Consider the following 66,865-nt stretch of genomic DNA (forward strand, 5'->3'; position numbering starts at 1 on the left):
AATTGCGGGAATCTGCGGAGCTCCGCAAGCAGCCGCCATTTTGCCCGCCGTGAGCGGCGCGCCAAATTCGGCCGCCATTGTCAACTGGGCGGGAAACGTTTCCCGCCAAATTTGAATTTCCGCTGGCGTTTCTTCCAGAGGTACCTTCTCTTCAAAAGCGGCAGCTCCTCGTCAGGCAATTTGTGGCTTCAGGGGGCAACTGGATGGCTTTTCAGAGCCATTTTGCCGCTGCTTGTGCCCTCGTGGAATGGTCCGATGAGGAGGCGCTGCGGGCTCTTCCCACCACCTTGGATGATGACTCCTTGGCAGCGTTCGATGCCATCCCCAGTGGACAGAGCAATGCTGCCTCAAGCTTGCGCCCAGATGGCTGCTATTTTCGACCTGCCGTCCAAACGCGCATTGTAAATTTGTGCTGCGAAGACGGGGGGAGACCGAGACGCCCCTCGCCTTTCGCAGCGCCCTGCTGTCGCTGGCCCACGCCACATATCCGCGGATGGAGCAGATGGCACTGGACTCTCTGTCGCTGGAAAGATTGCTGTCACTGGCCCAGGAGATGAGCGTCTCTCTGCCTGCCACGAAGGAGGACGACTTGAAATCGCTGAAGGTAGCCCGATGCATCCAAGCCCATTTTAACCTACAGCAGGGGCCCAGGGTGGCCGCCTGCAGGGGGTTCTTGGAGGACGAGGACAAGCCGGAGTGTCAGGAGCCTGTGCAAGCCTGCACTTCGTTCGTCAGGAGCCCACATGGGAGGGATGGTGCGGGACAACAACGGGAGCGAGAACGACGAAGCGGGACCCCCCCCCTTCCATGTGGAGGTTCCCGGTCACTTGTTTCAAATGCAGCTAGTGGGGCCACATCTCCAAGGAATGCCGCGCCGACCCGGGATCATTTTCCCCACCTTCGCGGTCTCCCGCCCTGTCGACAACTGCTTCCTGGGGCCCACAGGCAAGTCGCGATGCATCGGACACCTGGCCGACACAGCCACTTCATGCATCTCCCTCTCTGAGCGTGTCGGGTTCACACACCGTCATCCCTCAGCGGATGGCGGATGGCCGCGGGGCATGGGGCAGTGGACCGCATTGGCGCATCGTGTCGTGGCAGCGGCGGCGGGATCGTCCGCGGTTATTGGATTTGTGCAGGGTGTCGAGTTAAGGGTGCTCATTGATATGGGAGCATCCGCTAGTATTATATTGTAATTTATTCATAAGTCCTTGCTGTCGAGGTCATGTTGTCTTAATCTAGTAAACAGTGCATGTGTCACCGCTAATGACGGGAGTTTGGGTATTATGGGCCAGATATCGGCGATAGTATGAATCGGGGACATTGAATTGGCGGGCCCGGTGCTAGTCTCTAAGATATTGGCTGTGCCCTGTCTGTTGGGTACCGATTTTCTCAGAAGGATACCCCGACGGCAGTTCAATTCACCCGAATTGAACTGCCGTCGGGGCGTCGGTTGGCATTTTTGACGTCCCCGACTCGATTGAGAAGAGCCAACGCCATGGTTTTGGCTCTAGTGAAGGAGACCACAGTTCCTCCTGGTGCTCAGATGTTGGTGCCCTTGCGGCTGCGGAAGCAGCTTGATCGCGAAGGCACTGCGGGAGGGGTTATTTTAACCCTTTCGAACAGAAGTTCGAGGTCTCGTGTTGGTGGGGGCTCAGGCAATAGTTAGGGGGGACCAGGACCCATTTATGCAGGTGTTGAACATCGGGCTGGTTTTGGCCCACACGACGGTCGCGTGTTGTGAGGCCAGTTGATGTGGCCACGGAGATCGTTGCCGCGGTGGAACAGGGAGGCGAGCCAGATGAGGGTTGGATGGATGCGCTGTGTAAAGAAAATTTTAAATTGTCCGGCGAGCAGCGGGGCCAGTTGCGTGCATTGCTCCAGGAATTTTCTGATGTTTTTAGTCAAGGGAAATATGATATTGGCTGTATATCACTATTGTAGCACTGCATCAATACGGGTAGTGCCTCTCCAATATGCCAGAATTCGTACAGGCTCAGTCCCAAGGAAAAGGACCATGTTTGCCAGGCAGTCGACGAGATGCTGGCCGCCAACATTATCTCCCCTTCCACCTGTGCGTAAGGAGCTCTCATTGTCCTGGTTAAAAAGTGGGATGGGAGTTTACGGTTTTGTGTATATTTCCACAAATTGAATACAGTTTCCATGGCGGATACATACCCGCTCCCACGGATGGACAACTCCTTGGACGCCCTGTCGGGTGTGCGATTTTTCTCCACCATCGACTTGCTGTCAGGGTTTTGGCAGTTGATTCTGGATGAGAATTCCAAACCTAAAACCGCGTTCCGAACACCCTAGGGGTTGTTCCAATTTAACTCTCTCCCGATGGGACTTCACTCAGCTCCGGCCATGTTCCAGCGACTTATGGAGCTGGTTTTGGCAGTTCTTCAATGGGACTCATGCCTCATTTATTTGGATGACTTAAAAGTGTTCGGACGCACGTTTTAGGAGCACCTGCAGTGGTTGGTGTTTGTCAAGGTGCAGCGTTATTGTGTGACGCGCCGCGAATTGTTGACTATTGTGCATTTTGTACAGCAGTACAGGCAGTACCTCTACGGTAGGCAGTTTGTTGTGCGCATGGACCACGTGGCTCTTCAAAATGCGTTGCGGGATGACCAGCCGTCCGGCCAGCTCTCCCGCTGGTTAGAAATTTTGCACGATTATTCCTTCACGGTCACCTAAAGAAATTTTGCACGATTATTCCTTCACGGTCACCTAAAGAAAGGTGCATGTCACTATAATGCGGACGCATTGTCGCGGTTATCCCTGAGGGATCACTGTGCGTGTTTGATGGGTACCGGCCGATGTAAAACCTGTGGTTGCAGGATTTCCGTGCAATCCTGCAACCACAGGTTTTATTTCACAACCCACGGCAACCGCTCCCTGTGACAACACGATTGATCTCACGCACGCGGAATGGGGCCGCCTACAGGTGGAGAACGTCTCCTTGCTAAAATTGCGGTGTCGCGTCGGAACGAGGGGCGGTAGGAAGGTGCCAGCGGGAATGTCCCTCATGAGTTGCTGATGAGGTGGGATGAGGAAGTGCGGCATTACTGTATCATTGTGCCAACTGCTCTGCGGGGTAGAGTTACACGGGCTTTCCACGTGAGGTTGATGCATCTTGGGGTAAGGAAAACCTTGTTGACCCTGAAGCGGACTTATTTTGGCCCAGAATGTCAGAGGATGTGTACCACATGGTCAATGGTTGTGTTGAGTACGCTCGCCAAAAGCACCCGCCGAGGCAGGCCTGGCTACCGTTGCAATCCATCGAAGTGTCCCGTATTAACGAGCTTGTTGCTCTTGACATCCTCGGCCCATTTTCCGCCACTCAGAGGGGAAATACATTTCTTCTTGTTGAGGTGGAGTACCTGTCTCGGTGGCATGGCATTTGTCGGATCAGTCAGCCACGTCTGTCACGAACGCATTCCTACATGGGTATGTTTTGGACAAGGGGGCCCTGGAACATCTCCTTACAGACCAAGGTCGTAATTTTTCTTCTAAATTATTAAAGGTGTGCGACTCCCTGGGTACTAAAAAGATCCGGACATCGCCCTACCATCCTCAGACTGACGGGATGGTAGAGCGCTTGCACAGGACTCTTACGTCTATGCTGTGCCAACAGGTTAACGAGGGACAGTCCGACTGGGATTTGCACATTCCGGGTGTTCTGGCTGTGTACTGGATGGGCCCTCACGCCTCAACGGGGTTCAGACAATTTTTCCTCATGTATGGGAGGGAATGTAATTCCCCCATGGAGGCTCAGTTAGGCATGGACTGGGGCAAAAAGGTCGATGTGCTCATGCCCATGCAGCTTGCGATCAGGCAGCTGACGGAAGCATGGGAGGCGTCTCGGGGAAATTCGGCCAAACGGCAAGCCGCCAATGAGAAGCTTGTGGGACTCCGTGGATCCGTAAACTCATAGACCCCTGGGCACAAGGCATGGCTGCATTGCCCCCAGGTGCCCCTACGCACGTCTCCTAAATTGCGCCGGCCATGGCAGGGCCCGATTAAGGTGATTGAGGTCAGGCCACTGTGCGTACGTATCCAGGTCGGTCGCAGGCACTGGTTTGTGCACCCGTCACAGCTAAAACCCTATTTCCCACCTTGTGATGTTGCTTCATCCCCACTACCTGAGTGCTGGGTGTCTGATGTGTCTGACGAGCCCGGGTGAATGGTTGTGGAGGGTGCATCTCAGCAGGACTCCATTGTTTCACCTGCAGGACCCCAGGGCCTGACACCCGCGGACCCACCGGCAGCACCGTCCACAGATGGACCGAGGACAACGGAACGGCTGTCATCTCCTTCTTCTTCCTGGGAGGGGCAATGCCCATTAGGCCATTTACCTATCGTCCCGGAGGTCCCCAGGAAGCCCATTCTTGTCCCACCTGGGGGCCCGGCGACGAGGACCCATTCCAAAACTGTTCGGTTTCGATAGCCCGCCCCTTCTGCTTTGACCTATTTAGTGCCGACGCCATCTGGCAGGTGCCCACAGATGCGAGCCGGGCTGTGACTGCCGGTTGATCTGAGGTCCTTCCCGATGCCTGCGGGTTGCGGTACGCTGACGGTCATCGGACATTTTTCTATCCCTGGGGGCCGGGTTCATTCATGTGTTCTTGTCAGAATTTGTTAATTATCCCGGTTGTTTGTTGTTCTTGTTGTTTCCGCTACGTGGGGGATGGAGGTCAGCCGGGACGGCTGATTTTTCTTTTTTACAGGAGGGGGTGGAGTGACATTAAATCGGTCACATAGCAGCATAGTGCTTGTTGCTGGCAGAGAAGGGGATCTGCAGTTCCAGCAGCCCTGACTGACAGCAGGTCACATGATAGACCAGAGAGGGATGTAGGGGAAAGGTTACAGAAGGGGCACGTGAGGGAAGCCCGGGAATCCGCTAGTAGGTTCTAAAAAGAGGGCGTGGCTGGGGTGGAGTGAGGCCACGCTGGGAAGATAAAAGGGGACCCCGGGCGTAAGCTCGGGGCTGTCGTTCTGATGGAGTCTTCGCCGCCATCTATATCTTCACCTGCTCCGCGTCGTCAGTCAGGCAGTCTGCCAGCTGTCATCACTGACAGCTGTAGTTATTTTGTGTGGACTGTGAAGGCTGTTAATAAATAGAGTGCCTCCTACTCTTAGTGTCTCCGAGTCAGTCACTACATTATCATCACACTTGTTATTATCCTCACACTTGTTATTACACTGTGTAACATATTTTATTTGTTCCTGGGTAGTAAGTGTTATTTCCTAATTGCTTATGCCTCGAAAGTACAGAAAATGGCTATTAGTTCCCATAAACCTTGCTTTTGTGACCAGGACATTGATTCATTTCGGTAAAGTTACGTAGGTAAAAAATTAAAATTAATAAAAGTAAAATAAAAAATAAAATGAAAATCACGACGTTTCGGAGGCAACACAAGCTTCCGTCTTCAGGTGGAACCGTCACAGCACGATAGCTGTATAAAGAAATTCCAAGAAACAGTATTTGTATATATACTGGTTGAGGGTGGGAGGAGCCAAGGTAGGCCCTGAATATCATTTTTGTGAGGTTCGGTGCGGCTGAAGCACGCTGTTAGGAATGATCCTTTGTTGTGTAAACTAGGTGTGGATGATGTAAAGGTGCGTGTAAAAGGGACTGAGCCTTTTTGTTATGTAGAGATGATGTGGCTGAAATCGCTGCCAGGAAATGGGTCTTTGTTGTGTAGAATGGTTGACTGAGCCTATTATTATGTAGAGGTGGTGCGGCTTAAATCGCTCCCAGGAATGCTCCAAATATGTGTAGTTAAATCTTGTTTTTTTGCATGGTTAATAACATCTTTCCAATGATTACTAAGTCTGTACCCATCATCACGGTTGAAATTGTATCTGTGTTTGTATATTTGGATGGCCTCGTGTACAAACCTTTGATGGTAGCCAGGAGGCTTGCAGTGCACCTTAGTCTCGGAAAAGACAATTTCATGAGAGCCCACAGCGTTGTAGCAATGATCGGCAACGGCGGAAGAATCAGTTTTGCCGTGTTTCAGATCTGACTTGTGCTCGCGGACACGATCAGAGATATGACGTTTCGTTTCTCCAATGTAGCAATCACCACAACTGCAACTCAGTTTGTAGACTCCAGGGTATTGTAAGTCAGGAATGACATCTTTCACAGATGGAATTAGATCACGGATTTTATGTACTGTACTGAATCGGACTTGAATCTTATGTTTGTTTAGAATTTTGGAGATCTTTTTGGTCACGCCTGCTATGTACGGTAACGTGATAGTTTTGATCAGAGTTTCATGTGGCTGTTTCTGTATGGTGGGAGAAACAGCTTGCCGGATGGTGCGGTCAGAGTATCCGTTCATCCTGAGGGCCCGATGTACATGTCTTAATTCACTGGCCAGGTGGTGTTGGTCAGAAATGCCATGAGCTCTGTGGTATAGCGTTTTGATGAGAAAATTCTTTTGAGATGGGTGGTGGTGGGAATCTGGTTTCAAATAATAGTGTCCGCGAGCACAAGTCAGATCTGAAACACGGCAAAACTGATTCTTCCGCCGTTGCCGATCATTGCTACAACGCTGTGGGCTCTCATGAAATTGTCTTTTCCGAGACTAAGGTGCTCTGCAAGCCTCCTGGCTACCATCAAAGGTTTGTACACGAGGCCATCCAAATATACAAACACAGATACAATTTCAACCGTGATGATGGGTACAGACTTAGTAATCATTGGAAAGATGTTATTAACCATGCAAAAAAACAAGATTTAACTACACATATTTGGAGCATTCCTGGCAGCGATTTCAGCCGCACCACCTCTACATAATAATAGGCTCAGTCAACCATTCTACACAACAAAGACCCATTTCCTGGCAGCGATTTCAGCCGCATCATCTCTACATAACAAAAAGGCTCAGTCTATTTTACACGCACCTTGACATCATCCGCACCTAGTTTACACAACAAAGGATCATTCCTAACAGCGTGCTTCAGCCGCACCGAACCTCACAAAAATAATATTCAGGGCCTACCTTGGCTCCTCCCACCCTCAACCAGTATATATACAAATACCGTTTCTTGGAATTTCTCTCACTTGATACAGCTATCGTGCTGTGACGGTTCCACCTGAAGACGGAAGCTTGTGTTGCCTCCGAAACGTCGTGATTTTTATTTTATTTTTTATTTTACTTTTATTAATTTAAATATTTTACCTACGTGACTTTACCGAAAAAACCTAAGAATATGAATCCTTGCAGTCACGAAAGCTTCAAATTTAGAATCAGGACAGTGAAATGTTTTAATTTACCTATTTTCCAGAACATTCCAGATAGATTCATTGCTGAGTAAACTTGGAGTAACGTCGAGAACTTTCCAGTAATATAAATAGTAGTATAAATACAGGGGCCTTAAGCTCACCAGTTCAGTTTAGTTCCAGCTACCTATAGTGGATACAAAGCTGCATTTTTCTGAGATGGCAGCAAAAGGCTGCAATCATCTGGCAGACGCATTTTGCTATGTCTGTGGCCAATTTATCAAGACAAGAGCGAAAAAGTACTCGGTAAATTTGAAAGCATCTGCTAAGATGTGTGAGGCCTACAAGGCATATTTCGGCATGCCTGCCAGGGATCAAGACAAACCCTGGACACCTCATTTCACCTGCAAGTAATTCAGTCATTTTTGGTCTGCTGATTGTCGGCGATGCGGTAATCGACTCATCTCAATAAGCTGTACACGATGCACTATGGTGCATAAGAGCGTTCAGGGTTTCAACGCAATCGTCCTTGCTGCGTTTGAACATCGCGTAGTACTGATTTCGGATTGATTGGTACCCCAGTCGCAGAGTTAATTACACCCTTGGAAAAAATTGTGTCCCAGATATAAAATATTTAATTGCCTCGGCCATTTTGTATTATATGGTTACCCTGGGGTACTGCCATGAGGATCAATTGTAAAAAAACATTTAATTTTAAAATGTTTTATAATTTTCAATGTTATAGAAAAATATATTCTATATGAAAAATGTTGCGAGAATCTCTTACACATTAGTCATGGATGAGGGGAAAAGAGAGCCATGAAGTTCACTATCCAAAGAATTTGGCGGGAACCCACTGACCACTCAAGCAACTGCTACTTCTGCATAATGGACCCTTCCAAACGTCGGACTGGCAAGAATGCACCTGCTATCACGTGTCCAGACCTACCTTCATCCATCACCATGGTGCCACACTGCCATAAGTTCCCCATACCCACTCCGGAGAGAGAGCAGCCATATTTAGAAGAGAGCAGCAAGTCAGAGAGCGAGGAAGACGTAGATCCAGATGATCAGAGATCTTGGTCTCACCAAGTCCAATGCCGAGCTTTTGACGTCTAGGCTCAAGCAGTGGAATTTGTTGGATGAAAGTGTGCAAGTCGCAGATCAGAGGAAGTGTCACCAACCTTTTTGCAGATTCTTCACCCGTAAAGATGGGATCTGCTTCTGCCACAATGTGACCAGTATGTTCGAGTCAATCGTAATCGCCTGTAACTAGAATGAGTGGCGCCTCTTCATTGACAGCTCATCCAGGAGCCTCAAAGCCGTGCTGCTCCATAATGGTGTAATTAAAGACTCTTTCACTGTGTCTGTCTCCGTTGTCCTTTATTTGGGTTCTTACAACTTTGCCCCACACGGCCCTCGCTCAGAGCCTTCCTCCACCTTCCGCTTGGCAGCCCTTCTGCTGCCGTCGCTCACGTAGCCTTTTCTCCTCGCTCCCGATGCAGCTCCGCTGCTGGCTTCCCTCTCAGCCTCTCCGCCCTTATGCAGTCTCTCGGCTGCTCTCTCTGCAGCCCCACTGCTGCTCTCTGTCCTTCCCGTGCCCAGACACCACTGGCCGACGGTGCCGAGTCCCGTTCTGTGGCGATCACGCCACTCTCCACTCTCTGCCCCGCGTGGCCTCCTCCCGTCTTTATTCTTACACTCTCCCCCCGCCTCTTCCGGTTCCCGCCCTTAAGAGCTTTTCCTTCTCCCCCACGTGACCTAACCCCTCCCCCCGTTACGTCATATCCGCGAGGCCGTTTACGCCCGCATTACACCACCCTCCCCCGTGGAGAAAATTCCAGCCGTCCTCGGCTGACCAACAACAAGTAATGCGAGCGACCACCAACCATAAGACATGCACGGACAACGAAGCATACAATAAATATAACAACAAGAACAAGAACAACATTAATCAACAAAAAGTAAGGGACTTCGACCGCGTGCGGGTCGCCGGCCCGTCCCGGACGAGCGGCGGCCCCCCTGCAGACCGAGAACGCGACGGGTTTTAGGAGCGACAGGTTCAAAACTGCCTGTCGCTATTGGAGGTCCGCCAATGCCACGGTCCCGTTTCCCCGAAGGACCAGAGTCCGGGGTGTCCCGCAATCGTGTCTGTGGCGGGGTCGGAAGGGCGGCGGGGCTCGGTGTCCCCGCAGCCGTGGTAGGCCCACCCCGAGCAGAATCCCCTGTCTCCTGCGGTGTCACGGCCGGTTTGTCTGTAAAAGGCACGACAGGCGCTCTTGCAGGGTCAACAGGCACAGGCAAGGGTGCGTCGGCAGCAACAGACACCGGCAAGGCAACATCAGGAGATGACGCATCCGTTCGAGGGGCCACGTATGGTTTCAAGCGAGACGTATGGACGTACCAGCGCCGAGATCCGAACCGAACGCGTGCGGACTGCGGGTTGGGAACCTCGATGAGCCGAACAGGCCCCTGCCATGGTTTATGTAATTTTAATTTAGGGGAGGTCCCTGGCCGCACCTGCGGGCAATGCAGCCAGGCCATGTCCCCCACCTTCCAGGGGCACTTCCCCTTTGAGCGTCGAACGCACCGTTCGTTCCGGGCCTGGGCTTTGGCCGTAGCCATGCGGGCCCCTTCCCGCGCCTCAGTGACGCGGCGAACGGTGTCCTGAATATAATCAGGAAAAGGCTTAGTAGGTCCCCTCACTCCTGTTCCCAACTGCACATCCATCGGCGGCACGTTTTCGCGACCGTACATAAGAAAAAACGGCGAATATCCTGTAGACGCATGCGGCGTCATCCCGTATGCCAAGAGTACCCCAGGGATATGCAAATCCCAATCCGCTTGTTTTTCATTAACCGTGTGACACAGCATGGCGGACAGAGTCCGATTCAGCCGTTCAACCATGCCATCTGTCTGCGGGTGGTAGGGAGATGTCCGGATCTTTTTAGTTCCCAGAGCCGCGCACACCTCCCCCAACAACTTTAGACTGTATTGGCGGCACATATGGGTGTTTAGGCGGCTTCCGCCGGGCACATTCGGGACACGTGCAAACGTGCCCGACGACATCCGTCGTCATCCCGTGCCAAAAGTAATCTCGCTGCAACGTCAATAGGGTCTTCTGCACCCCCAGATGTAACAGCATGTCGCAATGCAGAGTCCTAATCAATTCGTACCGCAAGGATGCCGGTACAACAAGACGCCAGCGTTCCTGTAACCCTTCCCTCCACATCAGCAGTCCGTCGCGGAGAGCGGTTCCCGGCGTTCCCCCGGAACCCGGTCCCCCACTCTCCTTCGCAGCCCGACCCCGCAGGGTCCCCAATGAGTCGTCCAGCATTTTGTTCACGAATCCATACAGCCCGTGGAAGGTTCAAAATCCCATCGGCCGGTCCCGGCCACACTGGAGCCTCAGGCACCTCGACCGCCAACGCAACAGGCTGAGGGGGCTGCTGGATCGGCGTACACCTATGCGTCCCCGACGCGCACGCGCAAGGGGATCGCTGCGGCAACCTAGAGAGCGCGTCCGCATTCGCGTGATGCACCCCCTTCCGATGTTGAATTTGGAAGGAAAACTCCTGCAGCGTGTCCAACCATCGCGGCAACTGGCCGGATGGTTGGTCCACCTTCAGATAATACTGCAAAGCCGCATGATCCGTGCGCACAATAAACGAACGGCTATAGAGATATGGTCGAAATTGGCGGAGAAAATAGACAATAGCCAAAAGTTCCCGGTGAGTGACGCAGTAGCGGGTTTCGGCGGGGGACAGAACCCGGCTACCGTACGCCACCACGCGCTCCACACCGCCTTTGGACTGTGACAACACGGCCCCAATGCCCGTGTCACTCGCGTCCATATCCAGAATGAAGGGGTGATCAAAATCTGGATAGTCCAACGTCGGCGCCGTAGCCAACCGATCGCGCAGGCCTTTAAACGCCGCCTCCTCCGGTGGTCCCCAATCAAATTTCCGTCCTTTACCCGTAAGGAGGTGCAGAGGCCTCGCGATCGTTGCAAAATTGGGAACAAACCTACGATAATATGAGGCAAACCCCAAGAACCGACGCACATCCCCCACCGTGGCCGGGGTTGGCCAGTCACGGACGCACGCCGTCTTGTCCGGATCCGTGGCAACCCCGTCCGCACTAACTATATGTCCCAAATAGCGCACGGACCGTTGCAGTAGGTGACATTTTTTAGGTTTAAATTTCAGATTGGCGGAGCGCATCCTGGCGAACACCGCCTCCAACCTCAGTAAATGTTCGTCAAATGTGCGGCTGAAGACGATAATATCGTCTAAATATATCAGACATGTCTCCCACTGCAACCCCGTTAATACCAGTTCCATCAACCTCTGAAATGTGGCGGGGGCAGCATTCAAACCCATCGGAAGACAATTAAATTGAAATAACCCCCTGCGGCGTTCGTGAAAGTGATTTACAGTATAATCGTAAATCTCAAAAAACTACTCACTTCTAAATCTTTTGTAGTAATGTTTGTTATTACTTTAGTATCAATACATATTAATTTGTATTCATATAGTGTTTTTTTCTGACTTTATGGGAACGAACAGACATAAATTCGCCCATTTTCTCATTGAAAATAGGTCAATTTAAAAATATCACTGTCCTGGTCACAAAAGCAAAGTTTGTGGGGAATAATGGCCATTTTCTATACTTTTTAGGCATAAGCAATTACGAAATAACACTTACTACCCAGGAACTAACACATTCCTGCGGAGGGAGCTGGTAGGAACGTTGGGTTGCTCGGTCAATGGCCAGGGTCAACGGCGGCGTGGTGTATTCCACAAATACGGCCGACTGTGAGGGCGGGCACAAGCCGGCGTGAGTAGGTTGAACGTTTAAGGGCACCACGGGGTGACCAGCCCCCCCCCACCCAGCCCAACCCCTCTTACCCCCCACCCTCCCCACCCAGCCCCTTCCCACCCAGCCCCTCCCCACCCTCCCCTCCACACCCAGCCCCTCCCCACCCTCCCTACCCAGCCCCTCCCCACCCATTTTTGGATGCACGACGGACGGACGAACGGACACAATAATCCCCTGTGGGCTGGTGTAACCAGGTTCCTACCAATAAAATTGCGTTACATCGTGTTATCATCACACTTATTCTTAGGTTTTTTTCCGGTAAAGTCACGTACGTAAAAAATTAAAATTAATCAAAGTAAAATAAAAAAATAAAATAAAAATCACGACGTTTCTGAGGCAACACAAGCTTCCGTCTTTAGGTGGAACCGTCACAGCACGACTGCTACATCAAGTAAGAGAAATTCCAAGAACACAGTCCTTGTATATATACTGGTTGAGGGTTGGAGGAGCCATTGTGAGGTTCGGTGCGGCTGAAGCACGCTGCAAGGAATGAGCCTTTGTTGTGTAGACTGGTTGAAATGGGAGGTTCCAAGAGTTGTTAAGGTGTGGCTGATGTAAAGGTGCGGTTGCTGTAAATGGGACTGAGCCTTTGTTATGTAGAGGTGGTGTGGCTGAAACCGCTGCTAGGAATGAGCCTTTGTTGTGTAGACTGGTTGAACTGGGAGGTTCCAAGAGTTGTTAAGGTGTGGCTGATGTAAAGGTGCGGTTGCTGTAAATGGGACTGAGCCTTTGTTATGTAGAGGTGGTGTGGCTGAAACCGCTGCTAGGAATGAGCCTTTGTTGTGTAGACTGGTTGAACTGGGAGGTTCCAAGAGTTGTTAAGGCGCGGTTGATGTAAAGGTGCGGCTGCTGTGAATGGGACTGAGCCTTTGTTATGTAGATGAAACAGCACTTTGCTACGTTGCTGGGATTAATTCTAGATTTGCCAAATATGTTATTATCATCACACTTGTTCAGCCCAAAGAAAGCTCCACTGAGACTCGCGTCTCTTTCCGGAAGGTCTTGCCAAGTTTGTTTTCGCAGTAACATTTGCAGGGTTAATTTAACAATATAAAAAAATATATGAATGTTTAACCCTTTCTGGCAATAAAGTGTTAAGATGCTCAAACACCAAATATAAACGTGTTGCAAACCGATTTACCAGGCAATGTATATATTAGAGCATGTGTAGTAACATCGCGCTGACTGTTGTACAGCAGCAGCAAATGCAGGTGGGTACTTCGCTCACACGCCGCTGAGCATATACGCGGGTGTGCCGGCAGGGCGGAGGAACTGGGGCAAGGGTCATGATAGACTTCGTGTGGAAGCCCCTCGAACTCTCTAGAGGGTTCGATAAGGGAGGCGCGGCTAGGGCGGAGCGAGAGTTCCTGGCTGCCGATTCTGGCAGTGGACTCGTTGTCGCCACCCTCGTCGCTCACCTCGTCTGCGGCTGTGTGCCACGAACGCCAACCGCACGCACAGACTAGACTACACATTTCGACCAAGTGAGGTGTTGACTTATGTTGGCCGACTCTCTGTTGTATTGTATTATATTTCCAAGTTTACTATGTTTGTTTTCTCATTCATTTGTACCTGATGATGGTTGCTTGTGTTGCAATCGAAACGTCGTATTCTATTATTATTTTATTTAATTTCTTTCAACGTTACTTTACCGAAAGAACCAAAGAGTAATTCCTGCAGTCACGAAGGCTTCAAATCTAGTTTTAGACTACACATGTATGCTTGCATGTTCACAAGTGTGGTTAACGCGAACTTGATTCCTTGAAAAAGGTTCATATTTGGTGTTTAAACATCTTAACACCTGTTTTGTCAGAAAGGGTAAAACCTAAAGGTCCCATTTTTTCCAATATTGCAGCATTGGGATGTTTGCCAATACCAGCCACATCGCATAGTCTGTTTGTGTTCGTTTTTGTGGGAGGAAACCAGAGAACCCGGAAGAAACCGGTGCAGAAAAAGGGAGTTTTCTGTACAAAGTCCACGCAGAAACGCGCCCGAGTCGGGAATCGCACCCAGGGTTCTTTCTCAATGCGTTTTAAGCGCGCGTGCTCACGTAGTGTCGTGATTACGCTTCACTGCAGCGTTGTGGTTAGCACGCTGCGCTGCAAACCTGAAGGCCGGAGTTCGCTTCGCGCTCAAGACCGATTACGGTGGCGAATATTTGAACAGGTCCTGGGAACCCCCATAGATCAACTCAGCCGTGCATGAGTACGTAACTAGTGCGGTGTGCAGTGTAAATATCAGTACTGTGGAAACAAAAGCGGTCGGGCGTGGTGTTGCCCACCCACCCCCACGGTATGATCGTGCCCTTCATAAGGGGCTCGCTAACAGCACTTGCTCACAACAGTCTGCTAACGGCTCCACCGGGGGGGGTATCTGCCACGCGTAAGCCTGTTCCTGCATCTGCCTCGAGTAAGCCTGTGCCTGCAAGTGTGAACACGCATGGGCCAATAACGTTTACAGTCACAGTCTGCCGCAGAACGCCGTCCCCGGGGAAGTGCTGCGGTGTGGTTTTTTGTTGTTGTTGGAGAGGCAGAGGAAAGTCTGCGAGCCCTTCAACGCCATCCTCTGGGGAGGCTGTTAAAGCCCCCCGCTCCCCGCGCGCGCGTCGGCAGGAGCGAAACGCGGGCACGCGTTTAGTGTGGTTGGGGCAGACGCATGGGACTGGCGGCTCGAACGCCCGCTATTAACGCCTTTCCGTGATTCAATTACTCAACCCCGCTACCCCTGCCCCCTCACGCACTCACCCACCCTGGCTACCTGCCAAAGCCTGAGCTCTCGTCCAAAAACAATACACACTGGGTACAACAGCTTTAAACTAAAAATATTTATCTTAGAAAACACGAATCAGAATATTTCTATGGACTGGAGGAATCCGTTGAGCTCTGAAGCTCTCTTGCACAGATGTAAAGTAGCAACAACAAAAAATAGCCTGCGTTGGCCGGGAGCATGATACGTGAGACAAACAACCAAGGCAGCAATGGTCAACTGTGAGGACTCCGACATCTCGGACAACCTTGACCGCGAGAGGATTCGAGCAGTTCAGTGACACTGCGTGTGGTGTCGCAAAGCACGCACAGCTAAAAACGGCACCGCCCGAGACAAGGAGGAATGACTGCACATCGATGATGGGATGGGTCACATTTCGGACAATGTCCGGCCGTTCTTCGGGTCACCCTTGCAAACGCGATGTTCCATCTCAAGGGACCTTCCAAAACGTCACCATTCATGAACTTTGAACTGTTTGCTCATCTTTAGGACAGTGCAAGTGGCCCAACCAAAGACAAAGATCCCCCGTATAGCCTCAGACTGTTGGGGCAAGTGCTGTTCGCGAGCACCTATGAAGGCCGACACGGTCTAACCAATCCATCACGATTCGAGCTCCAACTGTGCTTCACGAGAATCTGACGGCATCGGGAGCAAGTGCGTCAATCACATCGACGATATTAATTCACCCTGGCGTGTGGTGACACACTCTCAGAATTAGAATGCGGTTGCAGGCCCACGCCGATAAAAGCGTCACAAACGCTTGCGGAGACATTGAGCCAGCGTCGTTTTTCCCCTCCTCCCTCCTCCCACGCGACCCCCGTGGAGATAGCGGCGACTTGGAGGGTTAATTCGTTACACCGAATTGTTAATGAGTGCGTATGGTGAGTGCCGAGGGTTTTTGCCGTTAAGTAAACGTTATGCGTGGACGGGGGTGGGGTAATCCGGACAATAGCACAGGGCGAGATCATTGTTAGGGTGATTCCGCTTTACTATGGTAATTACCACTGAACGAGACCACGCCTGCCCTGCTTGCCGAGTGGAGGTGTTTACGACAGTGAACGGTCATATCACCACCACCATCATCCTCGTCATCCCGTCTCACAACCAGACACCACGACCCATCATCACCAGCAACAGACACCCGCCATCACCGCCGTACTCATTGCCGTCACCACTTCCGATTAGTACGGTTGGCTACGTAAGCGCGAAAGAAGTTCAATATACATCCATACAACCATCATCACTGTAACCATTAACCACGGCCACCATTTTACAACCAGTCACGAAAATCATCACACCCATAACCACATCATCGCCACCACCATCACCCGGTGAAACTTAGACATCTTGAAAACCATGGAGGTGCTGGAAAACTCCATCAGGCAGCAGCGGGACGCGCTCGCGCACATCAAGCGGAGACTGCAGCAAGAGGAGGAGGAGGCGGTGACGAGGAGGCCCGCGGGTGCCCGCACTCTGGCCGCGCAGGCCACGGGGCATCGCCTGCATGTCCTGGGGGCCACGCTACGCGGGCTGCTGCAGCAGGAGTGCCTCCTCGTCCCCGAGATGCCCCGGGAGAGGCTGGAGACGTTCGTGCGAGCCAGCAAGAAGGTAGCGCACCCGCCCACCTTTGTGCGCACCCCACGCCACGCAACCCATGCCACGCACCCCAACAACGACACCGTAACCCATCACTCAGTGGCTCGCCTGCCCGGCACTTTGCCCAGCTTTGCTTGTGAGCTCACCGCTGAACGATGCGTGAATGTAGTTTTTCGCTTGTCGACTTGTACGTGAACTTATTTCGTTCTTTCGCGCCGTGCGTGGCCACCCGTGCTCGACGGAGCGTGCAGGCGGAAGGGAAACAAACGAAGCGCAAAGAATAAACGGCTCCAAAGCAATGGGGGTTTCAATCCAGATATGAAGCCAGACGTGGTTCTGGACGGCCGCGGAAGCGCATCGGGAAGCGCGCGAATGCGAAGCCGCTTTGGTGGATCGCAACAAATGATGTTGAGCGATTTACACGATTCCCCCGTTGACGTCGCTTCGCTAAATACGGCGTCCACTTAATAATACAAGATATACCCTTGAATGTCGCGGGTGTGGATGGGGGGGGGGGGGTTACGTTCTTGTAATGTGCCGCGAAAGCCAAAACTGCGATATTCAATACAGAAGCGTTATTACCTAAATACAATAATGGGGTTAGGTACACGGCGACCAAAAATAAACGTCAGAATTGAAATAAGAATTGTAATGTATGCCAAATAAACTAAACAATTTAAATACACATGTAAAAGCCCTATACAAAAATAAACATTCAGAGAGAATAACTAGTGGTATAATGATGATAAAAATAATGTATTTACCAGTGATGAGTTTAACACGTAGGCTTTCGCGACCAATATCATCCATAAGAGGTTTTTTAGGTTAGATCGCGTAAATATATAAATGTGTCGTTAAAACCCGCCACCACCCGACACAGCCAACTAGTAAGGGTTGTCACGTAAACAGAACGTGCCAATTCGTCACTAGTACAGCACAATCTCACCCAAAAAAACTTCATTATGGATTACCAGTGACGATTATCCAAAACGGGTGTGCGCGAGTAGGGAGCGGTGGTTACAACGTTTAGCGCCATGCTGCCAACCCAGCGACCCGAGTTCGATTTCCGCTCACGGCCAACACCAATGACGATTACGTAAACCGATGCTGGGCTTCCCCTACGTCGAATCGGCCTCAAATGAGTACCTGATGCCCATTTGATGTGCAAAAATCGCCGCTGAGCAAACAAACGCGACCGGGCGTGGTGCTGGCCACCTACCCCCTCGTGTGCCGTTCGGGCCTTCGTAGGTGCTACCCGCTAACAGCACTTGCCCCAAGTCGGTTAAGGCTACACGGGGGATCTTTGTCTCTATTCCCCTCTCCTCATCCCCCCCCCCCCCCATTATCCCCTCCCTCCGTGCACGATGGTAAGCTGTGATCCGTAACACCGGCACACAATGGCCAAACTCTTGTAAAATAATTTGTGCCGTTCCATCATCGCCATCACATCATCATCATCGCCATCATGGTCACCGTCATCTCAAATTCCCTCCTCCGAGTCGCCGCGTCCTCCACATGTCAGCAGCTACGGCGAGCTGCTGCGACGGGACCCATGGGGGGGAGAAGGGGAGGGAGCGCTTCTAATGAGCAGGCGTCCTGCTCATCAACAGCAGGGCGGAGTGGTGGGTGGGCGGTTGGGGCGTCCGCGCCTCATTAAGTCGCATTAAGGCCGTTACCGCACGCCCAGGGGGGACGGGGCGATTATCCGCTGCGCTTGAGCGCTCAATCGTGGACGCAACACCCGCAATTGACGCCCACCTGGGACCCCGAAAGGGTCCCCGCCTCGCGCGATGTAGCGTGAGTGGATCATTGCGCCCTCCGCAACGGAGAGGAAGAGAACAGCCGTCGAGGGCACGCGCGGGGCGCTCCGGCATAATTTCTGTCCACGTGCCGTTCAAACAAAATGCGCGGGCAGAGATTTTGCGTCGGGCGTCGTTGCGCGAAAATCTGCAAACAAAACATTATAACAGGCGCGTTATCGTGAGACACTGACAGCCACGGTGCCTGTGGTTTTCTCGTCTTATCTTTAAAACTTTCTAAATCGATTTTTGGGCTGTGTTTAGTTTCTCCCCCCACCGTACCTCCAATTAGCATGGTTGGCTACGTACGGTGAAAAAGGTCAACATACGTACGTATCTCCCAAAGCGTTCCTGCTCGATTAATTTAGAGAAAGCACACGCAAACTTGGAGGGGTGGCGCAGTGTTTAGCGCACAGCACTCGGAACACCCCGGCAAACATGAGTTTGATTCCCAGCCATGAACTGTGCCATCTGATTGCCCGCATTTCCCGCATCCACCTACCTGCAGATGGACAATCCACACGAACCTGCACGGCGTAGGGAGGCCTTCATCCAGCAGTGAAATGACACTAGAGCTGTACAGTACATAAGTAGTTCACGCCTCCACCCCGCGTTCTTTACCAAATCAGCAGTGATCAGCGTGGTGAAGTATGGTCAAATAGCCCCCACGACCGGCACGGCGAGGCCAGGCCCTCATCCTTGCAGTGCAGCATTCTCCATTGCAAGGCAACAGCGGCGCCACTGGCGGGCCCCTGGGTGGTCTTTAGTGCGGCCCCGCGACAATACAGAGTGAAAACACTCCCATCATCATCATCGTTCTGCTGTGAAATCGACAAGTGTTTCAAATGTGCCCCCTCCCTTAGTGAAGAACAATGCAGTGGTGGGTTGACAAGGGTTGCTCTAAATCATTACAACTTTATATTCGACATTACAATTAAAATTGTGCTTCCACTTTCTTGCAAAACTTCACCACTACCATCATCCTCCTCTCCACCTCAACCCAATCCTCCTCGCATCACCTCTTGTCGTACGCACTCCACCTGGCCACAACAAAAACAGCCGCACACGCCCATCGTGCACGTATCCTGAATTGTAAATTCAGGACAGAGCAAATAACCATCAGAGTACTCAGCCGCATGCAACACGCACGTGTATACCAGAATCAGTATTCATCCTGGAGAAATCCGATGAGCTATGAAGCTCTTTTTTTACAGATGTCCAGTGGCGGCAGGTCAGAAAGTTACAATACTAAAACTTAATTGTTTTTGGTGGGAAATTATACCCTCAGAGACTGCTCATGCGCAGTGAATTACTCTTTCATGGGACCTTTTTTTGGCAGTTTCAAAATATGAAAAAAATTTTAACTTTCCGCGTTCCACTCACTGGCATTGTATTCTCCGCAGGGAATGGATTCTTTGCTCCGCTGCAAGTTTCCTCTCACCACTCACCCATTGACACGACGGTCAATGGTACAGTGTATAGTGGCAGATAGTGTGGCATTTGTAGGCTTGGTGCAGTGTGCAGAGTAATGTATGGTGTCGTAATTGCATAGTAAATATATACACATTAAGGTGGGTAGAATAATACATAGTGTTATATTAAAATGGATAAGGCAGCAACTGCAGCAGCAGCAGCAACTGCAGCAGCAGCAGCAACTGCAGCAGCAGCAGCAGCAGCAACTGCAGCAGCAGCAGCAGCAACTGCAGCAGCAGCAACTGCAGCAGCAGCAACTGCAGCAGCAGCAACTGCAGCAACTGCAGCTCCCTTTGTTGCTGTTAATCCTGCATAATGCACATGCATATGTAGTACTAATCACATTACTGTATTTCCCATAAATATGCTAAATTCCTCTTGATATGCAAATTAATTTGTCAAGGCGCCCAACTTATATATATGCTCCAAGCTCGTGTGCTGTTTCAGACTCTGTCGCCTCGACGGACCTGGTTTTCACCTGAGGACGGCTGCTTGCGTTGTGGCCGAAACGTCGTGAGAATTATTTTATTGTTTTATTTTATTATTTTATTATTTCCCTTCTACGTGACTTTACCGAAAGAACCAAGAAGATGAATCCCTGCAGTCACGAAAGCTTTAAATCGAAATAAAACAGGTGTTAAGATGTTCAAACCCCAAATCGATGCCTTTTGCAAGAGATCAAGCCTGCATTAACCACACACAATACTTGTTAACATGCATTCAAACGTTACTCTGCAATAAACACAAGAACTCTACTGCTGGATTTTACTCGACTGACTCCAAAAAACACAATGACTGTACTATTCACTGCACAGTACTTAACTCAAGCATGAAAACCCTCGAACACCCGAAACCACTTGCAACAATTGGACTCTAAAGATAGCAACGCGGTTTTCTATCCACGTCAGCTAGCACTGTTTACAAGGACAGCTTTCACCCAGTGACATCACAATTACACAGACCACTTTTCCCTTCCACAGCCCCTTTTGTCAATCCACCGCTGTATGCCGGCCTCCCCGTGCCACTCAGGGTCTTGGGGGTTGACTACAACGTCACCACGCTGGTGGTTGGTGACGGAGGGATATCAGAGACGTTGGAGCGGAGTGTCGTGCAAGTGATGTTGCTGCACTGGCTTCTCTGTCGACGTGGCTCCATAGCAGTCGCCTTGTTCTACTCTTGCGTACGATGGCAGTTTTTTTTTGTCATGAGATAGATGCCAGCCAATGTTGACGACTTCTGCTAGGCACGACCAGAGGGCTTCAGGAGGGGGTTCGTGTAGTTTTGACTTTGCTCCATTTGACGGAAAGTCCGCAATCGTCGTCCGGGTTAGGGAAATTCTCTCCTCTTATGACTGTTAAGATGAAAAATAAAAAAAGGCGTTTAATGTTTCCGGCAAAGACACAGGCGGTTATAAGATAAGAAAAAATACTAGACCACTATTATAGGGCATCAAGTCTGCATTAACCACACATTATTGTGGTAAAACGTGCAAAAATATATTTGATAGGGCACTGATCAGCGGGACTTTTATTGTTGGGTTAACATCAGCACGAACACGCACACTTGGGAGTTGACTTCCAGCCTTCTCTTGATATGTTCCTTACCCCTGTATTAAAGGGCATTGATTACAGTTTACCCAGGAAAGCCCCAATGAGTTAAGACTTTTTTTCCTTTGCGATTATTTTGGGAAATTAGGACCACGCGACACCAATGGCCTGCCCCCCTTGCAAATAACATCACAATCTTTTGACGTCCACTGCAAAGCAGACGGCATGCGTGTATTACGGCTAACACACCGCAGTATTAATCAAGTCCACCTTTACTTTTAACGAGGCAAGAGTCCAATTGTAATTTAACTTTTTCACGCGGGCTCTGAATAGATGCCACGTGCATGCGTGTAAGGAGAACCAGTGTTGCACCTATCAGTGATGTTGTTTACCTTCACACCCACAGGCGAGCGCTAACCTGAGGAACTCGTGCCTGTGCCTGGCGTCCCATGAGGCCGGAGCCGAGAAACACGGAGCCGACCGGGCCCTGGAGAGCGCCCGCCACTCGTTGCGCACCATCACGAGGGCCCTGGCGGCAAGCGCGCCACCGCACGACGCGTGCTGCCCGTGCCTCGCTCGCCTCCTCCAGGACCTCAGGGAGCCCTTCGCTGAGTGACGCTCTCAAGGGTGCGATGCTGCAGGGGGGTGCCATCGATTTCAAGGGAATCTCAACCAAAGCCACCTGGCCCTGCACAGCACACAATTCCCTAACAGCTGTGCGTGGCCGGTGGGAGAAGTGGCAGGCATTGGGCCGTGGTGCGCAAGGCATAAAATGGGGCCTCCTATCCGCCTACCCCCCCCCAGCCTTCTCCACGATGGTGAATGCACAAGTTGTTTGTACTACTGATGCTGGTATTGTTGATTGTTTACAATGCATGTGCTGCCCTGCGTAATATTTTAAACATATTACTGCGGAGATGGGCACGGGGGCAGGTGGGGTAAGATTTCACTACCCTGTACAATTTTATTTTACATGATGGAAAAAAATGTTAACACGCAACAATGAAAGCATACTGTGGCATGTCAGTGTGATTAAATACTTGAACAAGCACGCCGTCCCGTAGTCTAATCCTCAACCGAAGATAGCAGTGTTAACCACGACATCTCATTCAGTCGAGCCACGTAACTTAAGATAGCCAGAAATTAACGCAAGCAAGCATCGGAAGAGTTATTAACTTAATTTAGACTCAATAAATTTAAAATAAACATGACTAAGGTTATTATTATTCTTGAAGCCACATACGACGATGCTGCAGAACAGATATATATATTATTTACACACACCACTGCGGTTCCAAATCCAATTTAGAGACAATAGATTTTTTTACAATAAATGTAAAAGTGAAAAAATACCACATGTAGGATATTGCATAAGCTATAGTGAAAATTGTAAGACTTCCAGAAAAAAAAAATATATTTAAACGCATATAAGCATGAAGTAGCAAGATATTAAGCCCATGAATCAAAGTAACGCACTAACAAGACTGGTCGAGCCAATCGCACAGTAAAGATTAAGTCTTGATGAGGATGAATATTTGCACGCAAAAGTTTACATCAGAGAGAAACCAACAGAAGTGCATTTTGACCCCTTTAAAATAAATGTTTAAGTTAACTTGACAATCCTTCAGGCTGACCGGTGACCGGACAAAGCTCGACCCCCAACGCTGATGGATGGGGTGGGGTGGATGAGGTGGGGGTGATTGGGGTGCGGGTTCACGAGCTCGGCATTGTCGCTTCACCGGGCAGTGGGGGCAACACAATGGTCTTAGGGTTGATGGCCACGGACTTGGTGGTGTTGTTCGTTTTGTAGATGCCGATCAGCCGATCCGACATCTCAAACATGTTGTTGCGCAGAGAGATGATGATGAACTGAGCGTTCTTGGTTTGCTCCTGTGGGCAAGACAGGACCGAAGGCACAAGCGTTAAGGATAATGCCTGCCACGGAGTGAAATTAACTGGCAATTTTTCAAATGAATACAGTTTTGTTTAAAAGATGCATAAAATAGACCTTAAATTCATATAACACAAACCATTACTCTCTTGCATACATCAACTTTTTTTTTGGGGGGGGGGGGGGAACTAAATATATAAATTTTGAATGCCTACTCGTTGCCAAATAGTTGTTAGCCGCGTGTCCACACCGCGAAAAGAGATAACGGGGTACACAGAGTATTGCTGGTTGCGTGTTATCTATTTCCTTTCATTTACTACCCTATTCACTGTAAAGGTCACGTCCAAATGATGGTTAAGTCCAGAGGGAGGGACGGACGGACACGTCCAAAGGACGTGAAGGTTGCTCTGTAAGAAAAATCCTGCTATTTCCAGGGCACGTAATTTGCACGTATCAACATTCAAGAGTGAATTATCTGACAGTCACAATTTTTTCTTCCTCAAAAGACACCTCTGGACTCAATGAACTCTTACTTAGTTACAAAAGTCACCTATAATTCATCCATATAAACGAGCGATACCCAGAATGTAGTTTATATTGGGTTACATTTTGTACAACAGAGCTGAGCTTCTGTTTACACCTCGTCAGGCCGGATGTAATCTATAGCCAAACTTCGTAGCTTATCGGGTTCCCCCAGTCTAAAGATTCTGATTCATAGAAAATTTCCCACCTCCGATTAGCACGGTTGGCTACGTACGGTGCGAAATAAGTTCAACGTATGTGCATGCACGTACATTTTGCTTGCTGTTCAACATTCCGGTTTGCCTAAATATCGCACCGATTGGCACATTTGCACACGTGATATCTTACACCAGATTGCCCCTACCCGGGTGTTTATGAGGGTTTTCAATTCCCAAAAAACAAACCGACATTAACACCTTCACACGATATAACCAGAAAATAAACTTCAGTTGATCATCGATTAATTATCCGGCTTCCAACATTATCCTGCAATCCCAGGCCGATCCGGCAAAATCGCTCCAAAGGCTGTAACCAGTCTGGTGATAGGCACCACGTAGCTATGTTTAATTTCAGTGGTAAATATTATATACAGTACATTATAAACTACATATAAATGAAACATTGAAAATGCTACACGTGTACACATCACCCCATGCAGTCTTCGAGATTGCAGTGGTAAGTGCGGCACAGTAAATACGGTAACTTTTGAAAGTAGGATATATATTTTTGTCTATTTCTATATTTATTTAAGCCAATTTCATATCGTAAACAAATTGAAAGCATAAAAAAACCATATAACACCTAAAAACATAATGTCATACAAGAAAGCGTAAAAATAAGATATTCTAAATCATGATTTATGTGATTATCCAGCGTTTTTGAAAATCCGGCGCCCCCACCCACCCCAAAGCCAGATAATCAAAGATCTACTGTGATTCTGAACGGTATCGGCCACGACAGCCCCGTGGTCAGTATCGAACGCGAGATCCCCGCGGTCAGTATCCGCCATGACAGCCCCGTGGTCGGTATCGGCCGCGAGAGCCCAGTGGCGGTGTGCATGGCGAGGCCACTCACGTAGACGTAGAGTGCCACGATGGAGACGTTTTTAAAGTCGAGCGCCGCGTCAATCTCGTCCATGAAGTAGAGCGGCGTGGGCTTGTAGTGGTGCAGCGCAAACACCAGCGCCAGCGAGCTTAGGGTCTTCTCACCGCCCGACAGGTTGAATATTTTCTTCCAGCTCTTCTTCGGGGGACGCACGCTGCGCAAACGGACGGTAATGGTTAAAATTCATATACTTAAAGCTTTCGTGACTGCAAGAATTCATACTCTTTGGGTCTTTCAGGGCCTGAGATGGGTGCAGCCCAAGGGTAAGTGGGCAGGGTTAGAAAAGGAAGATCGAGGGTACCCCCCCCCACCTGAATACCAGTTTAAGTCATAACTGGCTATGATGTTTCCATCCTACCTGCCGATGTTAGCAGTTATTTCCGACTCTTTGAGTTGCATTCCTCGACATGGAGGTGGCGACATTGACATGCTAATCTCTCACAATACGATGGCCAGCCCTTTGGGGTGCCCTCGATCTTCCTTCTCTAACCCCGCCCACTTACCCTTGTACCCATCTCAGGTCTATATAACGCCCTGCTTCAGCAGCTCTCTTGCTATATTTTATCACCTGAGGACGATTGCTTGCGTTGCGATCGAAACGCCGTGATTTTTTTATTATTTGTCTATCAACGTGACTTTACCAAAAGACCCAAAGAGTATGAATATACAGTAAACTCGATTATCCACGCTAATGACGGGGAGGACGGCCGCAGATCATTCAAAATTGCGGATATTCCAAAAATATTACCATTTTCTGTGGATCTTTAGAACGAATACTACCGATCGATACGCGTGTTCAGCGATAACACTTTCCTGCTCCCACACAGAAGTCTCGGCCTACAAAGTGGACAGCAGAGCCACGCCAATCAACTACTGTGCTGTGGAGAAAATCACGTGGATTTCGGATTAACCTGAGCAACGTGTTTGTTCGGATTGAGTTCGTGATCGGTACGGGGAAAGGGTTAAACAACACCAGAAGACTTCCCCCCCACACCCCACCTGAAAACGATCCCCTCAGAGAAGGGGTCCAGGCTGTCGACCAGCTCCAGCTCCGCGTCTCCGCCCTGCGTGAGCATCTGGTAGTTCTCCTTCAGCTTGTTGGTGATCACATTGAATCCGGCCATGAAATCCTGTAGGCGGCTCTTGCGCAGATCCTCGTACGAGTGCCGGAACTCGTCCCGCTGAGCCGTGATTGCATCCAGCTCGGAGACTCGCTGGAGGTAGATCTCCTCCTGCAAGCGAATGGGGGCAGACGGGGGAGGGGCAAGTTAATTATTTGTTTTTATCACGGATGCCGAGCACAGACAGGCACAAAAGGCCCAAAGCTAGAGATAACAAGTAAACCCGTAAAAACAAAGTTTTTCACTATAAATCCTTTATATGCGTGGCGGCTAGAGTCCTCTCGTCTTCTGGCTTGAGATGGCTGCCACCTATGGGTCAGATGATTGTCTGCCAGTATTAAACAATTGGTAATTAAATATTTCATTTGTTTTCCCTAAACAGTGTAAAATTTTGGAAAAATGTTTTCAAGAAAATTAATTGTCACACACAACGAGTCTGTGTGGAAAATGTCAGCTCGATTGGATCTCGGGAAGTGGGTTAAAAAACGAGCGAAAGATTTGCACGGTCCTAAGCAAGCAAGCAAACTTAATATAAAGGATTTAAAAATATATTCGCCTGTGGAGGACGCGGGGATCGATCCCGCGACCTTTGGCATGGGAAGCGAGGGCGCTACCAACTGCGCTACTCCGCCACGGCCTGTGGAGGGGTTACGCTCTGGGCTCCTACACTGTGACGTTCAGCCAAAGCCATGAATGAGTTCTATTTGAATAAATGTAAAATACATTTTTGTTGCCTAAAAAGTGTAAAATGTTTGAATTTTTTTTTTCACGAACATTAATTGTCTCGCACAACGAGTCTGTGTGCAAAATGTCAGCTCGATTGGATCACGGGAAGTGGGTTAAAAAACGACCGAAAGATTTGCACGGTCGTAAGCAAGCACGCAAGCACGCAAGCAAGCAAGCGAACTTAATATAAAGGATTTAAAAAGGGTCAATGCGCTTCTTGAAATGAGCAAAGCTGGAAGAACGTGCAAAAAATCTGAACCAGAATATGTATTTATATTGGGGGAGGAATCCAATGAGATATAAAGCTCTTTTTCACAGATGTCCAGTTGGGGCGGGCCAGCCACTTACAACAAATAATACACAAACACGATAGGAGTGCCAAGTATAGGAAAGGTAAGAAAATCACTACAAAATATAAAAATAAACTTTTTATTTTACTAGGTAAGGCCCACTAAGTTACCGGCTTATTTTTCAGAAGCGGGGAAAGGGTTAACAACACCATGTGATAAGCCACTTTTCATTCGTGGCCAGAATAAAAGTCAAAGGAACCTTCTATCAATGAACCTAAAGAAAAAACATCAGAATCACTGTCATTGTAAATTTAACAAATCTACACCAAAACCGTAATGCATTGCTCCCCAACGGCATGCTGGCGGCGAACCTTCTTCTTGTAGTCGGAGATGGCTCCCAGGTTGGGCTTCATCTGCAGCGTCTTCTCCTCCAGGATGGTGATTTTGTTGGCCAGGGACACAGGGTCCTCAAGCTCCTCCAGTTCCCCGTTGCCGAGCGTGGGCAGCACCGGCGCCTCGCCCTCATCGTCCAGGACGTGCAGCTTAAACTTCGACAGCTGTTGCCGGCGCGCACACACAGCAGGCCACATTGTGGGAGAAGTGGTGCTAGTGCTGTTGAGCAAGCACCTATTGAGGCTGTAATGGGTACATAAAAAGGGTGGTGTGTGTGGCCAGCACCACGCTTGGCTGCCCCAGTGACGATGTTTAGACACTGGTCCGGTACTCATTTAAGGTTGAGTTGGCAGAACGGAGGTGTAAGACCCACTCAGATGATCACCAATGTTATTCAGTGGCCTGGAATCAAATTCGGGCCACCAGGTTCGTAGCACAGTAGGCCAACCATGAACACCACCACCACAAACCCGAGACACTCATAGACATACTGGGCTTGTGACGATCATCAACAAATGGTCCCTCAAATTCTCCCAGTTCATCTCTTGGCCACCTCGGTTTCACACAACTACATGAACCACCAGCTGTAAATTATAGATGTGCAGCATCATAACTAGTTGTAATATTCCACACACTTTAATTCTCTTGCATTTTTTCTCCCTCAAAATACATTTCAACTGTACCACCAGTGAGAATAGCTTTTCCACTTTTTTCTGGCAACAAAATAGGTGTTAAGATGTTAAAACACCAAACTGAAACATTTTACAACAAATCATGTCTGCATTAACCACAATACTTGTGGTCAGAATGCAAACAAAAAACACCAACAATATATGCATCGTCTGAAACTGATTGGTCCACACCAGAGACAGCTTTCTTTTGAGCCTAGTCTCAAAACGGTGTTAGACCAGAGGACGCCAAAAGGCATACAGCACAAAGACAATGCACTATCAGAGTAATGAGAGCTCGGGGTGAGCAGCTACATCATTGGACCGTTTTGTTGCCAGAAAAAGGGAAAAACCCCTATTCTCATATTTTGGTACTAGCAAAGGAGGTCCCATGATGTAGCTGCTCACCCGAACTCTCATTACTCTGATAGTGCGTTGTCTTTGTGCTGTACACCTTTTGGCGTCCTCTAGTCTAACACCGTTTTGAGACTAGGCTCAAAAGAAAGCTGTCTCTGGTGTGGACCAATCAGTTTCAAAGACAATGCATATATTATCAGAGTATGTGTTTTGTTTGCATCCTGACCACAAGTATTGTGGTTAATGCAGACATGAGTCGTTGTAAAAAGGTTTTAATTTGGTGTTTTAACATTTTAACACCTGTTTTGTTGCCAGAAAAAAAGGGAAAAACCTATTCTCATATTTTGATACTGGAAAACGAGGTCCCATGATGCGCCACAAGTTTAATAAAAAAAGAGGACATTGTCCATGCGAATATTTCAAATCGAGCAGTGACACCACACTTTTTCAGAGAATTACCCTGGAATATAACATCGCACAACTTCTCAAGTTATTTGAACATCTAGAAGTACACCTTTTACATGACGTGCAAATAATGTTCACTGCCAATCAAACCAAAGTTGTTAAATCTAGATTGAAAACACATTTATTCAGAACTGCTTTGTGTTTAGTTCGTTGTCCTTCACCCCAGCACCTACGATTAGCGCGGTTGGCTACATACGGTGCGAAAGAAGTTCAACGCACATCACCAGCGGTGAACGAGTCGCGGCGCACGTGAATGACGCGACGACACACGTTTCCGCAGTGCACCGACGTCGCACGTTACGAACGCGTCCGTTAGCCCCTGCTCGTTAGCCCCACTTGACCGAAAGCCATTTTACAATATTAAAGATGCTTTGCGAGGCCCAACGTTTGACGATTCCGTTTCTAGCTCGGAATAGCAAATGGTTGGTGAAAAATTGGCCATTATGGTGCCGGGGGGCCCTCAATGGCTTGGCTCAGATGTGCCGTTGGGAAAGGAAAATGGGTTTCGACGAGCCGCCAATCCTCGCGTTAACTCTAAACACGCCGACTGTGTATAGGGTTTCAATTAACAAAAGGGCACGGCGAGCCAGATATAGCGTGGCACGCGCACCTCTTTGTTGAAGTGCTTCAGCATGCTGTTGAGCTCCGAGATCTTGGTGTCGAACTGCTCCACTTTGAGGCGCACCGCGAGCTCCTCCTTCTGGTAACCCTGCTCCTCCTCGCTCAGCGCTTTCAGCTCGCCCATCAGCTCCCTCTTCAGCTCCGATACCTCATTTTCTCGCTCCTGAAGGGCACGCACGCGCACGCCCAACCTCGTCAACACAAGCCCGCGTGTTTTTATTGCCTTGTAAGTAAAACTAAAATAACAATTTTTTTGTTCACCAGGTAAAACCCAGAGCTATGTAGTTTTTTTAGAAGCGACCTGGCCACAATTGATACCTCAACCAAGTGGTTTATCACGTGGAAATGTATAGTGGCCAAATACTCTTTAAACGCATGATGTCGATTCTAAACGTGGAGGGAAACAACAGAGGACCCGGAGAAAAATGCATGCTCTCACGGGGAGAGAGACATGCAAACTCCAAATATACAGGCGCCAGGGTCAGGATCATGTATTACCAGGCGAGGTAATTAACATCATGGCGCCCAATAAGACATTTCAAATAATCAAAATGCACCCTATACTTTGGTAAGGCCTTAAAAAATTCAATTTTTCTGCAAAACTAGTACTACCCATGCAATTTTGCTGGACACTTAAACAAAACAAATGTCGGACGCTAGTACATACAGCGAGGGAAAAAAGTATTTGATCTCCTGCTGATTTTGTATGTTTGCCCACTGACAAATAAATGATCAGTCTATAATTTTAATGGTAGGTTTATTTGAACAGTGAGAGACAGAATAACAACAAAATCCAGAAAAACGCATGTCAAAAATGTTATAAATTGAATTTTAATGAGGGAAATAAGTATTTGACCCCTCTGCAAAACATGACTTAGTACTTGGTGGTAAAACCCTTGTTGGCAATCAGATGTCAGACGTTTCTTGTAGTTGGTCACCAGGTTTGCACACATCTCAGGAGGGATTTTGTCCCACTCCTCTTTGCAGATCTTCTCCAAGTCATTAAGGTTTCGAGGCTGACGTTTGGCAACTCGAACCTTCAGCTCCCTCCAGACTTTCTATAGGATTAAGGTCTGGAGACTGGCTAGGCCACTCCAGGACCTTAATGTGCTTCTTCTTGAGCCACTCCTTTGTTGCCTTGGCTGTGTGTTTTGGGTCATTGTCATGCTGGAATACCCATCCACGACCCATTATCAATGCCCTGGCTGAGGGAAGGAGGTTCTCACCCAAGATTTGACGGTACATGGCCCCGTCCATCGTCTCTTTGATGTGGTGAAGTTGTCCTGTCCCCTTAGCAGAAAAACACCCCCAAAGCATAATGTTTCCACCTCCATGTTTGACGGTGGGGATGGTGTTCTTGGGGTCACAGGCAGGATTCCTCCTCCTCCAAACACGGCGAGTTGAGTTGATGCCAAAGAGCTCTTTTTTGGTCTCATTTGACCACAACACTTTCACCCAGTTGTCCTCTGAATCATTCAGATGTTCATTGGCAAACTTCAGACGGGCATGTATATGTGCTTTCTTGAGCAGGGGGACCTTGCGGGCGCTGCAGGATTTCAGTCCTTCACGGCGTAGTGTGCTACCAACTGTTTTCCTGGTGACTATGGTCCCAGCTGCCTTGAGATCATTGACAAGATCCTCCCGTGTAGTTCTGGGCTGATTCCTCACCGTTCTCATGATCATTGCAACTCCACGAGGTGAGATCTTGCATGGAGCCCCAGGCCGAGGGAGATTGACAGTACTTTTGTGTTTCATCCATTTGCGAATAATCGCACCAACTGTTGTCACCTTCTCACCAAGCTGCTTGGCGATGGTCTTGTAGCCCATTCCAGCCTTGTGCAGGTCTACAATCTTGTCCCTGACATCCTTGGAGAGCTCTTTGGTCTTGGCCATGGTGGAGATTTTGAAATCTGATTGATTGATTTCTTCTGTGAACAGGTGTCTTTTATACAGGTAACAAGCTGAGATTAGGAGTGCTCCCTTTAAGAGTGTGCTCCTAGTCTCAGCTTGTTACCTGTATAAAATACACCTGGGAGCCAGAAATCTTTCTGATTGAGAGGGGGTCAAATACTTATTTCCCTCATTAAAATGCAAATCAATTTCTAACATTTTTGACATGCGTTTTTCTGGATTTTTTTGTTGTTATTCTGTCTCTCACTGTTCAAATAAACCTACCATTAAAATTATAGACTGATCATTTCTTTGTCAGTGGGCAAACGTACAAAATCAGCAGGGGATCAAATACTTTTTTCCCCTCACTGTAGGTCATATGTATACAATTTTGCTAACTTATTTAATGTTTTTTTCATTTTTCCAATTTTGATTTGAAATGTGATATCAGCATTGTGTCACAAGAAGACGTATCGAGTTGATACTCGCACAGAGCGGTACAGTGAGCTGTACACCGAGCTGTACACAGAGCTGTACACTGAGCGGTACAGACAGAGCAGTACACGGACAGAACGGCACACAAAGAAAGCGGTATAAAGAGCAGTACACCCCACGTTGCAGGGAGCAGCCTACAGGAATTACCATTCAACTACTTCTGAGGTCCTTCCAAGTGGCATATCAATTTTATCCGCACAAGGAGGCAATGCACTTTCCCACAGATCCTGCTGCAGATACATTCTTGTTGCATGGCCATCATATTTTTAATTCTCACAACAGGAATATTTTCAAATCAATTGAAAATACAAATATAATAGCATGACCTTTTAACAGTCATTGGTGCCCAGGCTGAGAACAAATTACAAAAACTTGCCATCCCGATACAGTAATACCCTGGTTTACACATCAGTGAATAGCAAAACAATGTAAATCGAAGCAGTTTACAGGGTGGTGGCGGAGAAGGCTGAAAGAGGCGACAGATATGAGAAAGGACAGACGATGCTATCAGCGACGTGAGTGTGTGGGGGTTGAGGCAACGCAAATCAGGAAGTGGTATTAATAAAGTGACGATATATTTATAATAACTTAAATTGATAACGCGCATTCGATCCTCCGATCCCAATACATGAAAAGCAGGAAACAAAAACAGAACCAGTGCAACCGACCAAACTGAAGAGGGAAGGTCACTTTAAAGAGATGGGTTTTCAAAGCAGACTTGAATATAGCTACCGACTCCGATTGCCTGACTTCAAGTGGCACAGGCGTTCCATAGGTTTGAGTGCCACACTAACAAAAGCCCGGTCACCAACTAAGCACAACCTGGACCTAGGAGTACTGAGCAGTTGGAGATCAAAAGATCTTAAGGACCTTGATGATGGAATATATAAATGTATTAGTTCCTGCAAGTAATGTGGGGTGAGCCATTTTAAAGCCTTATAGGTTAATATCAACATCTTTAAATCCACTCGGAATTTGACTTGTAGCCAATGAAGAGATAAGAGGACTGGGATAACGTGCTCACGGAATGGTGTACGTGTAAGCACTCTAACAGCTGCATTCTGAACAAGCTGGAGTCTGCCACTACTATGCTCGGAATCCCAACCAGTAATGCGTTGCAGTAATCGAGTCAAGATAACACAAAAGAATGGACCGGTCTCTCCAAGTTGACAGGTGACAGGAAGTGATGCATTCTTGCAATATTTCTTTGGTGGAAAAATTATATTTTAACCACCTTAGATATGTGCCTCAAAGGATAATGATTGGTAAATCTGAACACCAAGGTTTCTGACCTCCGGTGTAGTGCAAACATTGTGACCATCAAGCCACAAACGTGGCAAACCAATTTTAGTAAGATGCAGAGGGGAGCCGATGAATATGGCTTCAGTCTTGTCGGCATTGAGTAGCAAAAGTTTTGTCACAACCATGAAATCACTACTGTAAGTGATGCAGACAGCATCATTCAGCGTACTTAAAGATGACTTTTGACAGATTCAAACTGAGGATTTCAAACAAACGCTGGCTCAGTACTCTGACCCTAAAGCCACCCCCTGGTCAACAAACGCCCATTTAACATCAGCTTGTGAACACCGCAGGCCCAGCTTCAGAGGGCACCTCGAGTGACGAGGTCAACACTCCCTCCTGACCTGTGCATGTGTGGATTCTTTCAAGATCTCCGCAGCCGCCTCCTCCAAGCTCTTCACTTCCTCATTGAGCCGCACAATGGCCTGGCGGTTCTCCTCCTGCTCCCGCTCCGTCTTAGCCAGAGCCTCCTCCGCCTTCTTCAAGTTTCTGCTCAAAGTAAAAAAACAGTCAAACGGCCCTGGCAGAGGTAGCGAGTTTGACGCTTTCTCGTCAAGGAACATAAGCCATCACGCGAACGCCAGTCATCCTCCCAGCGGCTCTTGACTAGCCGTCGAATAAAGACGGCCACTGCATCGCGTGCTTTCGAATGCACTTCTGCAGCCGTTTGGAACGCTATAGCTTCCGATATTAGGAAGCCACTGGAGCTATGCACTTTTAAATCTAGATTGAAAACTCATTTGTTTAAAACGGCTTTTTGTGCTTAATTTGCGGTCCTTCCCTCGCATATCCGATTAGCACGGTTGGCTATGTACGGTGCGAAAGAAGTTCAACATACATATGTTGCGGAGGTTTGCAGTTCGAGACAAATGGCACCCCTGGATAATGCAATGGGTCTATTATTTGTAAATATGCGTCATCTGCTTTGCAGTGGATGTTAAAGACACTGACGCGATTTTAAAGAAAGTAAGCTAGGTGTGCTGGTGTGATGATCGACATTTTCCAAATAGAAATGAAATACTCGCAGATTACTTAGTTTGTTAAATTTCAAGGCAAAAACACTAATTTCTGGCAGACTATACTGGTCTGTGGAACACAGCATCTTCGTGATAACCTTGAACTATAAGACTGGAACAATACTAAACATAGTAAATAACAATTCACTTTTTACTTAATCTTCGCCACTTACGCAACCCCACCCCCATTATCATTGATTTAAAGGGCATTGAGATGTTATGAACGGCGCTAAGCTGTAATTATTATTGCTATTAACAATCCGTGCAGACTAGTTAACTGTCCACCACCACTCATGTGTGCACTGAGAAAGCCTGGGTTTTACACATGTGGATTCTAAACTCTAGTGACTAACTGGCAGGCGGATGTTTGTATGGGGCTCAGAAGGAGACTGACCTGTCAGCTGTTTTGAGGGCAACCTGGGCCTTGGTGATGTCCGACACACACTCGTCGATCTGCTGGTTGATCTTGTCCACCTTTGTGATAAGAAGCACCAGTTACATCAACATTGGTGATCTTAATACGAAAGTACAAAGGTAAATAACAAGGAATGAGGCATGTAAATGCAAGCGATTAAAATTCACTACGATATGTAATCAGTTGCCCTTTGACCAAATGAAATTCCACAGACACATGTGAGATTTGTTTCAGGGAAATTACTTTAAACAATTTACCACCGGCATTCCCCACCCTAGTAACCCTAACAGCAATATTGCTGCATGATGACCAGGTCTATAAATTTCGGTGTCTTACACCGACTAGTGTGGTGAAGTATGATAAAACCAGCCCCATGACCGACGACATCCTTTATTCAGCAGTAGCATTGACAAAATGCTGTCAGTTATCTACAGATTTTATATGCAATTGTTCGTCATGCGAGAACAAATTTCAAACACGCTTTGCGGTTTTTTAATGTTCTCACATGCCCCTCTGTTCGTTGTAAGAATTATTACAGATTCCATCATCGAATCCATAACTTTTGAAATCAATAATTGATTCTGAAAACGATGATAAAAACATCAACAATATTTTACCAGCCCATAATTATAACTACTGTTGTTTCTTAACAAGTTTAAAGGTTTATTTGAAATGTAACTACCCCCACTCAAGGGGGTTTTATATTAAAACTGTCATAAACCACAGCTAAATTCAAATTGCCTCCATGACTCCCATGAGATGCGTCTAAACCAGGGGTTGGCAAACAAAGTAACAAGAGGCGGCATTTTTTAAAATATATTTCAAGAGCCGCAATCCAATGTGAATACGACACGGTGGTCCTTAATAAATAACATTATGAAGCAGCAGCCCTGAGAGAGTTGCATGCGGCTCCGGAGCTGCAGGTTGCCAACCCCTGGTCTAAAACTAGAGTCACGTGAATCGCCACCAATGAGCCCCATGTAAGCGCGGTGAGGAACCTTGTCCTGCTGTGTCTTGAGCCGGCCCTGCATGATCTCCATGATCAGTCCATGGATGCGTTTCACCTCGGCCTCAATCTTACCCGTCTGACTAGATACTTTCTCATACTCTGCAACACAAGCATCAATAAAAAAGGAACAATGTTGCAAAAAGAGAAATTTAGAACAATTCCTATCGTTTAAAATTCTTATTCTGTCCATAACTATAACAGGGCCTATGAGCGAATAATCTGGCATGCACCCGATCTCATAAAAACTTGGCAGCTAAGGAGGGTTGAGCCTGAAAGGCGATTGGATGGGCGACCATCATGTGCGTTCGGTTATCATAGGTGGCTACAGCAAAATCTATTATTGTACCTTGCTTCTATAATTCCACGCCTATACTTCCAATCTTTACCAGCCTGCATTGACAATGATGCAGTATGGCATGACACTATGGCATAGGGAGGGGCTATCATTTAGCAGTAGATGTGTCCCTGATGGCTCCCTATCTGCTGGCTTCTGTACAACTACACTCTTAGTTAAGGGGGGAGGAGAGGGGGGGGGAGCTTATCAGAATGTGGTAGCCAATGAATGGAACGTATCGGGAGGGGGGGCGGGGCTACAAGAAGGCACGAAGTGCTCGTAGGCGTCGGCGATGTGGACGTGTTTGTGCGCAAGTCATTGTTATTGCACATGATAACTTGTATTTAAGGGCTTGCATCTTGAATCCCTGCCTCACTTGATGCAGCAAATCTGGCTGTGACGGTCCCACCTGATGACGGAGACTTGTGTTGCCTCCGAAACGTCATGATTTTTATTTTATTTTTATTAATTTCATTTTTTACCTACGTGACTTTACCGAAAGAACTAAGAGTATGAATCCTTGCAATCACGAAAGCTTCAAATCTAGAATCTGTACAACTAGTTAAATATTTACAAGGACAAATGCCTGTTTGGAAAGCGATACACAATCGACGTGTGCGAATAATGATTGTTTGCTGTATGTGTATAACAGCATGTATGTTATTTTCTGCATAATGTATTATTTACACCACCATGACTTTGCTAACAAAAAATCAGTTAAATCAAATTAATTAATCATCCAAGGAAGGAAATTGACTTGCCCTGGTCCCCCTGTTGGCCTCCCTGGGCCAGGCTACCCAGGTGAGAGGAAAGGAAGAAGTTAGCCTGCTTCTACTTTATCATAAACGAGGGCCATGATCTAATTTAATGGTTCAGTAGTGTACAACTGTTGAAAAATAGAAGCTACCATGGTTGTATTGTCTTAAAAAATATATATACTATTTTTATTAACTTTTTTTATTTTACCAGTTAAGGCCCACTGAGCTATATAGCTATTTTTCAGAAGTGACCTGGCCATAAATGATAGCTCAACGAGATGGCTTATGGAGGGAAAAACTGGAGGACCCGGGGAAAAATCTAAAACTGGAGGACCCGGGGAAAAATCCACACGACCACAGGGAGAACATGAAAATATACAGGCATCAGGAAATCACGACCTTCTGTATACCAGACAAGGTAGTTAACATCTCGCCACCGTGGCAGCCCTAAAATCGCTTGCTGCCAAGTTGCGTCGTTTAATTTCCGCTTCGGCTACCGCACCTTTCTTGAAGCCTTCCAGAGTCTTTTCCAGCTTCTTGAGCTGGTTCTTGTCTGGTGCAGCCGCCACCACGTTGGCCTCCAGTTCCTTCACCTGCAGCTTGAGGCTCACCTCCTGTTCTACCTGGACCTGTCATCATCAGAGTTCACATTATTATTCTCCTAAAAGTGGCAATACCGCGTTTCTAAGTTGGGCGAGCTCAAGTTACTTATAACGCTGCGAGGAGGGTCGTGCTCGCTAAGACATGCGCGTTATTTTCCATCTTATTAATGGATAGCGCCGATGTGTGGGTTCACGCGTGGCCGACCAAAAGGTATCTGGTATCTGGAAGTCCGATTCTGCCCTCAGGAAGGAAAATGTTCCCATCGCCTCCTATGTGCACTTGACAAACAAGCGGTGCCCCTAATAATTGTTCGGGCACGCAAAGGAGAGCACCGCGAAGCATTAGAATTGATCTTTGCAATTTTTATCCTTTTTTTGCTTCAATTATAATCTAATTATGCTCTCAATGTACATGTCATCAGAAGGAGAAATTCCCATTTGGAAATCTTGCAGCTAACAATGGACCACCATGTGTGAAATAACAGCTTCGCAAGATGACATTGCATGCCTCCTTCAGTTAGATCATGAGACCTCTTTAGCTATACTCTTCTTCCATATAACCAAAGATGTTCATTCTAAGGGGTGGTTGTCACCAAGTGTGCTGACATGTTATTTAGCCTTGATCTACAAGTCAGTAGATTTGTTTTAACAATGTTCAGGATATATGATACTGGGGGAGGCATACAGCAAGTTCAGGTATGGCACAATAGAGACGCAGCTATATTTTTCTTTTTGGATACAACTGTTTGAAACAAGAAATATCTGCGGGAGTGGGCCCAGGGCACTTGCAACTACCAGCGGTGCGGGGGCCAGACAGACATGAGTACTCTGGGACACTCGAAAATTTCTGAATTTAAAACTCCACAGCCAACCAACGTGAGCAAAACTGGCTGCGATGTCGACCCCTGATGACCCACTCCATTATTGTTGTGGTTCTCAGGCCATATACAGTTTGGTATTCATTTTAATCATAAGGTCAGCGAGAACAGCCACCCCTGCATTATGCAACGGGGACTTTTGGGTTGGTGGTTACCTTCACGCCGGCTGAGAGCTTTTGCAGGTTGTACTTCATGTCCCGCAGGCCGGTTTGCAGCGTTTGCACCCGCTCCTCCAGCTGGCTCCTCTGCTGCTGGTACTGCTCCATTTTGGCACTCTCCTCCTGCAGCTTGTGCTCCATGCGCTCCACCTGCCCGAATGTGCCATTCACAGCCACCCTGCGTCACTCACTCCGCCCCACCCCGCGGGGGGGAACTTCTCGCGTAAAATTGTGGCGCGCGACTGTTCATCATTATCATCAGCCATGATCAATCCACTGCTGAATGGCCTCCACGCCGCCCCCAAGCAGTCGCCAGCTCTGACAGTCCTGCAATTTAGAAAACCATCGAGCCCCTGCACACGAGATAGTGCTATTCTACTAATTGTAGGTACCCTTTGATGAACCCATCTGGTTTTTCAATCCGGTAGGTTCCTCACAGCAACACAACTTATTTATGGGCTCTCGTTCGTAATGGATCATCTTCAAGTTGATATTGTTTAACGAGGAGAGATCTCAAGTATCGTCTCATATGCAATAGTGACTTGTTTGCATGTATGTAGAACTCTCGCACCGTACGCAGCCAACCGTGCTCATCGGAGGTGCAACTTGAGAGTTACAGTGCCCCTCCCCCACCCCCAACAGAGGGGTGGACGGACATAAAGAAGAAAAGCTTTCAACCTTAGTAGGAAAGCTTTAAAAAAAACATGTAATTATTTTATATCATTGATTCATCCTTTAGCACTAATTATTATAATGTAAAGGCTCGCAATGTAGACTCACCTCCTCTTGTGGTACTTCATTGACAACAGAAGAGCCCATCCTGCCCTTCATCACCCTGGTGCCACCACCAGACATCGTCCCTGAGCAAAGCAGAGATTATGCTTAACGATGGCATAAAATGGTAGAGCACAATTGTTTGGCAACGCACACATATTAATGTACTATTTCCATTTAAAGTGTAACCGTTGCTTCTTACAGCACATGATATATATCTTCCTTGGTGTACGTCTCACTCAAATTGAAATCCTGCTGCCATGTAGACACTATACAATTCTAAACTGGAAATTGGATTTCAGAGTCAAGTAATGAACAAAGACCAAAGCAATACCCCAATTACTTGACTGAAATACACCACCTCACCCAAGTTGACTGGCTAGCAGAGAAAAATAGGCCAAAAATACCATATTTGAGGGGATGTATAGAATTCCCTATCGAGGATGTATCTCTGCCAGCAGCGGCATCTGCAAGTAATTGTAGGATTTGCACCATGACCACCTTTTAATACTCTCGATTACAACTACCCTTTAATTTTTTCCCTTTCCGAGACATCTGCACGTTGCAGGGTGGGTCCCGTTCACTGCTGAATCGAGGAACGTGCAAGCAGTTCAGCGGTGATTTTATTGAGGCATAGTACCGTTGTATTTAAAGACACTACTCACCGCAGAGAACTGCAGCAATACAACAGCACAATGTGAAAGCTGGCGCCAAAATGTACCACAGGCCCTCCCGCATGGCCTTGTGGGAGCAAAATCAGTGCGAGGGCCACTACACATTTGAAACCATTGGAGTTTGACAGCACGATGGGGGTGTTTTCACATTTGTGTATTGTCAGGGGCCGCACTAAAGGCCATCAGAGGCAGCCAGCAGCCAGCCGGCCTTGCAATGAGGAACACCGACGTACGCGTGCGTCACCGGAATGGTAATAGGTTAACTTTGACCCCTCCCTTGCCAGCAGAGGAGGAGGACGGGGGGGGCAAGGCTCGTGACCGGCTCACCGGACGTCTCGATGACCTGGCCCTGCAGGGTGACCACCCTCCAGCGGCGCTGATGCTGGAAGGCGACGCGCGACGCTTGCTCCAAGTTGTTAGCGACCAGCGTGTCGCGCAGGGTGAAGTAGAACGCCGTGCGCACCGCCTCGTCGCCCACGCGCACCAGGTCGAAGAGGCGCAGCACTCCCTCGGGGCCCTGCACGCTCTTCTTCATCGTGCCCTGCCACACGCGCATCTGCACGTGCGGCACCGTGCCAACAATACACCATCGTCCATCGTTAGTATTTATAACTTTGAGAGAGCTGCTGCTGTCATCATTTTCCTGCCCCGCAAGCACCTGGCCTCCGGCTATCGCGGAATATCTGTACCCAACCGCCCTCACCGTCCGCGCTCTGTACTATGCTCGCTGAGCTGCACTAGCTTCCGGTTGCCGAACAAATACATTATGAGGAAGCATTCATTACACACAAAGTGCTCGCCACAAAATTTCGATTTAAAGCTTTCGTGACTGCAGAGATTCATCTTCTTGGTTCTTTCGGTAAAGTCACGTAGAAGGGAAATAATAAAAATAAAACATAATAAAATAATTCTCACAACGTTTCGGCTACAACGCAAGCAGCCGTCCTCAGGTGAAGAATGACGGCTGCTTGCGTTGTGGCCGAAACGTCGTGATAATTATTTTATTGTTTTATTTTTATTATTTTATTATTTCCCTTCTACGTGACTTTACCGAAAGAACCAAGAAGATGCTCGCCACAAATGAACCACAACACTTCGCTGATCTCATCAAAGAGCACAAAACATCATGCGAACTACGGTCATCCTCGCAGCAGCGGCTTTTAGCTAACCATCGAACAAAGACAATCACTGTATCGCGCACTTTTAGATGCGCTTCTGCTGCCGTCTGGATTGCTCTTCCTTACGATAACAGGAAGCCAACCCCTTGACGCTTAGTCGAGCAGTGTGCGCTCACAGCAATCTGGGCAAACTAGTGAGCGGGCGAGCTTAGGGTGAAGCCCACATTGCGATGAACTTAAAATGCACGACAAACATCCTGCTGTGTCTGAACAAAGTGATGATAAGTGGCCAGGTGTTGGCCAACTAGTAAGTTAAAGTGGGTTGCCTGGCTAGCAATCATTCATTTGAAAGAGGCATTTGGTGATCAAACCGATATCTTATCCAACGTGGTGATGAAAGACGTGGTAGCAGCATTTACTAAATGTCTTACATGAATTGGGGTGCAGGGGAATGTGAGTGCCTTCAGATAGTTTTGGATGTTATACTGTATATTTCAAAACCAACCAATTAAGCGACCATTATTTGTAATCTACTAGACCGTCTTGATGTATTTTAAACAATTAGTTGCAGGGCATGGAGTGACAATAAGTGTTGTATATGGTTTACATTGTTTGCTTTGAGTAAGAAGCTTGTATTCTTAGGTTTTTTCGGTAAAGACACGTAGGTAAAACATCAAAATTAATGAAAATAAAATAAAAACAAAAATCACGAGGTTTCGGAGGCAACACAAGTCTCCGTCATCAGGTGGGACCGTCACAGCCGAATTAGCTGCATCAAGTGAGGCAATGATTCAAGAAGTAATCCCTTATAAGCAAGTTGAAGGGCGGAGGAGAGGGGGGCGGGGCTCAAAGACAGCACGCCCCCCTCCCTCCCGATACGTTCCATTCATTGGCTACCACATTCTGATGAGCCCCCCCCCTCTCCTCCCCCCTTCAACTTGCTTATAAGGGATTACTTCTTGAATCATTGCCTCACTTGATGCAGCTAATTCGGCTGTGACGGTCCCACCTGATGACGGAGACTTGTGTTGCCTCCGAAACGTCATGATTTTTGTTTTTATTTTATTTTCATTAATTTTGATGTTTTACCTACGTGACTTTACCGAAAAAACCTAAGAATATGATTCCTTGCAGTCACGAAAGCTTCAAATCTAGAATTAAGAAGCTTGTACTTTTTATTGTTTTCCTGGAAAAGGAACATTATGAATAAAATAACAAAGCAGATGAGGCCTAACTGAAAGACATAATAAATCGGCCTCATAAATCAATGAATTAGAAGGATTTAAGGTTGCAATCTTTTATCTCCCATGAATGTGCATGTAGAATGTATGGTGAATACAAGGTTTACATGACCCAAATATATCAAAACATACAGATCAAACATAACAGATTGTGAAATGTACATTTTTCCTTTTGTTACGAATCAATTAAAAAAGTAGTATCGATCCAACGTTTCACGCTTGCTGGCTACGGGGCTGTTTGCTGGCTAGGGGACATCAAGAGTTTCTGTATACAGACCCGATTCCCACGTGCCAACGAGTCACCTTGTCGAGGCCAATGAAGGTGGCAGAACCGATGTTGTTCGTTTTCAGGTAGGTGACGCACGCCTGCGCCGTATCCATGGTGTCCACCACGATGTTGTCAAGTGCACTGCAGCATGACGAAATGGCCACGTCGTACTTCTCCTCGATGGCTCCCAGGTCCCCCTGTCAGATGCAAAAAGAGTGGTGGGGGGGGAGCTCACACAACAGCCGCCGTTGCCAACCAACCTTCACGACCATTCGCTTATGCCAATGTTCTTATTGCAAGGCCCGCGCAGAGCCACAGGCGGGACCCCTGGTGGCCTTTGGTGCAGCCCCTGACGTGCGGGCCCCCGACCATACACAAATGTAAAAATACTCCCCATTTTCGTGCTGCTGTCAAACCCCCAATGTTGGTTCAAATGTCTGGCGGCCCTCATTGATGATGTCTGATCGGCGAAAGTGCCCCCCCTTCCCCACCCCTCTGAAAATTAGTGAAGAACACTGGCTTATATGGTAATGTTCACGGCAACCTTAGTCAATGCAAAGCTGCCCAAAGGCTCCCCAACGCCGTGTCATTGTTTTACAATACTTCACCATGCAGGTTAGTGCAGGTTGGAGGTGGTTGTGGGGGGAGTAGAAATCAAGCTCATGTTGCCAGGTTCATCGTGGAATACGCGAATCACTGCTCAACCGCAACAACCCAATTGATTGCTTAACATGCAATGGCACCCAATTTTACAATGGAAGGAAGATGGAGAATATGAAAACGGAAACGAAATCAAAACCTATAATAGTGATGGATGACAGAATTATGGACAGACAGTGAAGCGTTGATGTGTTGTGATGCTCTTACAACCCATTGCAGTGCAGCACTAACCTAGTGTTCAACTCCACAAGGCACTGTTGAACACTGCATCTTTCAAAACATTTAAGACTAAACCATTTTTATTTTAGCATATCTGGCCTACTGAGCAATATAGCTCTTTTTCAGAAGGAACCTGGCCACAGATGATAGCTTATCATGTGAAAATGTATACTGTTAAACGCATTTTTCGAAATGTGGAGGGAAAAACCGGAGGACCAGAAGAAAAATATACGCAACCAGAGAGAAAGAAACCGCAAACTCCAAATATACAGGTGTCGGGGTTGGGATTGAAATCACGACCTCCTGTGTACCAGGCGAGGTAGTTGTCATCTCACCACCGCGGCGCCCAATGTATGCACTCGTTGCCTGCGTACCAGGCGACCGTAGATGCCGGGAAGGGAGCCCTTGTTCTTCTGGTCCATGAGCAACTGCAATACTTTGTTGCGCGAGCGTGAGGCACACAGGGAGCTCTTCGCCTCCTCTGTCTTCTGACGCAATGCTCGCACCTCTGCGCGCGCCGCGTTCTCCAGAGGTGCCAGCTTCTCCAGCTCCTGCTGGGCCTGTTTGGGTCGACGAAACGGCACGGGGCACACAATCCCCAACGTCCACAACGTGCGTGTAATTCAACTTGAGTTGCTTCCTGCTCAAAATGAGCAAGGGACAGCACACGCTCGTTCTCTTTCTATTGCAAAGGTTGGCGTGGATGTGCTACGTAGCTCTCCTGATGTGTTTTCACGTTGTACCACGAGTTGTTCAACACGATGCCCAACATTTCGCTCCACACACTGGGAGCTTGAATTCAGTTCAAAGAAAAGGTCCCAGCACACGGGGAGGGAAAACTAAACTCAACTATTTTATTTTACAAAGGTAAGGCCCACTCTGAAGCGACCTGGCCACAAATGATAGCTCACCAAAGTGGCTTATCATGTAGAAATTTATAGCAGCCAAATACTCGAAACGCATATTTATAAATGCAGAGGGAAAAATCGGAGGACCAAGAGATAAAAATCCACATGACCACAGAGAGAGAGACAAACTCCAATTATACTGGCGTCTGAGTCGGGAATGAACCCACGGCCTCCTGCATACCAGGTGAAGTATTGAATATCACGATACGGTGGCGACTCCTAAAAAATCTGACCTCATGTCAAGCAACACTCGGTACAACCCAAAAACACATCGGAGAGCTATGCAGCAAAACTGCGAAAACCTACGAAGCAGTTTTCAACAGATTCGTGTCCAATAAAAAACGAATCAAAGAGCAGCCTTTGCCCCACAGTTCCCCCCCCCCACCTGTGCGAGCTCCTTCTCTGTCGAGGGAATGGTTGCCTCCAGCTTCCGTATGTTTTCTCTCCGCCCGCAAAGGCCCTCGGTGGTGCTGGTGAGGGCCTGCTTAGTCTCGTTGAGGGCAGCCAGGGCCGAGGTGTGGCGACTCATGTACAGGTCCAGCTCCGACTGAGCCACTTCCATGCGAGAGCGCCTCTCGTTCACCTCCTTGCTCAGTGAGAGGAGCTCCTGCTGCTTCACCTGTTAACGGAGAGAGAAGCTGCTCTTAAAAATCTTACACGCCGACCACGCATCAGATGATCTCTCCGGAGATATATACATTCCTTCCTACTTGTTTATATAGATGCAAAATTATTTGTTTCGTGTTACCAATAATTGACAAAATTAATATGTAATGATGGGTTTATTAACCTACCACTATCCCTCACTGATCAACTTGGTGAAGTATGGTAAAACACACTTTACGGTCCACATGGTGAGGCCTTCATCTAGCAGTGGAGTGACAAATGGTAAGATTATTTTATATACATGTAGTGATATCGCGGGATGTCACTGTGCAGTGCCGGACCTAGAGAAGCACGGCGTGCAGTGTAACGACATCACGGATACCACAACGGTGTGGGTGTAGTACCGGCCCTAGAGGGGCCCGGTGAGCGCTGATTGATCGTGCTAGATGGCACCACGCTTGGCGTGCAGTGCCAACCCCTACAGGACAGGGTGTGGGAGTGCCTGCCGAATGATGAGGTTACTAAAGGCCATGGCACTCTGGTTGACCCGAGAGGACACGTGACCAGTTAAGTCTACAAAGGGGCCCAAGTGGGGGCTAGGGGTGGTCACGTGGTTAGCATCCAGATCCTTTCCGAGGATTCTGGAAGGTGGGCGTGGCCAACGGCGGAGCCGACCATGCCGCAGAGAATAAGCCGGGTCCTCCAGAGGGACCCGCGTTGTTCATCCTGAAGAAACCTTTGTTTACGTTCTACGTTTTCCGTTCAACGAGTCTCCAACACTCGGACCTGGACCCGGTCCGTAGTAGCTTGTTACGTTGTAATTAGTGTAGTTAGCCTGGTGGTCACCACCACAGGTTGTTATTTTGTTAAGGGGAAGTTGCGACTCCGTTGAACTCACTACATATATATACACATTTTGTATGGAATGGATCGTCACGCGACAAATCACAATTCAAACAAACTGTGGTGGTGGTGTGAATGGTAGCCTGCTAATTGGCATGGTGAATATTGGAAGTGTACTGGATTCAATAATAATTTCCATGAGCTGCGGGCACCTCCTTCTCCTCCTGCAGTCCTTTGGTCTCCTTCTCGAAGTTAGCCATCACGGATTTCAGCTTCTCCTCCTCCACACTCTTGCTGGCCTCCAGCTTTGCCTTGCAGTCCGTCGAAACTTTGATTGTGCGATCGCTCGCTGCCGGAACGTTGCGGATTTCCTTCAGCTGTGGAAATGTAAATCATTGAGCACATGAGCGTAAGATGAACGGGTGTATAGATGCGTACCTTCCCGTCACTACCAAAACTCTACATAGTGTGTCGTAATTGGAAGCAGCACCTATGACTAAATCACCCAGAATGCACCCGATCTTATCAGATCTCGATAGTTTAGCAGGTTCGAGCCTGCAAAGTGCTTGAATGGGCTTCAAGACATCATTATAGGCTGCTGCAGGGCTACGTGGTGGGCAGCAGAGGGCAGTGCAGCAAAATCAAATGCTGCATGCTCACATGCCTATCATCCCCCACACCTTCAACGAACCCGCACTGGCGACCACCAGCACAGCGTAAAGAAGCTCTCATCTGGCAGTATATTGACAAAAGAGTTGCTCATGTGCAATAGGTATCGAAAACTTCAGAGTAAAACAAAATCATGTTCCGCACACGTTCTCACTCTGGCGTCAGAGCAGCTGATATTGAACTCGGCCCACCTTGTCTGCATCCTTCACCAGCTGCTTGGCGAGCTTCTTCTCCTTGCTGGCACAATTCTTCAGGTTCTCCCTCATCTTAACATCTTGCAGGTCGTACTGTACAAACGTTTTCTTGTGCTCCTCAATATAAGCTTTGATCTTGTCCAGTTTCCTACGATGAAACAAGTAAAGCCCGTTAGCTAATAATAATAATAAAATACAGCTTTGTGGAAAGCAGTAGCAAAATTACAATCATAGCTCCTTTATTTGAGGTAATGAATTGAGAGGTACATTTACAAACTAATAAAAAACCCTGCAAGTTTTAGTCTCTGGCAAGACACAGCAGTAGGGGTTTGGTGTTTTAACATCTTAACACCTGGTTTATTGCCAGGAAGGGTAAAACCTATTCTGATAAGTGGGTTCCCAGTTGTCCGAAACAGAATATTTATTTATCATGGAGAAATTTGATGAGATATGAAGCTCCTTTTTCACCGCTGTCCAGTCAGGGCAGGTCACAAAGTTATAACAACAAACAATGCAAACAACGATAGGAGTGCAAAATTGAGAAAAGGTAAACAAATTATTATAAATAAGTTTGATAAAAGTATATTAGTTCAAATTGTATAAGTATGCAAATTCCCAAGATTGGGCAAGGCTTCAAAACAACAGTAAAAAGAGATCCAGGCCACAAGAAGACAGTCCCTCAATAAAATCACATGTTAAAATTGTAGTCAGAATCAGAGCGTTTTTTTACAGGAGAAATCCCATGTGCTAAAAAGGTCTTTTCCACAGATGTCCCTCCTCACTTGTCGATGGTCTGCAGCTCTTTGGCCTTGCCCTTCTTGGCTTGCACGAGCTCTGCCATTTTCTCCCTCAGATCCTTCGATGCCTCATCGATGTCCGCCTTCTTCCGCTCTTCCGTCGCAAGGGCCTTGCGAGCGGTTTGCCTGAGTGCGACGAATAATAAAAAATTCGTTCGTTTGTTCTAGACTTCATTAGTGTGCGCAATGGACAAATTACATTCCTTTATTTTTCCCACAGATAACGTTATCCGACGTCGACTGAAGTCATTCAATTCATTAGTAGTAATGCATAACAAAACGAGTTGTGAAATAAGCAATTCGTATATCTACGCTGGGCTAGAAAATATGAAAGTCCAAAAACTTAGGTGTAGATATGATTATCTAACCGATACACATAATTACTTACTTATCTACCAGTTATGTGTTCCTTATTTATTGGATATTTACTTTTGTTACTTATTTACTGTTTAAAGTTCACTCGTTTCCAGTTAGTTTGTTTTCTTTGTGCACGTTATGATTTTAATGTTAACAATTGATAGTGGAATGTATTACAAATGTAAACTTTGTATTAATATGATGGAATTAAGCTGCGGTAACTACGTTAAAGATATGAATGCATGCGGGGTATATGGAGGTGCGGGCTATCTGAAATCTGTTTTACACAAAACGATATTTTTGCGGGGTATATGCGTCTGCGGGTTCTATGCGTATGCGGGCAATATGCGGGAAAATACGGTATAGAGTTAGTAAGTTACTACTAGTCAGTGGATACTACGACAGTCGGTAGATATAGTTGGTAGATACTACCGTAGAGCGAGTAAATACTACTATCGAGTCAGGAGATAATACTAGTCAATAGATACCATTACAGTCCGTATATAGTGCTGCAGAGTCAGTAGATATGACTATAGAGTCAGAGGATACTACTACGGTCAGTAGATACTACTGCAGTCAGGAGATACTAAAACAGTAGGTACGATGGAGTCAGTAGATACTACTGTACTCAGTAGATACGACTGTATAGTCATTATCTACAACTAAAGTCAGCAGATACTATTAGTCAGTAGATACTACTATAGTCAGTAGATACTACTGTAGAGCCAGATGATACTACTGTAGAGCCAGATACTACAATAGTCACTATAAAGTACTCACTCTATTGTATGTAGGGTGTGTAGGTATATATGCCTAAGGGAGGTAAAAGATTTTTTGATGGGGGGGGGGCGGGTCGACAATTTTCGGAAACCTTCTTGATCAACTATTTACCCCCCACTATTTTATTACTTTTTGAGTCAGGACTTCTGCGAGCCTCTTATAATTTTGTTTTGTTGAGGGACAAATGGACAAACGGAACTTCGGGCTTTCACAATAGCTGAGTATTTGTGTATGTATAGGTTATGTTTTTAAGAGAAGTTTTGAAATATATTTTTCCCCTGGGCAACGCCAGGTACTACCTGCTAGTGGACACAAATAACCCTTTTTAAATCCTTTATATTAAGTTCACTTGCTTGCTTGCTTGCGTGCTTGCTTGCGTGCTTGCTTACGACCGTGCAAATCTTTCGGTCGTTTTTTAACCCACTTCCCGTGATCCAATCGAGCTGACATTTTCCACACAGACTCGTTGTGCCAGACAATTAATGTTCGTGAAAAAAAAATCCCAAAATTTTACACTTTTTAGGCAAAAAAATTGTATTTTACATATATTCAAATAGAACTCATTCATCGCTTTGGCTGAACGTCACAGTATAAGAGCCCAGAGCGTAACCCCTCCACAGGCCGTGGCGGAGTAGCGCAGTTGGTAGCGCCCTCGCTTCCCATGCCAAAGGTCGCGGGATCGATCCCCGCGTCCTCCACAGGCGAATATATTTTAAATCCTTTATATTAAGTTCGCTTGCTTGCTTAGGACCGTGCAAATCTTTCGCTCGTTTGTTAACCCACTTCCCGTGATCCAATCGAGCTGACATTTTTCCACACAGACTCGTGCGTGACAATAAATTTTCGTGAAATTTTTTGTTCCAAAATTTTACACTGTTAAGGGAAAACAAATTAAATATTTAATTACCAATTGCTTAATACTGGCAGACAATCATCTGACCCATAGATTGCAGCCATCTCAAGCCAGAGGACGAGAGGACTCTAGCCGCCACGCATATAAAGGATTTAGAGTGAAAAACTTTGTTTTTACGGGTTTACTTGTTATAAATCCACTGCTGGATCAGGGCCTCCCTCAAGTCACGCTGGTTATATTGGTTATTTAACCATACTCTTTGGTTCTTTCGGTAAAGTCACGTACAGTGAGGGAAAAAATAATTTGATTCCCTGCTGATTTTGTACGTTTGCCCACTGACAAAGAAATGATCAGTCTATAATTTTAATGGTAGGTTCATTTTAACAGTGAGAGACAGAACAACAAAATCCAGAAAAACGCATGTCAAAAATGTTATAAATTGATTTGCATTTTAATGAGGGAAATAAGTATTTGACCCCCCCTCAATCAGAAAGATATCTGGCTCCCAGGTGTATTTTATACAGGTAACGAGCTGAGATTAGGAGCACACTATTAAAGGGAGCACTCCTAATCTCAGCTTGTTACCTGTATAAAAGACACCTGTTCACAGAAGCAATCAGTCAATCAGATTCCAAAATCTTCACCATGGCCAAGACCAAAGAGCTCTCCAAGGATGTCGGGGACAAGATTGTAGACCTGCACAAGGCTGGAATGGGCTACAAGACCATCGCCAAGCAGCTTGGTGAGAAGGTGACAACAGTTGGTGCGATTATTCGCAAATGGAAGAAACACAAAAGAACTGTCAATCTCCCTCGGCCTGGGGCTCCATGCAAGATCTCACCTCGTGGAGTTGCAATGATCATGAGAACGGTGAGGAATCAGCCCAGACTACACGGGAGGATCTTGTCAATGATCTCAAGGCAGCTGGGACCATAGTCACCAAGAAAACAGTTGGTAACACACTACGCCGTGAAGGACTGAAATCCTGCAGCGCCCACAAGGTCCCCCTGCTCAAGAAAGCACATATACATGCCCATCTGAAGTTTGCCAATGAACATCTGAATGATTCAGAGTGCAACTGGGTGAAAGTGTTGTGGTCAGATGAGACCAAAATGGAGCTCTTTGGCATCAACTCAACTCGCCGTGTTTGGAGGAGGAGGAATGCTGCCTAAGAACACCATCCCCACCGTCAAACATGGAGGTGGAAACATTATGCGTTGGGGGTGTTTTTCTGATAAGGGGACAGGACAATTTCCCCACATCAAAGGGACGATGGATGGGGCCATGTACCGTCAAATCTTGGGTGAGAACCTCCTTCCCTCAGCCAGGGCATTGAAAATGGGTCGTGGATGGGTATTCCAGCATGACAATGACCCAAAACACACGGCCAAGGCCTAGCCAGGCTCCAGACCTTAATCCAAAGAAAATCTGTGGAGGGATCTGAAGGTTCGAGTTGCCAAACGTCAGCCTCGAAACCTTGATGACTTGGAGAAGATCTGCAAAGAGTGGGACACAATCCCTGCTGAGATGTGTGCAAAACTGGTGGCAAACTACAAAAAACGTCTGACCTCTGTGATTGCCAACAAGGGTTTTACCACCAAGTACTAAGTCATGTTTTGCAGAGGGGTCAAATACTTATTTCCCTCATTAAAATGCAAATCAATTCATAACATTTTTGACATGCGTTTTTTTGGATTTTTTTGTTGTTATTCTGTCTCTCACTGTTCAAATAAACCTACCATTAAAATTATAGACTGATCATTTCTTTGTCAGTGGGCAAACGTACAAAATCAGCAGGGGATCAAATACTTTTTCCCTCACTGTAGGTGAAAAATAAAATTAAAATAATAAATAACCTCACGACGTTGTGTCCCACAGTTAGAAATAACTGTTGTGTCCCACCTGATGACGGGCGCTTGTGTTGCGCCCGAAACGTCGTGAGTTTATTTGTATTATTTTATTTTTATTTTTCACCTACGTGACTTTACCGAAAAAACCAAAGAGTATGGATTTTTGCAGTCACAAAAACTTCTAATCTAGTATTTAACCATACTTCACCAAGTTGGCCAGTGCAGGCTAAGGAATTCTGGGAGCAGAGCAGGAGAGCAGTCGAGTACAATAGAACAAAGGAGTGTCATCTGCTTCCCACAACATAACCCCGCAATAGACTGTAACAATCTTGATTTGAAGTTTTCTGTAACACTTAATTACTGAAGGCAATATTAAATCCTAAGAGGTGGTGGCCCAGACTGAGGAGCCTAAAACCATGTCCAGGGCACTCGGTCAGCATCAGCGAGATCCCCTTTGAATAGTCAGCTGCTTGTAACTAAACCGGATTCTTGAGTTTAGCGAGTTGATCATCTCTGCCCATCACCAATGACTGCACAAAAACACGATTTATTTTGCACATCATTCAGCCTATTCAACCCATGAAAATGTTACACTTATTGAAGGGCAAAGGTGACACAATCTTAGTCATGGGAGTTCCAAAATTGTCCCATATCACCAAAAAATAAACTTAACCCCTTCCCGTTCAGATGATGTACATGTATGTCAATGGAACGGGAGCATAAGAAAAACTCAAATAAAATAACTTTATCGGTACCGAGGCTCCCACAAGGCTGTGCGGGAGGGCGTGTGGCAGTTTGGCGCAGCTATCGTTAAGTGGAATCGTGTCGCTACAGTTCTCTGCGGTGAGTACAATGTCTTTAAAAACAACGGCTCTATGACACTGAAGAAAAATTACGCTTAACCGCTTGCAAATTCTGAGATTCAGCAGTGAACGGGACAGACCCTGCAACTTGCAGTTGTCTCGGTACGGGCAAAAGTTAACAGTTAAATCCCAGCAGCTAGCTTACATTTTGTGTTGAAGGAGGCTGTTCCTGAGCTTGGTGATCTCATTCTCAGCCATCAAGAAAGCCACAGCGTTGTTCTTCTCCGCCTCCAGTCCGTCTTTCTCCTTCTCCACCACCTTAACTCGGTTCAGCTGCATTATGGCAGAGCCCACAATCACAAGCATGCACGCACTCTCATCAACCGTAAATGCTCACCAGAAGCAGCTAAGGATAGTTAGGGATGCCCGACAACCAAGCCACTAAACCCAAACATTTCCTCTCTAAATAACCCACTATTGCCATGGCTAGGGAATCTAGGGCAGACCGGCAGGACTTAGCTTAATACGGCCTGTGTGTGTGGTCTGACAAAGGTATTTGAAAATCTTACTCGTGGGGAGCGGTAATGTCGCGGTTAGTGCGCCGTGCTAAGAGCCAAGCGACCCAGGTTCGATTCCTCTTCAGGGCCAACACCAATGATGAATATCTGAACCAGTCCTGGGCCTCCCCTAGATCGACTGTCTCAAATGAGCACCTTGCGAGCTGTGTAAACATCGCCACAGGGGAGACAAAGGTGACCGGGCCTGGTGCTGGCCTAACCCACCCCCCTCATGTGCCATGCCGGCCTCAATAGGTGCTCGCCAACAGCAATTGCCCCAACAGTCTGTTAAGGCTATGCGGGGGAATCCTCATCTTTGCTGTAGTCCAAAGGTATTTTAAAAATCCTACTCAGCCCCAAGCGAGCAAATGTTCATGCACCCAAGCACCATGCCCACCTTTTCTCCACGCAGTTCGTTGAGTTGCTCGACGCGGCGGCAGCAGGCCTCGATGGCTGGCTTGAAGCGACCCGAGCCGATGATGTCCTCCATGTACTCCAGCATGCCCTCGTCGTGCTCCGTCTGCGCCTTGGGTTTCATCAGCGCGATCTGCTCCACCTCACCCTGCACACGCAGCCCGCCCCCCCCCCCGATCCAGACACACCGGCTTGTAGTTGAAGACGCCCACAGACATCTGTACGGCTACGGCCTATGAGAGTAGAGTTCAACTCGCTATTCGCGAGGGGCACATTCCGGAGATGCTCGTGAATTTCACATAAAATGATATTACCTTAAATGCATAAATATTCTCTCATAACTTTATCTCATCACTTTCTTTCTCTATCGATGCAGTCGTGAAGAGTTCCAGGTACGATTCGCAAATAGCCACAAATTCGTGGATGGCAAGTTTGTGAAAAACGAGGGAATTCTGTGATTTTACATGGCTTTAAAATGACACGGACCACGCTCGCCTGTCTGATCTTCGAGAGAACCATGCTCGTGCCAGGTGTCTTTGCTCTAGCTCACAGCACTACACCGTAGTTCTCTACTTTCACTGTATGACTTTTGGTGGCCGTTCCTTTAGCCGTCTCACTCCAATGTTACGGAACGATCTCCCAACTATCGTCAGAGCTGATAGTTTTGCATTTAGATTTTTATTAAAATCCCCCTCTTTCAATGCATGTCATTTTATGCAACTACATGAGATGAGCATGTTAGCAATCGGAATAATAAGCTTTTATTATTGAAAAAATCGTCAAGGGTATATTTGCCTTGCCATTTTTAATTGTCTCGTATATTATATTATATTGTGTTGGGCATTCATGTACATTTTTACTCGTGAAAATGCTCCGAGACATTTATTAATGTGAAGTGCAACGTGCAAATAAAGGATTGAGGAGTTGGCAGAAATGCCAAGTAGAGAACGGGCTGGCACCTTGCACTCGCGTGCGAGAAATGATACATTCATAAATTCTTTGTAGATACGATAATTTCAGAAAGAGGTTTTGGGTCCAGAGAAAGGGCCAATCAAACTGCAGCAGCAAGCTAACATTGGAGGTTTCAGCAAGTGCCCACGCCAATATTTACGTGCTGCTACAGCAGAAAAGGCAGTATGTTACTTTGAAAAGATACATTTTCACCCGCAAATTACTTACTTGGGAAAAAAAGTGCATTGCAACATGGCCTGCTACGGGCAGACTATAGCAACCTGTAAAGTAAATTTTGCGGAGAATAAATAGCCGTTGTGTTGTAATAATGGTGAACACAACATTTACCAAATACACATTGGCTGACACGCTTTAATCCATATGGTATTTTTGTATTCATCACCATGAGCTGCCTCCTGAGATGAAAATACAACCGTCAACCTGACTGGGGGTCCAGCGGTGAGCGTGCGCTTCTCCACGTGCCACTGCGGCAGCACAGCATGGTCTGTAACTCCTGACATCCCAAATACAAACCATTACGTGCTGCTACAGCTCCACGAGGCCAGTCATTTCCATCCCAATATCTACGTTTTGGGAAGTCATCAAAACGACGGAGCTTCACACCAATAGCCTTTACAGGAAACTCTCGATTATCCATTTTATCCAGGCCAACTCTCCGTTCCCCATTATCCAGGATAACCAAGACTTGACTGTACTTTGAAAAACACCACAGTTAAAACTATTCAACTAAAAACTATTTATATTTTACCAAGTAAGACCCACTAAGCTATATAGCTCTTTTTCAGAAGCGACCTGGCCACAAATGAGAGCTCAACTAAGTGGCGTATGTGGAAATGTATAGCAGCCAAATACTCTAAATGCACATTGATTCTAAATGTGGAGGGGAAAACGGGAGGACCCGGAGAAAAATCGAGGCAACCACGGGGAGAACATGAAAACTACAATTATACAGGTGTCAGGGTCGGAATGGAACACACAACCTCCTACATACCAGGTGAGGTATTTAACATCGCCACTGCAGCACCAGTTCCTCAGTGCGCTCCACGTATACTCGCAGCCCCCATGCACCCGGTCACACTGACTGGGAGGGTTGTCTGGCCAGCAGGAAGGGACCTATCGCTCTCCCGAACTATGAACGAGTTCCTCACGGCAGCAATACCTGCAGGATGAGGAAGCGGTTGTGGTCCAGGTCTATGCCGTGGCTGCGCAGCAATTGCCCCACATCGCGGAAGGTCGCCTTGTGTCCGCTCACGGTGTACGATGACACGCTGTCCTTCGTCGCCGAGCGGGAAACAAAAAACTCGCTGCCCGGGATCACCTCGAAATCGTCCCCCTCCTGAAAAAGCACAGCAGGCTCGCTCGCAAACCTCGTCGTCTCTTACACATCAGACATCTTTATACATCAGACGTCTTCAAGTCACAAATACTTATTTTCCACTTTTGGAAACTATTAAATAAACTGCTATTAAACTATTATTTTACCAGGTACAGCCCACTGAGCTCTACAGCTCTTTTAGAGAAGCGAATTTGCCACAAATGACAGCCCAATGAAGTGGTTTATCATGTGGAAATTCAAAGCAGCCAAATACTCTTAAACGCATGTTTCTGAATGTGGAGGGAAAAAACGGAGGACCCGAAGAAAAATTGACACAACCACAGGGAGGAGAACATGCAAACTCCAAATAAACAGGCGTCAGGGGAAAGATCGAACCCACGACCTCCTGTATACCAGGCGAGGTACTTAACATCTCACCACCGCGGCAGCAGAGTCGTGCCCAGGCTATGGTCAGCCAGAGTCGAGACGTCAGCGTGTTTCGGATGTCACATGCAATTAACGCATCATTAGTCTTGGCCCGGCTGAGCCAATAGTTATATGCAGGTGTCTTGCGAGGCCAGCGGAGCGTGGTGTGGTTCCAGCTCAGCTTGGATGTGTCAGTGGAAAAGCGGTGAGAGATATTAGAACAAAGGGGTGGGGGGGGGGGAACCTACAACTCTCTAATTTATTTCATACAGCCTGCGACCACACGAGGCTTACAAAATGGTCGACATTCATCCATTACCGTAATATTTTAGCCTTACTAATACGAACTGAAGGGGGAATGTTTAACCCAGCAACATTGTGTTTATAATTGTAGTGCACTCAGTCCCTTCTGTCAGTCCAGGGACCGTGTTATATTCTGTCAACACGCACATTACTTTACATTACTGGATAACTTTTAAGGCATGAGTTGCGTGGCCCACTCAAGTAATTAAAAGTCCTATATTGCCCTCGGTATGGAAAATGTTCCCCATGCCTTCACGGCGTGATGGTCATGGGGATTGTTTGACTTTACTTTACCACCCTGGTCAGTGTGGGTTTGTGAGGGCAGAGGCAGGCCCGGTTCAGATATCACACGCCACTTATATTAGCCGTGGCCGTGAACAAGTCAAGATCTTGAGTTTATCGTGTAAAGGGCTAACTACCAACTGCGCCACTGCTTCCTCCTCCTCCAGGTTAACATCACCTTACCAATAAAAGTGAGATGTAAAACAATGCTATTTTCGAATTAGTGACACTGAATCCTAACAATTGAATCATGGGTTGTCGTGGTGTGAATCATGACATGCTCACCTATTGCACACCTTCAGAGTTACTCACCTTGTCTACGATTTTTTGGAAGTGGACCTCCACAGTGCAGCTGTAAAGGTCAGGATGCGCTTCCGAATTGTGGATGAGAACGGAGAGCTTCTTGGAGCGGATCTTCTGGGCACGGTAGCCGAACACGAAGAGCATCGAGTCGATCACGTTGGACTTGCCGCTCCCGTTTGGTCCAATGATGCAAGAGAAGCGCTGCTCGCGAGACGATGAAAATGAGCAGCCAACATTTTAACAGGAATACTTTCTAGACCTATATGGGGACATAAGGTTATAAACAGATTTGTTAGAACATATCATACACAGCACTTTGATAATCCACTGCGAAATGAAGGCTGCCACATGCTATATCAGTCATGATGTTTACAGTTTGACTATACTTCACCGTGCTGGACAGTACGGGTTGATCAGGGGGGGCAGGACCAGTTCATACATCACCGCTGCTCGTGTTAGCCTTTGCCAGGAATCAAACTCAGGTAACCAAGTTCCTACTGCAGTGCACTAACCACTTTGCCACCACTCCCCCTATGCACCAGATATTGTATACTTGACCTTTTTGAATATAAACAAGATCACTTTTCTACATGTCTTGAATTTAATTTTAAACATCAAACAATCACTTGAATTTGATTGTTGACTTAGTTGGTCAATTATAGTGTAAGGGGTGGGGCACAGGATTATAGGAGCCAAGAAATTAATGGGAAAAACACGAATCAGAAGTAAAAAATGTCGTAAACCTTGCGCCACCCGACACAGGCAATTAATAAAGTTGTTACATGAGCAAATATGCGAATTTATTACTGTGTCAACACACCGGTGTTGGAGAGAAATTCTACATTTAACCATTGGGTAAGATGTTTTGCCGATAATTGCAACTAGCAGCATCAGGCAGTTGCCTGCTATCATCGGGCATAACAAATATTCCAGGCCGGTCCACTTATTGTTAAATCAAATACCTGGTATTGAACAAGTACAAATCTGGTGTGGATTTTTTTTTTTCTCAAGTGTTTGACTTCAGACCTCCCTGACAATTTCACCAGCCCAGGGGGAAGGGGGCAAATTGACGAGTGCAGTCACGCCATCCCACCTTGTGGAAAGGGCCCAGGACCTGTTTCCCGGCATAGGACTTGAAGTTCTCGTTGACGATGTGTGTGATCATGAGGCGTGGGGCCCCGGGCTCGTTGGTCATTGCAGCTGGGGGAGCCGAAGGAATGCTCTCCAGGATCTCCTGCAGGGTACGCCGGTCCTCGGGAGACTCTGCTGCATCTGGAAAACCCAAGTGCAACCCCGTGGGGATGTGAATACCATCGAATGGATCTGAGTAAAGTGTTTTGAGTTCCACTCTTGGGTTTTTATCCGCACTGTTTTTCAAATACAGTCTTGCACACAATAAATTTACACTCACACCACAACTCTAAAATGAAACCCTCATGGACTTGTGAACTCGAGAGCCAAAGTACATGAATGTATAATAGATTTGCATAATCATATACAACTTAGCGTGATTTGTCCAACAAAAACATGGCAAATTACAAAAACTACAATTGAGGTTTTATATGCAGCCCACACATACAAGGCATTACAGACCAGAAATTGGCGCTTGCTCTGATGCCAAAGGCTCTGATGCAAAGTCATCTGCATCGTCGTCTTTATTTCCCCTCCTCTTGGCCGTTGAGGCTTTTGCCATTGGAGACATTTTCTCCTATAAAATACCCACAAAATGCACAACAGGGATTAATAAAACACATGAATGGGCAAAAAGAACAGAATTGTAAAAAAAAAATGTACAAATCACCAAGAGTGAATAAGTCGGACTTTAGTCTTTCAGTTGAAACACTTTACTGACAGCGAGAACATTCAAGTCATTGGCTCAACGTGTTGAGTGTAAATCAGTGGTTCTTAAAGTGTGGTCCCCGGACCCCTAGTGGGTCTCGGGCGGTCCTTCAGGTTGACCCAGATATAGTGACAATCTTGATTTGAAGCTTTCATGACTGCAGGAATCCATACTCTTTGGTTCTGTCGGTAAAGTCACGTAGGTATAATATAAATAACGTTTCGTGACTTTACCGAAAGAACCAAAGAGTATAGTGACAATGTTTACACCTTTAGTTTCGGATGTTAATTCCTATTTTACAAATTAAATTTCATTTTAAAAAAGTTAGGTTAAACGACCCTGATTAAAATACCCTAAGATGTATGGCACGCCTAAAAAACTAAACCTGATAGTTGCATTAAAAAGTCTTTATATTCCGGAAATATAAATAATTTTGGATTAGTGGTATTGAGAGAAAAGTGAATGCGTTTTTGGACTAGGGGAGGGGGGCTGGATGGTCCGCGGAAATGTTTGCATCGGCTGAGTGGTCCATGGGCCAAACACCGGTCTAAACCAAAAATTCACATTGTCTTTAACAGATGTCTTCCTTTTTGGATACTATATGTGCTCATGCAGATGTTGCTGGTACAATTGTAAGCATATACATAACTACATCAAGCTGAACAACGAATGTGGCGGTATGCTCAAGTTTAACAAAACCTCTGCAGTGGCGTGGTTGGCATGGGTCACGGTGGAAGACATAAAACTGGGACCCTCGTCGAATTTCCCACTTATTCATAACTCGGCGCTTGGACCCGTCCGGCCGGTGGTTCCTGGTGCAGTTGCACCCCCTACACACTTAATATCTGGGTCATCCCATGTCCAGATCAAACAAAGTCCAGGGCAATTTCCATGTCAAGGTTTAAGATGATTTTGCTTGATTTATAATTTAAATGCATTTGCACGCTCAAAACACCCCCCCCCCCCCGCTACTACACCACTTTTTCCGTAACGCGGCCACCCTTCGCCCCCCTCTTTACATGAACTTGGGGAGAGAATCTCCGCCTCCTCCCATTGCCCCCCCCCCCCCGGCCACTCTTCGGATTTTCAATTCTACATCTGTGGTAACTTTTCAAGACGAGCCAATGGGAACGATGTAAGACTTTTGATTTTCTGTCTAACAAAACATGCTGCAGTTACTATTTATCTCTCACAAAAATGTTTGTGTAGCCAAACGCCATTTTTTCTTTTAACGATTAAATTATTTTAAAATTGACGCCTTTTTTAAGAAAAAACGGTTTATCATTGTTTAGACATTCCATATACAGCCCTCAGCATATATATTTCACTCGTTGTGTAATCAATAGTGTTCGATTTATAAGATACATACTTTACAAGCATGATACATATTGACAGTATACAACAGTATATTCTTACACGCATACAATACGCCTTAACCACAACACGTTACTGACAGTATACAACAATATATAAAACGGGCTTAAAAAATTAAATTCGCGGTTTTACATCGACGGTTCAAAGGCAAATCGAACAAAACGCAATAAAATTCCTCTCTCTGCCTTCTTAACAGCAGCAGACGCGCTACTGCAGCCTGCCAAACAGCGCGCGAAACACCCATTCAGTCCACACACACAATCAACGATGCCTCACGCTGCAACAAGTGTGCAACGTTTAACACGAAACTCCGCAAACTTTTACGCGGGATCCACAGCTTTTCCCTCTCCACCCCTCCCTCCCCCTCAATGTTTGAGTGTCGGGTTCTACGCCGGCCGCTCCTAGCGCCTTCTCCCGCTAAAAAACAACCACCGCACAAAACACAACCACCACCAACAACACCACCAACAACAACAACAACACCACCAACAACACCACCAACAAGAACACCACCAACAAGAACACCACCAACAAGAACACCACCACCAACAACACCACCACCAACAACACCACCACCACCAACAACAACAACACCACCACCGCCGCTGCACAAAACTTCGCCCGAACGCAGCGGGGGGAGAGGAAGGAGCATCGGGGGGGGCGGGCGGGGGTAGAATCGTCGGGACAATGCTTACCCTTCAAACTGCGAGTCGGCGGGGAGAATGCGAGCGAAGGGAGACGTTGTGGCGGGGTTGGGGTTGCAAGCCGGCGGCGGTGAGGAGGAGGAGGAGGGAGAGAAGCGAGGCGCCAAGGAGGGCGTCCGACGGAGCGGCGCTTTGAGACCGCCGCTCGAAAATGGCGCCGAAACTCAAGCCGTTGTTCGCGCGCGGCATTATGGGGGCGCTTCCGGAAGAGGAGGCGGAGACGGCGCGCGCCGGTTTGAAAACTATCTTCCGGAAGATTGTCAGCGGCGGTTTGGAAGAAATCGTCTTCTGGAAGCGGTAGATTTATTCCGGAAGATGGGTTAGCAGCGGTTTGGAAGCTGCGTCTTCTGGAAGCGGTAGTTGTATTCCGGAAAATCTTTGGCAGCGGTTTTGAAGCACCGTCTTCTGGAAGGGGAATAGGAAGAGATATTCCGGAAGATGATCAACAGGCGATTTTAAAATCATATTCCGGAAGAGGAAGTTGTCTTCCAGAAGACGTTTAGCAGGACGTTGAAAGCCATCTTCCAGCAAAATGCGTTCGACGTTTCGCGCTTGTTGCAGCGGGAAGTTATCGTTGATTCGCAGCGAGGGGGTGTTGTGTCGAATTTGATTCCCGCTCCACAGCGACTAAAACCAGTGAGGGGGCGTCCATAAATGACGTCACGTGATTTTGGACGATTTTTGCCCCCCCCCCATCGTCACACGGCGTCACAAAAAGTCAGACCCCCCCCTCAAATATGACGTCACAAAGCTCTGCCCCCCCCAAACCATATTTCCATTTTGAAAATAAACTTGCTTCAAATCGCTTTAAACTATTGTCAGTGTAGTGCGTATTTTATGTGGCGCTGCACTCTGATGTTGTAGGAGTGTTGTTATAACAATTCTATAGTTAAAGTTGCGAATTTTGATGTGATGTCACATTTCTCACCCCCCCCTCGTCACACATCGTCACAAATGTCTGACCCCCCCCCCCCCCCCAGGTGCGTGACGTCATTTATGGACGGCCCCTTACGATTATCTTTAACCGGTCCTGGGTCGACTCAGCCACTGGAGAGACAAAGGCGGCTGGGAGTGATGCTGGCTAACAGCACTTGCCCCAATAGTTTAAGGCTATACGGGGGATATTTTGGTGTTGGTTAGTGTTGGCACAGCAGGGGGCACGGCTGATGCATCTGCCAGTCATCTCAGTCAGTCACATACATGTCAATCCCTTATACTGGTATAGAAACCTCCTGGTTACACCAGCCCACATGGGGATTATTGTGTCCGTCGTGCAGTGAGGGGCTGGGTGGGGAGGGAGGGGCTGGTCACCCCGTGGTGCCCTTATAAAACTCAACGTTTAACCTACTCACGCCGGATTGTGCCCGCCCTCACAGTCGGGCATATTTGCGGAATACACCACGCCGCCGTTGACCCTGGTCATTGACCGAGCAACTCAACGTTCCTACCAGCTCCCTCCGCAGGAATGTGTTCAGTGCCTACCTTATTATTCAGACCTTATTCGTCACCCCGCGCCCTTATACATCTCAAAGTTCATCCTACAAAGTCCCATCACAACGAAGAAACACAAACAAATAGACAATAAATTGGATTGCCCGTGTTGAAACGGCTGAACGCCGTATGGACCTGCAAACTCAATTTCTCTGTACAAGAATACGGGTAACCCGTATGGGTCAACTATGAAGTCAACGAACGGCAACCTGGCTCTCTCCCGTGTCGGCACTTCCACGTGGCCTCAAAGTGCACTGAGCCTGGCACAGGCGCCGTGGTAACGACACCGTCACTTAGTGGCGGGTGTTGGTGTCTCTGGTGTGGTCACCCTTAAAGTTTCCTTGAAGAGCTTTGGATTCGACCTGAAAAGCTGGGAACCCCTATAGCTCAGGACCGACCTGCCTGGAGAAGAAAAGTACAGGACGGTGCAGTCCTCTGTGAGAGCAGGAGAAGCTCCTGTGCCATCTTGAAGAGGCAGCGGCGCAAATCTACCAAGCGAGGACTTGTGGCTGCACCTCAGAGCTCTACATCCTCCCTGACCTGTCCAGTGTGCCACAGAGAATTCCGTGCTCGGATTGGCCTGCTCAGCCATCTGCGCACTCATCAAAACCCAACAAAATGACAAACGTGCCATGGTCATCATCAACTATGATGGACGAACAAGAGAGAGAGAGGCGTGGTGACTAGGTGGAAGCTTCGCGCGCCATTATGCGGGCTGCAGTAGCGCGTCTCCTGTTGACACTGAGGATTTGATTGCGTTACGTTCGTTTAATTTGCGTTTAACATCGTTGGTGTGTGCACGTACGCATCGCGATACCTGCCAAAAAGTCGTTTATGTAAAAACGCATGTTTTACAAACCCATTTTATGTACTGTATGTATACTGTCAGTAACGTCTTCTTGGTTCTTTCGGTAAAGGCACGTAGAAGGGAAATAATAATTTATTATTTTATTTCTTTACTATTTATTATTATTTTATTATTTTCCTTCTACGTCATTTTACCGAAAGAACCAAGAAGATGAATCCCTGCAGTCACGAAAGCTTTAAATCGAAATGTCAGTAACGTGTTGTGGTTAATGCGAATTGTATGCGTGTAGGAAGACTACTGTTGTAAACTGTTTATCGTGCGTGTAAATTATCTAAATAAAGACCTTAATCTGTATGTCTCAAAAACCACGAGTTACTTACCAACAAGACAGCTGACATTTGTTAAACAAGTTGCTTTTAGGATAATCTTTGGGTCTTTCGGTAAAGTCACGTAGATAGGTTCAAAGAAAATAACAAAAAACTACGACGTTTCGATCGCAACACAAGCGGTCGTGTGTCGCGATCGAAACGTCGTAGTTTTTTGTTATTTTATTTGAAAATATCAACGTGACTTTACCGAAAGACCCAAAGAGTATGGATTTTTGCAGTCACGAAAGCTGTAAGTCAAGATTTAGCTTTTAAGACACAGACAACAGGGAAAATCTGAAAATCCGAGATATTTTATTTTAAGGCCACCAATTCTCGTTTTTCAGTGCCCCATAAATGTTTGTGCGTGGTGTCATTCCGAAACCGTTAAAATATAACATTGCAGTTAGTGTCGTTTGATTGAGCGTTAACAGCAAATATAATTAAAGCGAGAACCATTTTTCAATATTTTATTGTTTTAAAGATATTTCAGATTAAAGCGGGTTTGAACGAAAAAAGAATCTGCATTTTATGATGTTCAAAGGGGCTGTCCATAAATGACGTCACGCGATTTTGGCGGATTTTTTACCTCCCCCCCCCTCGTCACACCGCGTCACAAAAAGTCAAACCCCCCTCAAATGTGACGTCACAAAGCTCTGCCCCCCCAAAACCATATTTCCATTTTGAAAATAAAACATGCTGGCTTTCTGACAGACCTGTTCTTCACCTGAGGACGGCTGCTTGCCTTGTGGACGAAACGTCGTGAGAATTATTTTATTATGTTTTATTTGTATTATTTTATTATTTCCCTTCTACGTGACTTTACCGAAAGAACCAAGAAGATGCTTCAAATGACTTTAAACTATTGTCATTGTAGTGTGTATTTAATATGGTGCTGCACTTTGATGTTATCGGAGAAAACACATTAAAAAGGAGACGTTGGAAAGCTGAAATTTAGCATAAAATTCACTTGAAAATATTCAACGTCTAACTATAACTGCAGATGTTCAAAATATTATATTGAAATTCTCTTATAATTATAAAATATTAAATGTAATTATAACTATAAACAAAATACTTGAAACTTTGTAGTAGAACGAAGACAAATGGAGAGGACAATAATAAATCACATATTCATTCCACAAAATGAAAAGCCCTGGTAGAATCATTCAAATCTACAAAATGTATGTTTCTACATTCTCCCATGGAGAAGCAAAGTGCTCCTTCATGGAATAAATAAAAGGTGACCTTAGTAAATTAAAATAATCAAATAGTTAAGAATGAAAATTTATAAAAATGTGTGTTGTTATAACAATTTTATTTAATTAGGTAGAACGTGTTGTTTATATTTATTTAAAGTTGCGCATTTTGATGTGACGTCACATTTCTCAAACCCCCCCTCCCCCCCTCGTCACACGTCACAAATGTCTGACCCCCCTCCCCCCCCTAGGTGCGTGACGTCATATATGGACGGCCCCAAATCTGATTAAATTGAAAACGGTAAAAGATTGGAGAGCTTCCCCTCAGAGTATTAAGTTAATTCATGTTAATTGTTTCTAATCAAAAAGGACTGAATCTTTAAATTGAGCGGTTTCCGATGGGTACGTCTTTAAATATAAGAAGTTGAATTAAATCGTTAACAAATTGTGTTTTTTGCGGGAAAATACCCATTTTTGGAGTAGTTGTTAGTGTCTGTAGATGAAAATTGTATAAAAAAATTTCAAGTTAAATATTACATTTATTGAAAACTTTTACCTGGCGAAGGCAGGTTTTCATGAACTTTATTCTAAGGTTTTTTCGGTAAAGTCACGTAGGTAAAAAATTAAAATTTATTAAAGTAAAATAAAAAATAAAATAAAAATCACGACGTTTCGGAGGCAACACAAGTTTCCGTCTTCAGGTGGAACCGTACGTATGAATCATTGCAGTCACGAAAGCTTCAAATCTAGAATTTCATGAACTAGTTTATCTTAAAAAGACAAACTATCTTCTTTCGTTAAAGTCACGTAGGTAATTTGTTTTATTTTACGTCTACCTATGTGACTTTACCGAAAGAACCAAAGAGTATGGATTCCTGCAGTCACGAAAGCTTCAAATCAAGTTTAAACTATCGATTATTGCGGGAAAAGGTAGCAGCGTTTTAAAAACGTCTTCCAGAAGACGTAGAGTCTACAACCAGCAGCCTGGTTTTGAATCAGTACTGCTGAAAGTGTTGTCTGATGGATTTTTTACCCCGCGGTGGCCAGGCGTTAACTCCCTCGCCTGGTATGCAGGAGATTGTGGGTTCGACCCCGACCTTGACGCCTGTTGTATATTTGGAGATTGCATGTTCACGTGGATTTTTCTCCAGGTCCTCCGGTTTTTTCCCTCCACATTTAGAATCGACATGCGTTTAGAGTAGTTGGCTGCTATAACTTTCCACGCGATAAGCCACATCGTTGAGCTATCATTTGTGGCCTGGTCGCTTCTGGAAAAAAAGCTATATAGCTCAGTGGGCCTTACCTGGTAAAATACAAATACTTAAAATGTTAGTTAATGTTAAGAGCAGCAGGTTGGTGTGCAGAATTTCCACATCTGCGTTCCCACGCGTTAACTATAGGGGTCATTGTCCACATAAGGATAAGAGAGAGGGATTTGCATTCACAGCGGCCTTAAATGCCCAGAATCTCAAAGCGCCTTCTCATCTCAACCATTCACTTTCTCTGCGGGAATTTATGGAGTTTTTCCGAGGGGACCCCCAGTGGTAACTAAACAAATGCGACACAGGGTGTACTGAGGACTGGCCTAAACATGGGTATAATCTGCCAGTGGGAATTCGATGTGACTCAGTTTTCCCAATTAAGCGATTTGTTTTTTTCTTGGCAAATTTGGACCATTACTACAGCACACTTGGCACATTTATCACCAAATAACGTCCCGGGAATATTTTTTTTCTCAAGTCCACTATAAAGCAGACAGCGCGCAGTGTTTACGGTTAATACATCCACAGTATTGGCCAGGGCGGCCCGCTATGCTGTAACAGCGGAGCTCTGCAACAAAACGCGCTCCCGCCGTGCCGTGTCACCGCCCCATCGCCGCGTTGCACACACACTCACACACGTGGTGCGTGGCGGCAGCAGCAGCAGCAAGTTGCAAGCCCCACTTGGCTCGGTGTCAACGGTGTCAGGAAAAGTGATTCCCTTCCACCGCATGCCGACTGCAATTACAGCTGCGCCCATCTCAAGCGCGAGTTGTTCCATGTTCCGACAGCCGGGTGGCAGCCGCTGGGCTGTCTGTAACCTCTGCTTATCCATTTATTACTATTTCTTCTGTTGTGCCTTTCGAAAATTTGCAGGGATAAATTCTTCAATGAATATGTTATGGTTCGCTGGTGAGTGGCACACAAACAATAGCAACATCCGTAGCTGGAGGTATATGTAGTTCTATGGGTCTCTATGCAAGAACTTGGTTCTTTATGCAAGTGTACAGAGGGCAATGAAAATGTACGTAAGTCCATTGATCTCCACGTGAGATTACGATTCTCTAAGTCGATGAGTTTCTATATAAGTCTCGGGAATCTCTATGTAAGTCAAATAAATGGCCAATGCCCCATCGCCCCCCCCCCCACACCGACCTTCCTTCATAGCCTGACACCTGGGCCCCGTCTGGCCCGTGGGTGCCAGTGCAGTTGCTCTGCCTGCTTACTCGAGAGCTAAGCCACTTTTGTAAATCGCACATTGGTGGTGTAGGTTATAATCGCCACCGTATTACACGTGGTCAGCATGGAACAAACTATTCTAAATA

At 46.8% G+C, this 66,865-nt stretch overlaps 2 protein-coding genes across 3 annotated transcripts; one reads left to right on the forward strand and one right to left on the reverse strand.

Moving 5' to 3' along the window:
• The first annotated feature begins 15,831 nt into the window (after window positions 1-15,831).
• On the forward strand, window positions 15,832-21,994 carry LOC144948860 (uncharacterized). Its single transcript, XM_078878536.1, has 2 exons — window positions 15,832-16,492; window positions 21,706-21,994. Exons 1-2 carry the CDS (start codon window positions 16,241-16,243, stop codon window positions 21,913-21,915), a joined length of 462 nt encoding a protein of 153 aa, XP_078734662.1. The 5' UTR covers window positions 15,832-16,240; the 3' UTR covers window positions 21,916-21,994.
• Window positions 21,995-22,550: 556 nt separating this feature from the next.
• On the reverse strand, window positions 22,551-60,688 carry SMC4 (structural maintenance of chromosomes 4). 2 transcript variants are annotated; one of them, XM_078878524.1, is made up of 25 exons: window positions 60,410-60,688; window positions 58,094-58,208; window positions 57,594-57,772; window positions 56,510-56,701; window positions 55,031-55,207; window positions 52,883-53,047; window positions 52,134-52,246; window positions 47,271-47,411; window positions 46,486-46,636; window positions 45,838-46,002; window positions 44,562-44,795; window positions 43,643-43,828; window positions 42,425-42,586; window positions 40,090-40,318; window positions 39,095-39,174; window positions 38,312-38,464; window positions 37,179-37,305; window positions 35,574-35,683; window positions 34,555-34,634; window positions 33,489-33,633; window positions 29,447-29,620; window positions 27,325-27,510; window positions 25,816-26,048; window positions 24,787-24,970; window positions 22,551-23,189 (listed from the first exon to the last, which is right to left on the reverse strand). In XM_078878524.1, exons 2-25 carry the CDS (start codon window positions 58,200-58,202, stop codon window positions 23,013-23,015), a joined length of 3,852 nt encoding a protein of 1,283 aa, XP_078734650.1. In that variant the 5' UTR covers window positions 58,203-58,208; window positions 60,410-60,688; the 3' UTR covers window positions 22,551-23,012. The 2 variants fall into 2 exon arrangements, with proteins under 2 accessions (XP_078734650.1, XP_078734648.1); XM_078878522.1 differs by having other exon boundaries at window positions 52,134-52,261; window positions 60,410-60,687.
• Window positions 60,689-66,865: the final 6,177 nt, after the last annotated feature.

The sequence above is a fragment of the Lampetra fluviatilis genome, chromosome 51 (assembly GCF_964198595.1).
Source record: "Lampetra fluviatilis chromosome 51, kcLamFluv1.1, whole genome shotgun sequence".
NCBI classification, from domain to species: Eukaryota; Metazoa; Chordata; class Hyperoartia; order Petromyzontiformes; family Petromyzontidae; genus Lampetra; species Lampetra fluviatilis.

Bases quoted from the DNA above. Each gene is read 5' to 3' on its own strand.
- LOC144948860 (XM_078878536.1), top strand. From the start codon at position 16,241: ATGGAGGTGCTGGAAAACTCCATCAGGCAGCAGCGGGACGCGCTCGCG. The intron at 16,493-21,705 runs GTAGCGCACCCG...TCACACCCACAG, and splicing joins TCGTGCGAGCCAGCAAGAAG to GCGAGCGCTAACCTGAGGAA.
- SMC4 (XM_078878522.1), bottom strand. From the start codon at position 58,202: ATGTCTCCAATGGCAAAAGCCTCAACGGCCAAGAGGAGGGGAAATAAA. The intron at 40,319-42,424 runs GTGACTCGTTGG...CCGCACGTGCAG, and splicing joins CCTTCATTGGCCTCGACAAG to ATGCGCGTGTGGCAGGGCAC. The intron at 33,634-34,554 runs GTCAGTCTCCTT...TACTTTGAGCAG, and splicing joins GCCCTCAAAACAGCTGACAG to AAACTTGAAGAAGGCGGAGG.